Below are 71,879 nucleotides of genomic sequence, written 5' to 3'. Positions count from 1 at the left end.
TCTGCCCTGTTCGGCAACTTCTCCTGCTTTCGACACGCTAGGAGATTCGCTTTCCGGTAACTCCGCCACAATTTCAATGGGCGAGACCTCTGTAAGTGCATCGTCCGATGCTGTGACTACGTTATCCGATGGTAGAGAGGTTTCCTCGGTTGGCGAATGCGGGGCAATTCCCAATGTTACAGCAGCAGTTACATCTGCCAAGTACGGACTACGTTCCTCTGTGCCGCACTGGCAGTGCTGCTCCACAGCGACGCACTGTGTCACGATCTTCCGACCCTTCAGCATTTTCGAGCCACTCTAAAATGTCGGCTTTAAACTGGTAGGGAAAATCGTTAAACGATGGGGTGCTATTCTCTCGCAGGTACCTTTGGCGAAGGTCCAGCGGTGACACGTTATATCTCGCCAGTAAGAAGCTTTTCAGCTCATCGTAGTCTGCCAAGCCGCCGTCCAACAGGCGCTTGACAACGTCATACGCTTCACTGGAAAGCAGGGCTACCAACTTCTGTGCCCAACCATTCCGCTCAACGCGCTTTCTCTCGCAGACGCGCTCAAACTCCGCCAAATATTTCGCCATATCTTCGGCGATCACGAAGGGCCGTGGCCTGTCTCTCGGCTGCCGACTATTAGTCTCATTCAGAACGGATAATGTTTCATATCTCTCGAAACTCATCTCATGCGCTTCAAGCTCGAGGCCCCTCAGTTTCCTGACGCGAGCACGCCGTTTTGTCTCAAGCTGCTTCTGTTTTTCGGCCTCTTCGCGCTCACGGCGTTCTGTGATCTCTTCCCAGGCCTCATTAGCTTCCTCAACCGTTACATTCTCCTTCCGCATGACCTCAAGAATGGCATGCTTTTGTTTTGCGGGGCCCATATCAATGCCCAACTCTTCACAAATTTCGATGAGTTCCTTCACTTTGAAGTCCTCCATCGCGCACAATAGCCTCTTGTAGTTTGCCCTTTTCTTAGGATTGCCTTGCCGTTCAGTACTATAGCGCTACTAGTACGACACGCGCAAGTAATTCTTTCCAACAACGCCTTGTTTACTCCCTCTGCACCAGCTTTCGTTTCAAAGCGCTCCGACTTGGCTCGAAACAGCAAAGCTCTCTACAGGGCTACACACCCAGCCCTACTCTAGACTACAATCACGTGTGCTAGAGCAGTCTGGCGAATTGAGGGGAAAACATCAGGCACTCACTGCGCCGAGGTAGCTGACGCCGGTCGATCCCACCACTGTTGGGACTGGGAGTCCGAGCCAGGAAACGGTCGAGGCGACGGTGAGTCAAACGACTTTTATGTACAGTATGTACAAGGGCTTTTACATGATACAAGGGCCAAGAGCACCACGGGCTAGCACAAAGAAGAAGAGCGGCCCCGGCGGCGAGCGGAGCTCCGGCGTGGTGGCTCTGCTGCTGCCCGTCCGCTGGTCGGGTTCAGCGCGGCTCCGCTTTTAAAGGGCCACTGACCAGGGTCCGGACATTTTTGAAAAACAAGCCCACTGCATAGATGAGGCATCGAAGATAACCTCTGCAAAATACTAGAGCCATGCGCGCCCCGAAAAGCTGCGAAAATTCAAATCAAAGCCCGTTCGTTCTTTCCTTCCTTCAAAAACGGGCCCGGCCCACTACTCTGCACCCCGCTGACGTCAAGGGGGGCTACTTTCGCTAAAGGCACTCCATTGGTGCATCGTTCTGACTGACGGGAGAAGGTTGGGCGTAGCCTTGGCGTCGCGTCGTCTGCACAACGCTTTCCGCAGCGCCTTCTGTTCTGGCTCATGCCTACAAACCCGCATGAAGGAACAAAAAAAAAAACTGCGGAGGGAGCGTGCGGCGACAGCCTTGAACCCTAGCCATAAAAAGTAAAAAAACAGTAAAACTGAGGGAGTTGGCTCGCCCCCCCCCCCCCCCCCCCCCCCCGCCGTGATCCCGTCACGAGACGCTCTGCGTGCGCGCTCCCTTCTCAGTTTCTTTTCTTCTACGCGAGCCCCCCAAAACAAGGTTTTAATTAGTAGTGCAGCCGAGCCTTTCCCTCGCTCGCCCACTTTACCGCTCCGCACACATACCGCTTATCTTTCGTGCATCTTGCGTACGCCTTGACTCCAATGAATGACATATGCTTTGGAGCGGAGAAAAGACACAAACACACAGAACACAAACACGCATGGAGAAAAGCAAACGGGCGGTTGCCGGGTCCGCGCTTCGCCGTGTGTTTCGAACACAACCGACTTCCGCCCCTCCGCTCGTGAAACGGTGGGGAGGCCTAAAAGAAAATGAAAAGGTGGCTCGTTAACTGGGAATGACAAACAGATGTATGAAAGGATGCGCTCGCTAACAAGTCTAGGTGGTCGAGCCGATCGCGCCTCTCGATCGTTCAGTGTGCGGAGAAAATGCAAAAACCAAGAAAAGAATTCTATTGAAGGCGGGGCCATGACGTCGCCCTGTGACGCACTCCACAGACACCACGCCTCCGGCTTACACCGGAGAAGGAAGGGGTGATTTTGCCTTGCCGAGCCTACTCGACGAGGAGCGGGAGAGAAAAATTTCGAGGAGGGAATGGAAGGAGAGGAGGCTCGCTCAAAGTGAGGTAGAGAGTGTCTGCTGGCCGCGGGTGGGCAGGGGGCCTTTAAAGCCGCTGGTAACGGTTACGGCAGCCAGCCGTTCAAATCCTCCAATCAGGTCACGGCACTGGCCACCGTTCAAATTAGACCAATGGTCGAGAGGCGCCGGCCGTTGAAGGCTTGAGACAGGAACGGCTGGCCGGAGAAGCGCCGCGGGTGTCCGAGCCGACGATGAGGAGGGCGAGGAAGAAGGGTCCGCCTCGGCGCCGGCGAGACGGCATGAGTCACGCTGCACGCCGCGACATGCCCGAGAGAGTCTGGGCCTGCTTTGAGCGACGGCGGGCGCGCAGCGCTTGTTTCCAGAGGGGCCAGTCAGCGAAATGTGGGCTCCGGCACTACAACACACACACACACACACACACACACACACACACACACACACACACACACACACACACACACACACACGCACACGCACACGCACACGCACACGCACACGCACACGCACACGCACACGCACAAGCACACGCACACGCACACACACACACACACACACACACACACACACACACACACACACACACACACACACACACACACACACACACTCGTGTAAACAGCGCGCGCGCATGTGCCAGCCAACTGCCCCGACGGCGAGCGAGCGACGCCCAAAAAAGCGTGCCGTGTGCAGCGCGCGCAGCCGGCGGGCGAGGATATTCGAGGAGGAAAACGCCGGAATGGAGGAGAGTGTCGCTACTTTCAAATTATCAAGGGGCTTTACGTGGGGGTGAGTTACAGCGCCACTCTCAGCGGTGGCGGCTTAGAGAACTAAAAAATTACCGACGATTACGTTACTTCCTAATGCGAAATTTGAGCGCAGCAAATAAGCTGTTTCACCTTTTCGATAGATTGAGGCAAAGAAATCGAGCAACACATGTATGCGCTATCACAGAATTTTTTTTTATTTTTCGCAGGAAGAGGGGGGAGGGGGGCGGCGTGTACACCCAGCGGCAAACGATGGGGCAGAAGCGCGCGCAGCAAGCGGACAACACGATAAAGGGAGGAGGGAAGAGATAGCAGCGACTGACTGATGCCGCTGACGCCGATAGTGAGTCAACCCCAGCTGCGGAGTTGGTTTCAGGGACAACGCCGCCGATGCCGACACAAACAATATGATACCCTCGCTTCCGCAGCGCTAAGAACCAGGTCTAGCCGTGGGAAGGTGGTCACGTATTCGTCGACGTGCCGGGGCCTACGTGAAATAACCGGCGCGTCGGCAACTGAAGAGCACCCTATCCGCCACACAAGAACAGGGGGGGGGGGGGGGGGGGGGGCTTTCCTTTTCTTTCTGCATGGCGGCGACGGTGTTCTATGCAATCACGTTATCTTGACTCTCTAGCGGCGTCAGCGGCATCCAGCGGTATCAGTCCGTCGCTGCTAGCGCTGGGGGGATGAAAGGGGGGCGGAGCTGGTTACGAGGCCGACGACGACGCGAAACCCAGGAACGGACGCCAAAGAGCTGCGCTCTAAAAATACAGCACAAACAAAAGCAAAACTGCGGCGCTGGGGCGGCGTTGCACGCGCAGGTCGCCCAATATACAGTAGGTCGTGGTCGAGCTACAGAGGCTAGAAGAAAACCTTCTAGCCTCTGTAGTCGAGCTACGCCGTGTTTTTGGCACGCAAATGTTTTTATCGTGAAAATAAACGCTTCGTCAGACTTGAAATGTCGCTTTTTTTAGAGAACACGGCCGAATCTTGGATAGGAATGCCTGCGCTCCCTCGCTGAAGCGAATGTGTCGAAGAAAACCGCAGCCGCTGGTGTCCGCGGCTGAGCGGGCGTCGAAAGGTACGCGACGGCATGCATTCGAGCACGCAAATCTTTATAGATACTTAAGCGCACGTGCTAAATTTTGTACAGTGGTGTCGAAGTGAAACTTTCCTGATTATAACAGAATGGTCAGCGTCGCTGTTCTCACAGACCTCCTTGCACAGTTGGTGTTTGCCACTTGTTGATCACATTTGCTTTCGCGTCGAGGGATGCGCGGCGGCGCGCCGCCGCTTCAACGCTCCATGTATCTCCAGCCGGGCGTCGCGCCGTCGCGACGTTTTCTGCCGCGCGAATGTCGTCGAAAAAAACGTCGCATGTATCCCGGACGCGCTCTCTGCGGCGCCCTTTTGTGTGGCGGTCGCGCGCTATTCTCCGAAGCGCGTAGTATGTGTCACGTGCCGAAGGACTACACCGTCTCTGTTCTTTCAATGGACAATGGTGCTTTCGGCCCGCAAGGGCAGTCACCTTGGCTTTCATCGGGCCCAGCCGCCTTCGGGAAAATGACACTGTTGGTTTTCCCTTTTCTTTCACAGTTCTCGCGGTGCTGTCCCGAGTTAATTTGCCGGCCCTTGCATTAGCATCTACACCTGCCTTAGCATTTCTCAAATGCTTGTGGCGTTCACGGTTTTTCCTGCGCAGCGACGCTACTTGCGGTTTACTCTCAGTGCTAGGCGACGGCTCACCTGATGAACTGTTCGCTTCAGTTTCCTCCCCAAGTGAAATTGGCCGACTGCCGACCATAGGTAAGCAATTGGACAGTGCTCGGCAGCCGGTATCCTCGGCCAACCAATGGCGGCCCCTAGTCGGGCCGTGGTTGGCTGCCAATTGGGCTGGTTAATAGTTGGCCAAAAACGTTCAGCCAACTACAGGCAAATGATAGGGAATTAGTCGGCACCCAACGATCGGGCAACCACACGGGGACCATCGTAGGGCCATGGTTGGCTACCCACTGGCTTGGCCGGTGACGTATATGCCAGACGCACGTGCAGTAGGCGCGTGGAAATTGCAGACGAAACGCTCGATCGACGTACGTTTCATATTATCCCAATATTTTTTTATACCTATACACTGCGCGCATGACTGCATGCATGTTGAGCCTAACATACATGCAGTCATTATCAATCAATTATCAATCATTATTATCAATTTATCAATCGGTGAAATGTAATGTGTAAGCAATATGCAGGTGCAATGCTGCGGCATCAATTACGTTTTAATGCTGAGCATTTAAATAATTGTCGGACGAGTGCAGTTTCATCGAGAGATAAAAGGAAAGTCCCGTAATTCTGACACCAAACGAAACCGAAACTCAAAAGTTTCTGTTTCGGTGTTTTATTGAAATTGGCAAGGAATTGTTTTTTTATCTAGATGTAGTAAAGCAATGTAGATTTTAACTTGCATAATTTGAGAAAAATGAATAAAACAACATACTTATTTTATTTTTGTTCTCTGCGAACATATTTTTGACAGCACATCTACGAAAGCGCGGTGTCAGCAAGGGAGTGACACTCTCATAGAGCCAATGGGGACGTTTTTTTTTTCGAAGGCGATGGTGGCGGCACCTGGGAGAGGCGGTAAACGCATCAAAAATCCAATATGGCGGCGCGCGTTTAGGCGGCTGGTTGTGGCCGGTTGCTCGCGCTACAGTGCACTGTACTCGCGCGTTACTGGTGCTGGCGGCCGCTAGCTCGATCCAAGCTTTGTAAATACTGGTGATTAACTGATCCCGCGCTGCATTCAAGCTTGATTTTCTAAGTACTTACGGATTCTGCTCACTCGCTTTTGTATTTCGATGTGTCTGTTGATGTAGCATGGTGCATGTTGGCGAGCGGCGCGACTGCTTAGCAGCTGCGCTCGCTCGAGAACGAGAAGCGTAAATGGTTTTGTACAAAGAACAATTTATTAAAAGAACATCAGCAGTGACAATCGATGTTCAAAAAGTGATTTTAGGCATCAGTGACATTGCAGTATCAGTAACAGGCATCCTAAAAATCAAAATAAAAAACGCCATTATGTAAACCTAAAAGACATGAGCGCACAGAGAATATATAGGGGATAAAGAAAAGCTATCAAGGTAGGTACAGTGTACATAATAAAATGCTACATGACTGAATATAGGTTTGTACGCGACTTTGTAAGAGATTCAGGTAAATAGCAGAGAAGTAAAACATCTGGCATGTATTGAAACGCATCAGTCTGTGGCTATGAATAAACACTCCCAGAGAAAGGCAACGAAAATTTTCAACCTTTGACTCGTGCAGAAGAAATCACAGTGCGTTGGGTTAGGGACAACATAATATGCTGCAGTGCTAGTGCTTCGTATAAAAACTCCAAGAAAAGCTCACTGTGTGACTCGACATGACGCCAATGACGCTGCTGCAGTGCGAATGTCGCCGACGTCGCCGTTTTCGCTTGCGCGGCTGTCCGGCCGTCGTCTGCTTGTCGTCTGCGGCTGCGTTACCCGCGTCGTCATCTTCGCAACTAATTTCTTTGATATCTTATTTTTAATACCTATGGCTGGTTATAATTCAGTTCATAAGCATGTTTTTATTATTGATAATAGTCGAGAAATTTCACTTTTATTAGGCTTAACTGCAGCCGCGTTTACCGCCGATACCAGGATCGCTGCAATCGTTTCGACCGGGGCGCCACCCTCGGCGCGGACGCGCAACTTGCAACATGCCACAGCCCTGGTGTCAGTCACAACGACTGAATCTGCGACGCGATGCTCTTCCCGTTTCACACTCATGCTCTCGTAGCGGCGTAGCTGGCAAAGTGCTTCGTTTGCATTTGAAGCATTGGTTGTTCCTGCACTGCCGTGTCTTGGCCTTTCACCATGACAACACCACCTGACCTAAAAGTTGGAAGGTAAGACCTCATCATGGAGCGGTTCTTGAGGGCGAAACGTCGCCGAGAGCTTTATCTGGCGAAGGCGGGCAGCGTTCGGTGTTTGCAGCTAGTCGCAGAAGACTTAGAGGCGGCAGCATGCTCTGAGACATTCCCCCATTTGCAATCCGACAATCGATCACGTTTAGCAATTGTTGGAAACGATAGATTTGCATCGTTCGGGGACAGCTTAGGGCAAGCGTATGCAGCAGTGAATACTTTTGAATCCTCTGTCGTGGCAGCTGAGGCACAGTGTTGAAGTGCAGATCAAGCTGAGCCAGTCGGAAGTAACTTGCACGGTCAAAACACTGGTCCCGTAGAGCCTTATGAACATGACTTGGTTGACGTTCCCGACAATGCCGAGTGTCCAGAGCGGATAAGGAGCCAGTTGAGGGCTTGGGCTGTGAAGTATCATATCAGGAGAGCGGCAGTTAATTCACTGCTTGACATTCTTAGGCCGCACTTCACTGATCTTCCTAAGACACAGTATGCTCTAGTGTCCACTCGACAAAGCGTGCCACTTGAACAACTCGGCAGTGGTGAGTACGTTCATTTTGGCCTTCAGAGAGGCTTATTGCGTGCATTGGACATGTGGCATTCGGCCCCAAGTAATGGAGCCGGCAATTCTTCAGCACACTGGTGAAGAATTGTCATGCTGTGCTAAACATGCTGGTCATTTTATGAGCCATATATTCTTCAGTACAATACCTTTGTCCCAGGTGGTGGAAATTCCTGGAGCCCTCCACTAAGGTGTACCTCATAGTCCATCTGTTGCTTCTGGGACATTAAACCCCGCAATGTTTTCCCAGGAAAAAAAATTTTGAGTGCTTCGAGATTCTATTCTATTTAGTCTACTTTGTCATGAAACAATTTCGTATTCATTCTTAATTTTGGCACTGCTGTGACGTGGACGTAATGAAGGTTTTAAATGATTTGCCTGTATTTAAGGGTAAATATGCATGTTGGCGGTAGTGTAGCTGTTTTATTGTTCAGTTCAGTGTTCAGTGCATTTATTTCAGTCATGTACAATGGCTGAGGAGAAAGGAAAAAAAGCCGCGCACGCGGCTTGACAAAGCTCCCATCTCCCGTAGCGGCTTGGCACGGCGATGACAGACAGCAGTAAAACAATAACAAGAGAATGCATGAAATAACAAATATGTACAATATCTTCATAACAGATCACCAGAATAGTCTCGGTACTGTTACACACACGCAAATGATAGTTTAATCACAGCACATGGACACTTTGTTTATTTTACAGTTGGATATGATTCATTCTTTTGTAAGAACATATTTCTGACAGCGTTATATGAAACGGAAAGAATGGATTGATTAGTGAAAGCGTTACTATTAAGGAAAGATGGCAACACATACCTGAGAGCTTGAAAACCGTAATTTGTGCGTGGACAAGGTACATACCAATATTCGTAGTGTCTTGTGTTGTGAACAGCAGTATTTTCCCGTAGATTCGCAAGGTCAGCAAAAAATGTGGTGTCACTATGTACCTGAGATTTGTACTGCTGAATTACACGGTACTGATGAATAACCCTTGCATCCATAATGCGGTATTTTGCAAATAGAGCACTCGTATGTGCTAAGTATGTGGCACCCGCAATTGCTCTGACTGCATTTTTTTGTAATGTCAAAACCTTCTGAATATTAGTTTGCGTCGTTGTACCCCAGACCAAGTGGCAATATTTAACATGAGAGTCAAAGAGGGCATGGTAAATAACAAGTTTTGTCCTAGTAGGTATCATGCACTTTAACCTAATTAATTGGCTTAATTAGCCAATTAAAATTAAAATTAAGCCAATTTTTAATTGGCTTAGATTGCTTCATTAAAGCAACTTGTTAAAACAATTGCTACTGCATACTACATCAGGTTTCATGCAATTGTAAAAATATTGAATTTCTAATACTGCTTGCAGTTGTTTAGTGCTATTTATAATGGTACACACAATGCCAAATTTTTCAGTATATAATGCCCTGATTTTAGCTAGAACATTTATAATACTGTTGTGAAGACATTGAAGACTGCCCACAAATATATCATAATGGATGCTATGTACAAAGGACAGATATTCTAGTTTTGCCGCATGTTATTTTGGGTTCAAAGTGAATATTGCAATGGTTATAGAATATAGTGCTTACTACTGTTATATCCGAGTCTGGACTACAGAGCACTGGATTATTTGGTTGTAATATCACTTCTGAGCTGGTTTCAGCCTTTTTGAAGTGGTGGCATTTGTTTTTGCTCTCTTCTTTTATTGTAGCCTGCCTGAGAGCACACTACCCTGAACAAGCAACCCTGAAGAATAGCAGCGCTGTTATAAAGCGCTGGCTGATTGGCGCGCAGGATCGGGAGGGTGGCCGGAGCCGGAGGCGCCAGCCGACTCGAACAAGGGAGGCAGTGGGCACAGAAGAATACTTTCTTCACTTTAAAGACCCCCTTCAGGGAGTATTACATAAGGGGTGGCTAAATGTATTCAACAATCATAAATATGCGGTAATCATAAACAATCATATTCAGCAATCTTTGAAGTATGATACAAATGGTTACAGCGGATAAGAATGAAGGTGGGCACGTGATGGCGGCAACATCAGCAGGGAGGGCATTCTAGTCAACAATGATGCGAGGAAAAAAGAACTCAAAAAGTAGCAGTACGTGATAGAGGCCGGCGATCTGAAATGGGTGTGCGGTGCGGTGAGATATGCGGGCCGGGTGAGAAATGTAAGGTGTTTTGATTCGGAGTGCTATGGAAAAACTTGTGGAGCAAACACATGCAGGCGACGCGACGGCGAGCTTCAAGGCTTTCGAGACCGGAAGTATTCTTTAGAGATGAAACGCTGATTGTATATGAATAAGCAGAATGAACGAAGCGAATGGCGCGGTTTTGAACTGATTCGAGTGCATTTGTTAGGTATATTTGGTGTGGATTCCAGATGGGACTGGCGTACTCGAGTTTAGGTCTAATAAGGGTTTTGTAAGCTAGAAGTTTCACTTGCCTGCGGTGCATGGCGAAGATAATGGTTTAGGAATCCTAGAGATCTATTGGCAGATGATATGATTGTGGTAATGTGTATTCGCCAAGAAAGATCGGTACAGAGTGTTACACCGAGGTACTTGAATGATTGGACGCTTTCTATAGATGAGTTGGCAACTGTATAGGAAAAAAACAAGGGGGTTGCGTTGACGCGGAAATGAGACGAGTTTGCATTTTTTAGCCTTTAGTGTCATTAGCCAGAGGTCACACCATTCATGGATGCGGTTGAGCTCATTTTGAAGAGCCACTTGTTCAGAAATGTTAGTGACGTTACAATAAATTACACAGTCATCGGCGAATATGCAAATTTTACCCGATACTTGTGGCCCCAATTCGTTAACATATATTGGGAATAAAAGCGGGCCGAGCACAGATCCCTGCGGAACACCGGATGTTATGGGGAGAGTGCCTGAGTTGTGATTGTTAATAGAAACAAACTGAGAACGGTTAGCTAGGAATTCTTTAATTCAGTCTAGAATATTAGGGTGCAAATTTAAAAAGGCTAGTTTCAGTGATAGGCATTGGTGTGGTACCTTGTCAAAGCCTTTGCGAAATCTAAAAATAATGCATCTGTCTGTATGTTACGGTCAAGGTTAGCAAGCAGGTCGAAAGTGAAGATTGCCAATTGGGTATCGCAGGAAAGTCCCCTACGAAACCCGTGCTGAGCCGGATGAAGAAAGTTGTTAGAATCTAGGAGGTTTACGACATGGGAATAGATATATTACATGTTCCATGATTTTGCAAAGCACACTGGTTAAGGAGATGGGGCGGTAATTCAATAGAGTGTCCTTTACACCTGATTTGTGGACCGGAATGACCCTCCCCACCTTCCAGTCATCCGGTAGCATTCCTGTTGAAAGTGATTGTGAATAGAATATTAATAAAAGATATATGGCTGAAATGTGTTTGGTGTTTTTCAATATTTTGTAAGATTCCACAGTACGCGTGCGTTTACAGCAAGTGAAACTGCTTGTATATTGATGTCTGCATAAAGAAACCCATTAATAATTGCTGCAAGTTCGTCTTCATTGTTTGTGTCTCCTCAAGATGCCTGTGCATAATGGTCGGATTCCTCATGGCCAAAATTTAGTTTTCAAACGTCATATATAGGTAAGGTAACCACGATTTGTCATTGATTCACAATCTAGCAGGGCGCTGGCTGGCGACGGCAAGGTCGGCATACGGCCTCGGCCCTATGTTGGCAGCCAAAGGTCGGCCGGTGTGAGGCCAATCACCAATCCCGACCTCGGCTCAACCTAGTTTGCCAAGCTAGGGCCAAGGTCGGCCAGGCCGGCTACCGACTTTGTCCCAACATAGGGCCGACGTCTTTTTTTCAGTTGGGTCCGAACACGATAGCTTATTTTCCTGCGGTCCGTCACTAGCCACTGTGATTTGGCTTTCGCTTTGCTGCTCTTTGTTTCTATGCAGTGCTGAGCCGCAATCTGCGCTTGCTATCGAACTGTGAAGGGGTGCTATACGTCGGCCACTGCCCGTCGGAAACACAAAACAACCTGTCTGCACTCCACTTTCTGCAGAGCTTGATACTTCGCTGTCCTGAAGTCGGCAGTTTGGAGCAGCGTTATTAATGTGTTCGGTTACCGCAACAATCCGAGTAGCATCGCCCCTTTCAGCTAGCTCTGCGCTCTGTCTTGGTGCTTCAGCGCTGCTGCAGCCTTACTTACTACTAACAACATTGAAGAATTTAAAAAACGGTTGCGGGATCATTTTGTCGTAGATTAGATAAAATGGTCATTTTATTTATTTTCACGTTGCTATCCTGTATACAGCGATTTCGCCAATTTTAAACATGCATTTTCGTTATTTTTGCCGCTTACTGTTGCTAACTGTGTTGTCATTGCTTTGTATTATAGCTTGTGTTATGAGTATTTCTAAATGACCTTATGCCTTAACACTACTTTGTATACTTTTGTTTCTCAAACCTAAAGTTTTTTCGCGTTTCATACTTTTTTGCAATATTGTTTACTTGTATTCTCTTAACATCGAAATCTTGTGTAATGATGCTGCTAAATACGCGCGTTAGCTATTGTTTTAAATAACCCGTTGTGTATATATTCTGTACGTATTTGTAAACTGCTCACTGCCTTCTCTAATGCCCTCCAAGGGCCATGAAGGAACCTGAAATAAATAAATAAATATCCGGTAACTCTCCGTGACGCTCTTTCTCGGAAAGCTGTCTTTCGGTGCGGTGGCATTCCAATTCCCTACACTCTTTCTGGCGCGGAACCTCTGCCGCTTTTGCCATAGTGGCATCTCTCCCAGGGCTAGAACCGGCCTGCTCACTCTCTTCCTTAATGCCTGCACCTTTTACCAAACTATCCACTGTGTCTTTATTACTGTTGGCTGTGCTGCAGCCCTGTTTCTCCACCTCTAAATCCACAGATACTGCCCCTGCAGCTGCCGAGCTGTCATTTCTTTCTGGGCTTAAATCTGCACTGTCGTCGCTCTCCTGAGTAGTTTCTGTGTCCCTAGCTGACCAAGCGGGGTCCCTAGGCTGGTCGCTGACACTCACATGGGCGCGCAGCCCGCTGCCAACACTTCGACATTTGTGGTCGGCCTCTACACGTATGCCAAAATACCTGTAAAGAGCGCTTTTCGCTGTCTCATAGTTGCCGAACTCCTCGTCGGAAAGGCACCCTAATACTTCGCTAACCTCACATGGGAGGATGGCCACCAACATCGTTGACCAGTAACCCTGGTCTAGCTCTTCCTCTGCGCAAATCTGCTCTAAATTTGCGATGAAAGTTTTGAAACTTTCTCTCTTTGAAGAACTCTCAAGCGAGCTCTCGCTCTTTCCCATTTCAGCAACTGAGCTTTACGCCTGCGGTCTTGCAGCTCTTGTTCGCGTAGTTTATCTCGCTCAGCCCGTCTCTCACTACACTTCGCCTCGCGAAGTTTTCGCCTTTCTTCTTTCTCCACGCGGAGGCTTTGCTGCGGAATAGTTTCACACTTATCGCCTGCCTCCTTGTTGAGAAGAGGTACCACTTGCTGGGGACAACTGCCCGACCTCTCGCTCAACTCCATTTCTAACTTATGGATCTCAATCTCCCGCTGCAGAATCGTTTCACCCATCTCATCTGCCTCCTTGTTGAGAAGAGGTACCACTTGCTGGGGACAACCGCCCGACCTCTTGCTCAACTCCATACCTAGCTTACTGAGCTCAGCCTTTAGCTTCAGTAATTTTGCTTCATTCTCACGTTCGCGCTGACGCCTCTTTTCCTCTCTTTCCCCCTCTTTCTGCTGTCTGAGCGGCTCTTTTTCCTGCTCTTTTTGCTGTATGAGCTGCTCTTTTTCCTGCTCTTTTTGCTGTCTGAGCTGCTCTTCCTTTTTTTGTTCGATGAGGCTCCACGCTTCACTGAGCTCCTCATCATCTGCTCCCAAATCAGTAATTGCCTGAATGATTACGGGTTCTCGTGCCAAACCCCTCGTATCAATCCCCAATTCCTCACACAACAGCAACAGGTCCGGCTTCTGCAGTTTCTGTAGGTCCATGATAGTTCTGAGCCTGAGCTATTTCCAAAACAACTATGCAAAAATACCAAACTTCTAGGATTTAAGCACAGGTGTCTACCAGTTCTAAATTGTAACCCTCTTTTAGAACCTGGTCCACATCAGAGGAAAAGCCAAGCACTCACCCACCCACGTGATCATGTTCCGAGACAGCTGCACTCTCGCTGGCCGACCTGTTGTCGCTTGTGGCTTCAGATTCCCATCGCTGATCTACAGTTGTTCGGTCTTCGGATCCCAGGCTTCGGATCCCAACGCTGCCAACCAGTTGTCATAGCTCGGTGTAGCAGCACCCCACCGCTGCCACCAGTTGTCATAAGTCGGGTAGCGTGACCAGTTGTTATAGGGCGGGTTGGAGCATCCTTGGGGGCACGTACAGGTTGAGGAAACGGTCTGAAGCTTCGAAGGTTGGGGATACGAAAACAAGCAGGTTTAATGACACTTTTTTAAGACACTAATTTACATAAAGAAAGGCAGAAAAGCAAAGAAACAAAAATTAAGAGTTCAAAGCGTCGAGCGACTGGATGAGCCTGTTACCCAAGGCCCAGAGCGTTCGTGCTCTCTCTCTCTCTCTCACACACACACACGCACACGCACACACATGCACGCACGCAGGCACGCTCACGCACACGTGACGGAAGCGAATAGACATCGAAACCAAAGAGCATTGGAAATGTTTTGCTTTAGTTTGTGGTGTTCATCAATGAGAGATCAATAGGCTAATTATTTAAAGATAATTGATTAGAAAGGAGACGTTCGCCGCTGTGGACGAGGCTGGCGCTGGTGAACATTCTTCAGTTTCGGTTACACTCCACGTAAATACATACGATTGGACAGCCATCGCGGTAGCTCAGTTGGTAGAGCACCGGACGCGAAATTCAGAGGTCATGGGTTGGGATCCCACCGACGGCATGTGGTTGTTCTTTCTTCTGCTTTGCAATCAATTGTAGTTATATAATTACCCTATTAATATTTTATTGAAGGACACCACAAGTTAAAACATAAACCATTGCCTATGCTCCTTGGCTTCGCTGGCTGTTGTCTTTCGTCATTTATGTCATAACGAGCCCTTTTCTCTTTCCCTGTCTGCTGAATATACATATAAGGTAAATTCACCAGAAAATGAAAAATAAAACAGGATTTAATTCAGAACGTTTCGGCTGGAGGACCAGCCTTTTTTGAGTGTACTACAACATTCGAAAAACACGCGCGTGCTTTAAAAGCTGCGTGTTTTGAATGCTGTAGTACACTCCAAAAAGGGTGTTCCTCCAGGCGAAACGTCGTGAATTAAGTCCTGATATGTTTTTCAATTTCATAAGGTAGCTTATGATAGTCTGTTTTTTTTTAATAATCTAACATTCGAACTTGCCCGAACTGTCCGGAATTGGCGAATAACTACAGTCGTCTGCGCGCAGAATTTTCGTCGAGGCGAGCAGAGCAGTATATTTGACAGACTGCACCACCTGGGGTACTGCGAGACCTGCACCAGCTCCAAGCAGCCACATTTGTTGCCTATAGGTTTATGTATAAACAGGGTGTGTCATCTAAAATTTTACACAATTTTTAAGAATGGGGTTTTGGAGTTACAAGAACGCTTTTTTCGCCATCTGGGGTACTGCGAGACCTGCACCAGCTCCAAGCCGCCACATTTGTTGCCCACAGGTATATGTATAAACTGGGCGTTTCATCTAAAATTTTACACAATTTTTAAAAATGGGGTTTTGGAGTTAGAAGAGCGCTTTTTTCGCCATCTGGCGTACTGCGAGACCTGCACCAGCTCCAAGCCGCCACATTTGTTGCCTATAGGTATATGTATAAACTGGGTGTTTCATCTAAAATTTTACACAATTTTTAAAAATGGGGTTTTGGAGTTAGAAGAGCGCTTTTTTCGCCATCTGGTGTACTGCGAGACCTGCATCAGCTCCAAGCCGCCACATTTGTTGCCTACAGGTATATGTATAAACTGGGTGTTTCATCTAAAATTTTACACAATTTTAAAAAATGGGGTTTTGGAGTTAGAAGAGCGCTTTTTTCGCCATCTGGGGTACTGCGAGACCTGCACCAGCTCCAAGCAGCCACATTTGTTGCCTACAGGTATATGTATAAACAGGGTGTTTCATCTAAAATTTTACACATTTTTTAAAAATGGGGTTTTGGGGTTAGAAGAGCGCTTTTTTCGCCATCTGGGGTACTGCGAGACCTGCACCAGCTCCAAGCAGCCACATTTGTTGCCTATAGGTATATGTATAAACAGGGTGTTTCATCTAAAATTTTACACAATTTTTAAAAACGGGGTTTTGGAGTTAGAAGAGCGCTTTTTTCGCCATCTGGGGTACTGCGAGACCTGCACCAGCTCCAAGCAGCCACATTTGTTGCCTATAGGTTTATGTATAAACAGGGTGTGTCATCTAAAATTTTACACAATTTTTAAGAATGGGGTTTGGGAGTTAGAAGAACGCTTTTTTCGCCATCTGGGGTACTGCGAGACCTGCACCAGCTCCAAGCAGCCACATTTGTTGCCTATAGGTATATGTATAAACAGGGTGTTTCATCTTAAATTTTACACAATTTCTAAAAATGGGGTTTTGGAGTTAGAAGAGCGCTTTTTTCGGCATAGCACTGTCAGCGGTGTAGCGCTCATCAGAACACAGCTCAGATCAACTAACTAGTAGGCAGGTTAACTAACACTGAATAGTTAACTTTTTAAGTATTACTGTTAGGCTTTTTAATTATTGAGAGCCGTGTAGCCAACCGTAATTTATACCCATATCAGTTTTTAGAATTTCGAAAACGTGGTTACCTTCGCCGCTGTAGCCGGATAAATTTCGGCTATTTAGACGAGTTACATGCACTCGAGAGGTTGCTTTGCCTGCGAGCTTCTCCAAAACGCATGTATTTTGGCGCGATGCAGCCAAAATTTGTTGCGTTACAGCGCCGAGGGTAACCACGTTTTCGAAATTGCAATAACTGATATGGATATTAATTGCGGTTGGCTACACGGCTCTCAGTAATCAAGGAGCCTAAAAGTAATAGTTAAAAGGTGAACTATTCTATAATGACCAGCCTCCTGTTAGCTCATCTTAGCTGAACTCTGATGTACTAAACTGCTGACAATGCTTTGCCGAAAAAAGCCTGTTTTGTGAAATTATGTAAAGTCTTAGGTGAAACACTGTGTATATCCAATATAGGGTTACGAAACTAGGTTCTGTTGGCTTCCACAGGGAAAAGGTTGAGTGAAGAAGGTACTTCTCGAAGACACAATTATTGTCGACGTTTCGACTGCGGTGCGGTATTCTTCAGGACTTCAGTGGTAACCCGTCAGATTGACGTTTCTGAAAAGTTTGTGAGGTGCAGAGGAGAGCGAAAAGGAGGTTAACACGCGAACAGCAGCAGCGGTTAAAAATAAATAAATAAAAAAAAACATGAAAAGTGCAGACTGGGACAAGATTGGGGGAGATTTTTCCTTCCTCCCACAATCTTGTCCCTGTCTGCACCCTTCAACCCCTTTTTTTACCACGCGAGAGCGACCCGTAGAATATACAATGTGCTCTTAAGATCGACTGCCAGCACTGAACGATATCGGGCAGTTGTATATTAGTAAGAACAGAAAGCTGGGCGAGTTGGTGGTTATACTTTTAACAGCGCGAAAAGACGACGACGTTTCCACACACAACAACACGAGTGTTTGATATGCAAGGAGTTAAGTTGTAGACACCCACTTTTGCGATAGCTGCGGAGGGTGTCAGTGAGGGCAGGAATATTGTGCAGAAGCTTTAAAAGACGCGTGTGCTTTACCTTGTTGTGGTGTTTGCCAAAACAAGTCGAGTACATTGCACAATGTCACTAGCGTTTGACACGTATGCATTAGAGGGGAATCTCCCAGTGTAGAATATTATTTCTAGTAACATCCACCTTAGCGCTGTTGACGCTTTTTGGCGTACCTGGTCCAGTAATCGTACCTGAGCCCACTGGACTCCAGCAATCTTCGTGCAGTTAGCATTTCCTCGTTACATTTCCGCCGAATACATAGAAATCCGAAATATGCGCATCTAACATTGTTTCGGCTTTTGCTTAGTTTATTCCGATTTCCTATGCTCTGCTGTCCGGCTTGCGCACGCCAGCAGCACACAACGCACTGCAAGTACTGGACGCGCTACAGCCAGTTCTTGCAGCTCTTCATTAGAAGGCACCATGGCTCCCCCGGAACAATCTTTTACGAAGAAAGTCAAGCAAGCTTTTATTTTTCAGTGGAATGCCCGCGGGCTCCAGTCCCGGATTTCAGATATTCGAAATTATGTTTATGAAAACCGCTTCCCCATTCTTGTTATTTGTGAACCGAATCTACCCAACATTTTGCGATTATCCGGTTATGAAGCTTTTACTTCCCCCACGCGCAACAGAACCAGCAAAGTCATCGTCTACATTCGACGTGAACTTACATATGTGCATCATTCGGTTCCCCCACACAATGACAACCAGTATGTTTGCCTCACAGTGAAGAGCCGTGACCTCACGTTTACGCTTTTGGCTGTGTACATGGCGCCGTCAAGCCGCTTTGACGAAAAAAGGTTGAGTGATTTGATGCAAGCCACCTCCGGTCCATGGGTGATTATAGGTGACTTCAATGCTCACCACACCATGTGGGGAGGCGTTAGGATGAACCTTAGTGGAAGGAAACTCGTCTCCTTCGCCTCTGACCACGGCCTCCAGTGCCTAAATGACGGAACCCCGACGTATATTCGAGGGGTGACCTATAGCAGCTGCCTAGATTTGACTTTCGTTTCGCGATGCCTAACCAACAACGTCCAATGGTTTTCGGATGTAGAAACCCATGGCAGTGACCACATCCCAACCTACCTGATTTTTACCGGCCATTGTACGTCCCGTTCTGCCACACGTATGCAGCGCATTGATTGGACAGTTTTTAAAGCGCGTATGGAGGATGCATGCATGGAAGGATTCTCGACAGGTCTTGAACAAAAAATTAAGGAGGTCATGGAGAGCGCAACGTGTTGCTACAACCCCGTCGCAAAGTACACCGACTTTGATATTGAATTACAACGACTGCGGGCACTACGGCGCAGGGCAGAGCGCAGATACCGACGCACAAAGTCGCGCTTAGACCTCAGAGATGCAAGACGCCTGCAGAAGAAAATCCAGCGCAGAATTCAAGCCCTGCAGACACAACGTTGGAGAACATTTTGTGAGACACTTGACCCACGAAAGCCTTTGTCACGCGTTTGGAATGTGATCCGTGGCCTTCGTACGTCCCCTCAACAGCGCCACCCGTTTAAATCCCTCGCGCTCCACCAAAAACGCAGCGAGGTCGCGGTAGCCGAAGAATTTTGCGCAAGGATAACAGGCCAACCGAACCCATCCACAACGCTGCACTGCAGTGATGTTCCACCCTCGCGGGATTCACGAATGGATAACTTGTTCTCCATGGAGGAACTTGACGCTGCGCTGGCTTGTTGCAGAAGGTCGTCATCGCCGGGGCCCGATGGTGTGACATACTCCGCGCTCGCCAACCTTGGCCAAGAGGCTCGACGGATTCTTCTGGACTCATACAACAAGTCATGGTGCGAGGGCATAGTTCCTAATGCATGGAAGACCAGTCGTCTCGTACCACTCCTTAAACCGGGAAAATCGCCACTCGACATTTCAGCATACCGACCAATAGCACTCTCCAGCAGTGTCGGGAAAGTCATGGAAAGAATGTTGTTAACACGCGTGGAATGGTACCTAGAGCGATACCAAATTTACCCTGCATTTATGTCTGGGTTTCGACGTGGCCGCTCTTCCATTGACAATGTGGTTGACCTTGTATCGTCCGTCCAGCACCAAAAAAACTTGAAAAGATTGACTGCGGCACTATTCTTGGACATAAAGGGCGCCTACGACAACGTAACGCATCAGGCCATTTTGGACGCATTAGAAGCTGCTCAGATTGGAGGCCGCATGTACAGCTGGATACGCAGCTATTTGTCAGGGAGGTCGTGTTTTGTCCAGACTGAAGACGGACCAACCTCTTCGCATCTAATTTCGCGCGGAGTCCCGCAGGGTGGAGTGCTGAGCCCAACTCTTTTCAACATAGCTCTCGTCGGCCTACAAAAGGCGGCAAGGATACTGACGTTATACCTTCGTCAGCAGGGCCTAAATATTTCAACCGAGAAATGTTCCCTCGTGGCGTTCACGCGAAAAAAAATGACAAGTTACCCCATATATATTAATGGCAACGCCATTCCCTATGAGAAAAACCATCGCTTCCTTGGCGTTGTTATCGATAGGAACCTCTCGTGGAGTCCCCATCTTTACGACATGCGAAAGAAACTGACAGCGATTGTTCATATTCTCTCCTTCCTCGGGGGAAAGTCCTGGGGTGCATCTGTACGCTCGATGCTTCAACTGTACCGTTCGCTGTTCCTGGGATACATGCGGTATAGCTTTCCCATTTTAAACAATATCAGAAAGACAAACCTTCAGACACTTCAAAGTGTTCAAGCGCAAGCTCTACGAATCTGCCTTGGGCTACCTAAATGTGCCTCAACGGCAGCCACTATTCTTGTCGCTGGGGAGCATCCTGTTACTTCACACATTGCTGTTGAAACCATGAGAACACACATTCGGCACCTCACGCGAGTTCCGAGTCATCATCTTGCAGCTCTTCCCGTACTCAGACCACATACTGCATTTGCAAATGTAATTCAAGCTCACCGTGCCTATCTTCCTTCGCAGTTCGCCCACCCATCAAGATCATGCTCACCCATATGGAGTCTCCATGAACCCCGGGTGCACCTATCTATTCCTGGAATTAATAAGAAATCTGATTTATCATTGCCTGCTCTCAAGCAACTGACACTGCATCATTTGCATTTTAACCATACACACCGCATACATGTCTACACAGATGGCTCAGTGACTTCAACAAGCTCTGCTGGGTCTGTGGTGATACCGGCCAGGTCTATTTTAATGAAGGTGAGGACTACCTATCTCACCTCTTCAACTGGTGCAGAACTAGCTGCCCTACGGGCTGCAGTTCAGTTCATTAGTCAGGAATCTGCACATGACTGGACAGTTTTCACCGACTCTAAAGCAGCCCTTCAAGGCCTGCAAACTGCACTACGCCGTGGGTCACACGAACAACTCGTTGCCGAAATCCGCAAGCTCTACCATGACGCCACATTGAAAGGACATAACATAATTTTCCAGTGGCTGCCGGGCCACTGCGGCATTCATGGCAATCACCAGGCTGACGAAGCTGCCCGTTCTGCCCACAATGACGGAATCCCCGTTAATATTCCCGTAACGAGAGCTGACGCAGCGTGTGGGCTTCGTTCCTTGAGGCTGGAGCTCACACTTTCAGCGTGGAACTCTGGTGTGTTGTGCAACCGTCGCCTCAGGACTTTGGACCCTGGACTGCGCCTCCGTCTTCCGTGTAATGTAGCGCGTCGTGAAGCAACACTACTGTGTCGTCTATGGCTCGGTGTTGCCTTCACGAATAAGTATGCCTTCCGGATCGCGATGGCCGACAGCCCCTCTTGTGTGAACTGCGCCTGTGATGAGACAATCACCCATATCTTGTGTGAGTGCCCTGCCTTTGTAGCCGAAAGACATAAGCTGCGATGTGCTCTGGACCGCCTGGACCCTCGCCCTTTCACAGAGGCCAAGATCCTCGGTCCGTGGCCACAACAGTCAACTGCCATCAAGGCTTACAAGGCACTCTTTCGCTTTTTGAGAGCGACTGCCTTAATTGACAGACTGTGATTATTTCCCGTTACTTCTCTCTTTCCTCTTTAATTCCCCTCATTCCCTTCCCCTGTGCAGGGTAGCCAACCGGAATCCTTCTGGTTAACATCCCTGCCTTTCCCTCTCTCTCTCTCTCTCTCTCTCTCTCTCTCTCTCTCCTATGCCATCTGCTACCACAATTAATAGAGTGACTATTTCCTGGCTAAGCGCGCGAACCCGAACAATTTTTTCTTACTGTAAAAGGTTTGACAAAAGTGTCTTTCCTTTGCAGTTGTATGGACACGCTTCTGTAGATGCTTAAAGCATCAATGGTGTGACTGACGATAACTCGCTGCGCCGCCGCGGTGGCTCAGTGGTTATGGTGCTCGGCTGCTGACCCAAAAGACGCGGGTTCGATCCCGGCCGCGGCGGCTGGAATTTCTTTGGAGGAGAAATTCTAGAGGCTCGTGTACTGTGCAATGTCAGTGCACGTTACAGAACCCCAGGTGGTCGAAATTTCCGGAGCCCTTCACTACGGCGTCTCTCATAGCCTGAGTCGCTTTGGGACGTTAAACCACATAAAACCAAACCAAACCATAACTCGCTGCGCCGAGCGGTTGCCTTGATCAGGATAACCTGTGGGGCGGTCACTTGCTGAAGTACACTGTCGGTCGTCAGTTGTGTACTATTCAAATGGAAGGCAGTATCATCAGATCATTTTAAGAAGCTGCGCCATATAGCGGCCATGGAAGGGATAATCTGTAGATGTAGAGCATCTGAGTTGTTCTATAGGTGTATAAAGGACAGACGGCTTTGATGGCCTCGCATAGGTTTGCTCGGTGCGTGTTTCGTAACAGGGTTGTTTGACGCGCAACAAGTATCAAGCAACTTTGTTGGTTTCTCAGCATTGACTTTATTCAAAAACATCCGACAAGGTCAGCGCATATGCGGCTGTCACGCTGCCCACTGGGCCCGGCGACCTGCCGCACATTAAAGCCGCAACACCGGATAGGAAGAGAGTGCCGGAGAAATGTCGAAGGCTGGCTTCCCATCACGCACCCAACCCGCCACCGCAAGGTGAAACGTGTACTCCCATCTCGTGCTTTACAGAAAAATGATAAAGCACGCGTGAATTGAAGCAAAGAATGCGGCCATACGAAAGCGCGTTGCTTCAGCAATCATGACCCGACACTTCATGAACGCAGTGGTTTGTATGGGTATATAAATAAATAAATAGCGCACAAGTGAACATGAAATCGAAAAAAAAAAATGCCATGAACAACAAGAAAGCTGTAGGACCCCTAGAGGAAACGCTTGGCTGCTTGAAATGTTGACTTAATTTCGTGCAGCTTTTCTATAACAAAACCTTCACATGATCGAAAAAAAAATAAAATCGATGTTCACATGCACACACGGTAAATTCATACGTAAAGCTATTTACACAATAGAGCAGGTGTGGCGTGATCAGTGGTAACAAGCCATTGTTTTTTTTTTTTTTCATTTTTGGTTGGAGTATGCCCACACTTTGCCGACTCAACATGTCTAGTGCCTAGTGGCCATACATATTTGGTGACGGAAGGACCACTTCACAACACGACAAAGCATACCCTCACACATTTGAACACAATGCAGCACGTTTGCACTACGCATGCCGACGTGTGAGTGAGCTGCTAGAACCAAGCTCACGTGTCGAGGATAGCGAAGAAAAAAATAAGAAAAAAAGCATACTGCCTATCGCAGAACACCAAGGTCAAAATCAAACATAGCACAAGGTAACCGCGCATACACATCCTTATTTTCTCATCCGCAGTGGTGCGCTTCGGACCAGCCTACCAGACTTTGTTTCTCTACGATCTTTATCGCGATGATTGACATACACTCTTACGCAAGTGCGAAGAGAAAATGCGGCCTTTTCTGAGGTTCCCTCCGCACGCAACGCGAAAGTGCTAAAGGCGCTTTGCAGTATAGTCGACACAGAGCATCGCCGTGGCTGTGCTAGCACTCTCTGGCCCCTCGTGGAGTCGCCATGACACCGGCGACCGAGACTGCCGTTTAGAACAGCGCCTCTGAAGAGAGTACCAGCCCGGCGCGTCTCATAGCAGCCTCGAAGTCCAGGTTCGCCAGGCCTCATGGCGACGGGCACGCGTGACCGGGATACAAGAAAAAAAATCTACGCTCACGGGCGTGCAAAATACACCTGCATGCACCAAATGCGCCTTTCAATTCCGCCACCTGCAAGCATAAACTTGAGCGGTGCGGGAGTTTCTCAACGTTTCTCGGCTTCCGCTCACCGTAGGCGAGCACCTCACAGGGGTCAATCATTTTGCCATCACCTTTACTTCGCTACAAGAAAAATTCTTTGGTTTTGTACGCACGCAAGTAACCGGATAAACGCGCAGTGTTCGACGAGCCCGTTCAGCGCGCCAAAAGCAGCTGCACTATTTCGTTTGAGACCAATGGACACAACGAGGCCGTCGCAACACCCGAGGTAACGTTAAGCGACAACTCCTAGAAATTTTTTCCGCGCTTTAATTCGCTCTTCCCTGCAGGTAGGAAGTCACTCCAGTTACGTTAAACAATCCTGGTCTAAAATATATCGAAACGAAATTCATCGCTCGTGAAATGCACTACAGCGACTCTGCAGCTATTGACGAATAAGACGGAACACAAGCAATCTTCTTGTGCGCCAGCTCAACTCCATCCCTCGTCACGACCCGAGGTGGACGTTTCTGAATCGCGCATACCGCACCGTGATTGGCTGACCCCCACATGGTGCAGAGCAGTTTACGGGATGGCAGTGCCGTAGGGACACACTCTCCAACCAAACATACGTTCGAAGAAAGAAATTCTGCCCCTTCCCACCTTTTCTATGTTATTTTTTTCGCAGACAGAAGCATGTCTTTATACCCTGAGAAGCTTTCAAGCCATTGCGAAAAATTTACGACGGGTGTGATCGCAATTCCAGCTGCTACCAAAAACGCTCAACATTGCTAAAAATGAAAGGAGGCTCGATGCTGCCTCACAGCCTGTACTGAGCTAAGGCGCATGCACTCACATGAGGACGAAACTTTGAGAGGCGCTAGACACATGTGCACGAAGTGGGTAGATGCACTTAGAGAGAAAGAAAAAGAACACGCGTCCAAACACCCTGCGGCGTTTGTCATGCACATTGTTTGGAGCAGTTTTCCAACCCCTGCATGCGCAACTGTATTTATTGTCGCATATCTTCAAGTTGCATCCCCTGTTTCTACAATGACAAAATTCTAACTTTTGCTGCGTCTTCTGGGTCACTGGAACATCTGTGTGCCACTCTTTTGCAGGAACCTCGACACGAACGCGTCCGCTCTCAATGACATGCCAGGCGCACGCGTTCGAGCTTGTTCAAGTTGCATCAGAGGACAGCGCCAACGATGGGCACCACCTTTAGCGTAGCAGTCTAGACTGCAGATGGATAGGATCATCTGCATACCCCCGGAGCTGAGTTGCTTATTACGCTTACAATTAGATAGGCACTGACTAAGGCACAGGCGGTTAACCATTACTCCGTATTCTTCGTCTGCTTGCTTTGGCGAAGTTCACCCCGGCAACAGTGTATTTCCTATATGAATCTTGTTCGTGGAACCTGAAGTCCAGGGCCGTCAGCTACACTCCACCAGCTGGACAATGATGCAGTGTTTTCACGCGGAAGATGCGTTTCAACGGTTGCAAGTACATGAAAACTCGAACGAAGGCACCCGCCTAATTTAAGCGGGCATACAGAAGGTGGGATTATACACAGTCGGCTGACGTGTTCCGTGCGAGTCCAAAGCCAACGAAGCAATCCTGCTCATGTTATGGACTTGACTTTCCTCTGTGCGACGAAGTACGCCACGGTGCAGATGTATATCACGAGCAGTGTCGACGCCGTTATGCTCAGTGCCATGACAGAATTCTTCGAGGCGCACTTGTCCATGAGCTCGACCGTCTCCTGGTAGCTGAGGGACTCTGCAAGGTTAGAGAAAAGCACGGCAGTTAGGCACAAGCACCGACATGCCTTACCGCGAAAAAATGTGCGCGCAAACACACCGTGTGGGCGCAATTCTGACGCGTGTTTTCGCCATTCATCCAGTAGTATATAAGTTCTGCGGTTTATTAAAACAAGAGCTGTATCCCTTTGTGTCCGGGGCCTTTTCTTGCTCCTGTACTGCTTGTGACGTGATGAATGCAGTGACGAGCGAGTAATGCAAGCACTCAGACTGATTCGGTGAATGTTCGCGATGGAGCATGAGTAAAGCAGAAGAGCTACTACTGGGGCTAGTTGGAAATACATACTTGAAGGAATTGGTGAGCGCTAAAAACCACGGGAAAAGGACGAACACACAGGACGAAGCGCTTCGTCCTGTGTGTTCGTCCTTTTCCCGTGGTTTTTAGCGCTCACCAATTCCTTCAAGTGAGTAAAGCAGGTAGCCTGCCACAGAAAGGTCGAAACGTGGACTGCAAGGTGGACCCGCATCTTTGAGAATGTACCGCTCATGGAACTACAGGCGCATCGTAATTCGCATCCGTGTCGGCAAAGTGGACTAACCATGGTGCTTTCTCGCCAATGATGTTTTTCGCAGAAAAATAAATTAGGAGCGCAGTTATGCAGCTGCTTCTTTAAAAAGATGCCTGCATAAAGTGCTGCTCTCTTTTACCTTAATTTCCGAGTAAATAAAAAAATTGCCGACGATTACGTTACTTCCTAATGCGAAATTTGAGCGCAGCACTGCAGATGTTTCAGCTTTTCGATAGATTAAGGCAAAGAATTCGAGCAAGACATGTGTGTACAATTACAGACAACTTGTTATTTTTCACACATATTCCTTCCTCAATAAACACTCCTCTAACAGTTCTTGATTGTCATGAAGGAAGCTTTGTGGTCGGAAAAATAGATGGATATATGCTCGACTTGCTGCACCAATGCCTGGTTCTCAAAGGAGAGGTCTATGCAAGTATTTCGCTAGGTTGTCACAGCCGTGGGAGGCGTTACGAGCGAGAGGAACGAAATGTTCTCGCGAATAAGTGGTAAGAAATACCTGTTTGTCTTTATGTCTACAGTAAAGTCCTCACCCACCTTGCCACCCTGGCAGGTGGCAGTTGTTGGTTGATCGCGAGAGTTCGCTCACCGTTGTCAGCGCTAACGCATGCAGCCCACATCTCTCTCTCTCATCAGCCCACGTACCTATAAGCGCGATTCAGGCGTCCACTGACCCAGGGAGCCAGTTATACGCACTTCCTTTCCTTAAAATTATCGGAGTGTAAAACGTTGTCAACGCCAACGCCAAAGAACACAACGAACGCCGAAGGCCTAAGGCTTCAGCGTCGCGTTTCTGGCACAACGTTGTCAATGCCAACGTATACAGCGCACTTCTGTCACTACCGCCACGTGGCTTAAAGCACGATTGAGGTGTCCACTGTTCCAAGAGGGCAGTTATGCGCCTTCCCTCTGGTTCAGGTATCCACCGAGATGTGTGAGAGAGCTAGTGTGCCATTTCCTTTCCTCAAAAACCAATTTACAAATTTGGCCCTCTGCTTACCGAGCTCCCGCTCCATTGGTTTCGCAGCTTAAAGCGCGACTAAGGTGTCCAATGCTAGTTACAACGGACGACGGCGACGGCGAAACGCAGAAACGGGCGCCAAAGAGCTGCGCTCTAAAAAAACCGCACAATGGAGCAGGAACTGACGTGCACAAGGTGTATTTCCCTCATGAAGTCCAGTGGCACATACACTAAAGGGCCTACCTACATGGAACAGGGCACCTTGTCTGGTATGTTTGTTGTAGGTGTCCATTTCCAACCGCGCCTAAATGGCCGCTGCAACGTTTTTTTATGGTATAGCTGAAGTGGTTGCATCAAGATACCTAGGAGGATGTGAAGTAACTCACGTTGGATGTACACATGGAATGCAAGCAACCATGTTTTATGAAACAAACATCCGCTTATTTTGTTGGTGGCTACAGCTAGAAACACTATTTGTATTCCTTTCAAATACATAATGCTGAGTCCACTGAGCCTGTTCTGCTACATTCTACTGAATGTGTGAAGAACTTCATTTCAGGCCACCCTTTATCATGTGTTCTGAATTTGTTTGCAAATTCTTTCCAAATTTATAAGAGAACACTGCGGCTAGGGTTTGACAGATAAAAACCTTTTCAAATAGCTTTCCTCTGCAACCAGGACCGTGTACCATGTATGAAAGCACTCGTGACCTAGTTGAGTTCCATCAGTTATGCCAGCCTACCTACAGCATCTAGCAGCCAGTCTTGGAAACTAAATACGCGACGCATATGCGTAAGTGCACACTTCCAAAATCACAACCTCCCACAGCGAATTTTAACAGTAATATGGTTTCGTTTATGCGGCTTTACGTCCCAAAGTGACTCAGGCTATGATGAATGTTGTAGTGGAGGGCTGCGGATAATTTCGGCCACCTGGGGTTCTTTAAAGTGCACTGACATCGCACAGTACAAGGTCCTCTAGCATTTCGTCTCCATTGAGATGCGACCGCCGCGGCCACGATTGAACTCGCATCTTTCGGGTCAGCAGCCGAGCACCATACCTACTGAGCCACAGCGGCTCTGAAAGCAATATAGAAACTAGTAAAGCAAGCACAGAAAATCAAGCAGAGCTAATTGAGTCGTTTGTCTTCATTTCAGACACCAATAAATCTCTTACTTTCCCGGTGAAACTTCGCGAGTTCTCTGAATTCTCGTAGATGAATTGAGGTACACTCTGCACCAAGAATGCTTCGGCTGTTGCCTCATTAGGGGCGACGCTACGCATAGCTATACCGGCTGCAGGTGGTTGGCGTATATAGCGGTTATTGGTAAATGCCAAGTGCTCCGACTATACTGGACTCCATATATGACATAGCTGGAACTAGTTTTTGTCAGGTGCAACCTGCTGTGGAGAGTTACGATTGCGCCGTAAAAGAGTTCGTGTCGAAGATTTTGCGGAACGTTAACGCGCCGAAGAGTCCGCGACTCGTTCCGAGGGTCCCTGGCCGTGACAGCAGCAAGTTTTGCGTTGCGGAACGCCTGACATAGATACGTTGTGCTTCTGAGGGAAGAAGTGTCGAGATCGCCCGCTTCGCAAGCATAAGATATCTATGGATGGAATGCCGGGTTGACGTGCCACTGTATCCCTGTCTATTCCCCGTCTTTTCGCGTGATCGGATCCGCGGAAGAGCGCAAGGAGGTCAAAACGGTGGTTCAGTCACACGTCCTCTGCTTACCATTGACTGTTGGAGGCCTCTCGGTCATAGACCTGGCGACCGGCTCGTCGCCGATGTCTAAGACGAGGATCTCTTGGCTCAGCGTCATCTCCTCGGAGGTCCTCTTCCCACTGCGGGCAGACCGCTTTCGACGACCCCACGACTCGATGTTCTCCCGGCCGTGTGTGCAGACAACCTGGAAGACGACGACCGCGGTATGCATCTGCCACCTCTGCACGTGCACTTCCCTGTCTTTTGTACTCAACGGCTAAGACGCAAACACTTCGGAACGCCTCGATGGTGCGAGCGGATAAAAGAAAGCGCTCAGGTCATTTTTAGTTCAGAAAATAAAGAAGTTGACTAATCAGCAGTTTCAGCAGTCTGCTTCGGTACAAGCGCAGGCAGCAACGGCACAGCCGAACTTTTCGCGACTAGATCCCATCTATGTTTACGCCGCTGCAGTGCCACCACTGTCGAGCTACTACCCGTCACTCCGCACTGCAGCGTTATTTGATTGGCGGGTTGGAACACCTAGTAGGCTGTGAAGATAGGAGTTGTTGAAATCAATGGGGTGCAGGAAGTGATAGAGACGTGGGCGCATCATTATAGGGTCGTTATCAGCACTTAACTTTCATTGCGATATTTATGTTGGAGCTCTTCCCTCGAACAGCGATAACCAGCAATGGTCACTTGGAAATTAAGGGGCGCCCCTACCGTAGGAAAGTAGTCGAAAAGCAAGAATACAGTCATTCGATTAAAATAAAAAAACAGGTCTTTGCAAGGATCATCAGCAAATTTGTCTTCGTGCATCTTTCTTTGCCTCAACATTGTGGATAAGGAGGAGGGCAAAAAACAATGAAAACTTACCGGTTCACACCTGCCGACGCAGTACTTCACGTTGCACTGGAAAATAACGCCGTAGGATTCGGTGAACCTGAATGCTTCGTAGGAACTTTGAAGGCTGCTGTCGATCTGGATGAAACCGGGGAAGATTGTAGGGTCCACGGGACAGCTGCAAGGAGGATGCGACGCGAATTGACACAGTGTTTTAAGCGAACTGCGGCAATGCGAGTGAAAGAAAGCGCTCGTACCCTCTTTCGTCAATGATTTCAAACGTGCTCCTCGCATCCTTCGCCATGGCGATGCAACTCCGCGCGAAGATGCCGTAGGGAGCTGCAGCGTAAAAAAAAAAGAAAAAAAAAGAAAACGGACGGTTATCGCATTGCATTTTCTCCATTAATTTTAAATTCCTTATGTTGCTTTTTGACGATAGGGAAGGGCGCCTATACATACCGACAGCATCATTACGGACAGTTCTCTTTAAGATTTGCATTTACTTTGTACTAGTGTCAAAGCCTTTTTTCATATTTTCTGTGCCTTGCGTCAAATTTCTCTTTATTGAGCCCAGCCTAGTACGTTCGAATAGATTCTCCAGTCGAACCGCTGTTTAATGGGGCCGCACGAAGAGAATTTCGCTGTGCAGGGAGTTCTATATTATTTCTGTTTATTTATCTTTTCCTCTCTCTGTCATAGTTTTACCACCACCATAGTGTCACCAGGTTTTAAAGCGGTACCAGTTGCGTCAAGGCGGTAACGAACATGGTTTCGTGATCTAAAGAAACGGGCGCCCAGGGCATTGGAAATTCTTTCACACAGCCTACTGCCTTTGCAGGAATGGCACGCCATCTGCTCTGAGCAGGGACCGGCTGCTGGCTTCCTCGATCCTTCCAACACGCTTTCCTCTGAACTTCGAGGAGCGCAATTCTGACTGCGGAGTCGTCACAGAAATATATCACGAATCGTTTGCAACGCCACCCTCAATTTCAAAGAATAGCGAATGCAGTGCGACGGTGGTGAATAGCACGAATAGCTTGTTTTTTCTCGAGCCATTCCAGGATGGTCGCGTTCGGTGCTTTCCGTGGCCCCTAACGCCTACGAATTGATGCTTCGCGCACTCACTGGTCTCGGGTATTTCGATCCTGAAGGTGAGCCGGTCGCCGATCCTGACGGTGGACGCCTCCCTTCCGTCGACGCCGAAGATGACGATCTTGGGGAGCGGCGCCTCCGGCGAGGCCGTTATCTGGGTGGTGTCGGGGTCTCTGAAATCGAGATCACTGCTCCAGTTACCGTCAGAGGCCTGCTGAGGGGATGTCGAAAAAAAGGGGCGGGGCTGCAGAAAGCAGCGCGCGCTGGGTCGCCTACCTCACGGGCATCATGCCGAACGAGATGTTCTTGGAGGAGGTCTCGTAGGTGCAGCGCACGTTGTACACCTTGTCAGCTTTGGTGAGCACCACGTTGTGGTGCTGCAGCACGACCGTGTTCGTGTACACGCCGCCCTGGGGACAACAGAGAGGAAAACAATAAAATAAATCATATGAACTTAGGGTCCATCAGCGCGCTTGTATGGAGATACGCGGTGGGGAGAAGCTATCTTTGGACAAGATAAAGCAGCGCAATGGTAAGATGTCTTTTTTTCTTCTTTTTGCACACCTTTACTTCTTTGTACATCTTTGGTCTGAGCACTGACGCCTTTTAGGCTTTAGTTCTTTCTTTTTTCACTGATAACCATCTAGAATTTTCCATTAGCCTTCGACAAAAGCTTGATGCCCTTGCCTTCTTAATATCTACCTTGTAATAAGGGAGTAATTACTCATTGGCATCCACCCGAGCGCAGCCATACGGCTACAAAGGAAAGCTATACAGCTTTCTAAACATTTGACCTAAACATTTGACCAATATCTACCTTACTGATTGCTTCAGAAATAAAGAACGCGTCAGCTGCAAGTCGGCGCTTATTTCGTTCCTTTATCGGGCTCCTTTGGGATAGTGAAACACCGCCAACATTTCCAAGTACAAAGTAGCAGTAGTTGTGCTGAGAGCACTTTGCTTGTGTACGGCAGGCCACGACACTGCCTTCTTCCACCAATTACCGCACGCACTATGCGAAGGCTGTGCATCATTTCGTGCGCGCAATTGCAGTCGTCACTGACAAGGCCCAGATGTCCACCCCAGAACCCAAAAACTACCGCTCGAGTGTCTGGAAGGCATCGGTCTTTTTGTAAGGGCAGCCGAAAATTTTCAATGTGCGAGCCCTCCCGGCTCAGCATTTCAAAGGCGTGCTTCAAAGACGCCTCCCAGCACCGGACAAGCTGCACATAAACAAAGGGACAAGGAGCGCGCCTGCAAATATCAGTTTTCAAGATTGAGAAGAGGGCAATGGTTAGTATTCATATACACCAAGGTGCTTTATTTTTTTCACGCCGAGTGCAAAATGATAACGTGGATGGGTTAGGGAACAATGCCAGCCACGGGGTCGGAGATGACCATTGCCCGCAGTTCTTTTGCGAGCAGCTTAAGCTTGTGGAGTTCGACAGCCGGCGTGAATCACGTACAGACTGAGGTCCGTAACAGTGCGACATAGCGTGCAGCCATTCAGAATGCATACGCACCATCGACTGTGTGTTGCAGTCTTGTCCAGTGAGCGACAGGTCTAGCCGGAAAGCCTGGCTGTTCCGGACGCTAGTGTTGCACGTCTCGCTGCGTCCCATGGCGTAAATGCGACCGTGAAATGGCCGACTTGTCTTCACGTACACCACGATCTTGGCGTCCGTGCACTGAATGGACACTGCGAACAACAGACCCTGGTGAGTAAGGGAAACCGTACGTTTCGGCACAAACGGACGGCAAAGAGGAATACCCCATTCACCGCTGTTGTCGACGAGCTCAACGAAGAATTCTTTCGGCACAGATATGCTGCTTGGCTGCATCTTTCGCACAGTTGCGAAGAAACGGGGTGAACAAATTATTTTTTTCAGTACAGGGAACCTGATCCACTACTTTGCGAGGCGGGGCCCAATGCACATCGGGCCGCACGGGGCGTCGTGCGCCTTGGGGTGCTGTGCGCATTAAAAAGCGCCTAAGCTTCCCGTGCAGTTTGAACTGTCCGAAGCAAGTTCAGCCTCCAGTAAAAGTTTACGGGATGCATGTCCTCAGGAACAAATTTATTGCAGCGCTGTCTCGCGACCCACTTGCCCGGTATTGATACCATGGAATAGAACATGCATGTGTTCATACAGCTGCACGCATTTCGGGCGGTTTACTTACGTGAATTTGCAGATTTTTCTTCTTTTCTTTTGCATAGGCACATCCCGCAAATTATTGCAGCCGACTGTACTTTGGCGCACTATGAAAGCGGCCCAGCAGGGCACGCGTGTCAGTGCCACTGCCAATCATGTAGTTGATAGCGCCAGCGTTGCGCGTTTTCTGTTCAGAGCTCGGAGAAGACTTCCACAATAACGAAACGTTTCTCGAAAGCGCGAATCGGGTTAGTTCTGTTGTTTTGGCTTTTCTGGGTGTTTTAATCGAAATTTCTCCACTAGCTTTATAAATGAGTTGCTCGGAAATTTACGTTACCTCATTCATTAAATAACTGCAAAAGTACGCCAGAGCAACAAAGACATAACTTGCTTTAATGCACATAAAACAAATTCACTTCAGTTCATGGGGGTTTACCGTCCCAAACGACACAGGCTATGAGGGACGCCGTAGTGAAGGACTCCGGAAATTTCGACCGCCTGGCGTTCTTTAACGTGCATTGGCATCGCACAGTGCACGGGCCTCAAAAATTTCGCCTCCATCAAAATTTGACCAGCACGGCCGGGATCGAACCCGCGTCTTTCGGGTCAGCAGCCGAGCGCCATAACCACTGAGCCACTGTGGCGCCCATAAAACAAATTCTCCGCACATAAAGCTTGGTTCGTACTGTGGAAGAAGCCTTCAGTATGAACACAGCTTAATTTCCATTGCACTTTTAAACAAAATCTATGTTGCAGGGGCATTAAATAGGGCCACAGAGACAAAGAGGCTCGCAAAACAAGTTCCTTAACGAAGTCCCTCGTTTTTGTTTGTTTGTTTGTTTGTTTTCCGCAAATGCACACGGTTTTTCTGTTTCGCCACGTCGCTTATCGTTTTCGCTAAAGCTGACTTCACGGCAAGATAGTTAGTAGTGCGGTGAAGCCCACGCGGCAGCATGGCACAAGGAGGTGTACTGCATGCCGCGTGCCGAGAGTCCGTAACGGTGACACCATTCGCTGGCGCCATTGCACTGCCTCTCTTTCCAGTTCTTGCGCGAAAGCGAACGTGCGTGCACAAGCGTTTGCGTGATTCCAGCAGAGGGCAGGCACGGTCGGCCTACTCCGTTCGGTTAATTTGCTAAATAGTCCGCGCTAGCATCCCTCTAGCTGCGTTTAATGATCCACAGACTTGTGAGCGGCAGTGCTGCTGCTGAACTGAGCACTCTTCCTGAGCACTGCTGAGCGCTCTTGCAGTTAAGGCCAGTATGTGACCGCGGTTGTTGAAAAAGCAAAGCTGAGAGATTACCGACCCATTTTTATTCCTTAAAGGCAAGCTGAACCCAGGGTGTCGAACGAGATTCAAGGATTCAAATGCATGAAGCTTGTAGGTAAAGCATACCAAAGTTTTTGTGCAAGAATCTGAAATGATGACGCAATCTAATGTAAAATCAATGCCAAAAACGCAACTAAAAATGCATAGAGATCACCACTCTAGAACGCGACGAAATGCGGAGCTTCAAGATAAATAAATTTGCTATGATTAAGGCCCCGCTCTAAGCGAGGAGTTGGGAGTAACGGGCGGAAATTCAGTCTATATATGTCAGAAGCAAGCTGTCGAATCGGAATTTTTTCGGGTTGAGCTCGCGTTCGGGGCTCATGCCTTTCGGGTTCAGTTCGGGGTTCGGTTCCGGAGCGACATTCTGTTCCGGTTCGAACGGGCCGGTTCAAACAGGTTCGGGACCAAACAAAAATTTTGAGCGCAAATGCGTTTTTAAATCAATTCTCCTGATGTTTTAGGTAGAGAGAAGGCAGATGAACGGTTTCTTGACACTGACAAAGTGAACAAAAGAGGGGAAAGCCTCAGGGTGCTTGCCAACGTTTCGAAAAGAAAGAAGTTTGGTTGACTGCGTGTGTTCTGTCCACTTGGTTTCTTGTGGCCTCGTCTTTTTGCGCTAGAAATTCGGCAATCTTTGAGCGGAAGTAAATCCACATAAGCTTATATAAGCTTATAAACTAGGTGAAAGCGTGCACTTTACCCGAAAACCAACTGTCTCATTTCAGTTCGCATTGATTGGTGCGCACAGCTCGACCGCTCTGCACCAGGGTGACGCAGACTGTTCGCTGTCAGCGCGCTACCTGCACGTGGCAGCAGTGCAGAAGGCGGATTCCCGATTAGGCAGGTGACGCACGCCACATGACAGGGTGGGCTAGCAAGAAATAGCTTGTGATTGGTATTCAAACTTCTCAAATCGCTGTCACATGCTGATCACAGGGCGTGTGCAGTAGTTTCGGTTTCAGCTGTGCCCCCCTCTCGTGCTCGCCTCACTACCGCATCCAGTTTAGACGCTTTGCCGAGCAGGCACACACGCACGAACCGATTGACCTTGTAGCCTGTCGGGGCGCGCTTTGCCGGCGGTTAATTCCACTTTAAATGCAGCTTTTTTTATTGTTCTTTTGGCTCCACACTTTCTTTTGGGTGCATCACGGAAGCTGAGAGTCGCTCTTCAGTCTCTGCGCTGGCAGAAAGCGCGCTTTTTTCGATTGTGGGGGCGAGTTTACGGCGCCTCCTCGTTCGTTGTAACGGAGTGGTGCGGCCACGATTGTTCATCTGAGACGCAGTGTCATAGCACTAATGTATATTTTGACGGTAACTCCCATCTCATTCGTAACAACCAAACGTTCGTTATAACTGCGGCCGTTATAAGTGGGCTCAACTATTTGGAACTACCTGTTTCCCAAAATTAACTCAAACGACTAAAAAACTTGAAGAATTCCCGCACGACGCACACTTCCACGCTCACGGGACTGCTGCCCTATTCTCCAAAAAAAAAAAAACACATTTATGGCCGATAACATATTTTCTTTACTATCCAAAGCTGTTTCCGCTACTAAAACTCAACTACAATGTCCCTGTAGTAAAACATACCACCTCGTGAGAGAAGACAAAGGTCGCACCACCAGACAGGATTTTCTAGGCGCACCATAGAACATCGCGACGTCTATCTTTATTTTTTAAAAGCGATACTTTTTTTAGGCACAAAATGACCTCATCATTCTGTTCAGCAGAAATTTATGATATAGCCTACACCATTGACCGTGAAAACAGCTCTAGACGATTTGAAAAAAAGTTTGAAACGTCCCGTGCACAAACGCAGACGCCGTGCCGCAATGGGAGAATGGAAGTAGAGGTACCCTAGATATCCTTATGTAAGTTGTCATAAAGCCAGCCTACTACAGTTGAAGATGTTCCATTGCCAATGACCACCAGACTCTGCGTCAATCGGCTGATGGAACCAATTTAGTGCGAAAGAAAAAAATGAGGAGCTGCAAGAGCTTAGGAATAGCCTGCTGTGTCTCAAGGGGGCCCCCAGCTATGAACCTGGTTCATTTTGGACCTGTATTTATTGATGTTTTGTATAACTGGCATGGGTTGAAAACATTATTTTTGTTTTTCTGAAAAGGGGGTTTTGCTCAACTTCGTGCTACGCAAACAATGGTAACTTTTTCCTCAATTAATAATTTGTACTGAAATTCTGTGCTGTCATTCCTAACGTATAATTACAGGCAATGAATAAGGATAGACAAAATCTACGTCATAGGTTTGACATAACAGCTCATTGTTGGAGCAGGTGTAATCAGTGTAGGCTCTGTTGTTTTTTACTTTTGTTTAGGCTTTTTTTTCTCGAAAATTACACCCTGGGTATTTATCATGTTACATTTATCTTGGTTCATTGTATAGGCACCACAAACAGCTACAGAATTTTCTGTAGCTGGTTACATATCCCTATTTTCATGACATTAATTTCTGTATCTTTGACAAATAAAAACTATAAAAAAAGAAATTAAACCCATATTTATACTTCAAATACTCCGATATGTTTAAAAAAAGCACGCTCTATCAGATGACAGAGTAATTATAATCCTAGATGTTTATTTTTTGTTATTTTTTTTATGGTCGCGATTACACTGAGCCCCACAGCACCGTTGCCTCACAGAGAGCGCGTTCGCACTATCAGTGCTGAGCCGTTGGCCAAATTGCTGCCATTAATGAGCTACATCGTTGAAGATGAGTTCTTTTAGGTAGTGTGCCGAAAATTAAAAGAACAAAAAAGCAATAAAAAAAGGCGGCTCCATCTCGCGTCTTCTCTCGCGCTCTCCCATACCTGGGTGTTTCACCTAAGACGTTCTGCACTTTTCAAAATTAGGCTATTCGGATTAGAAGAGCGCTTTTTTGGGCACACCATTGTCAGCAGTGTAGCGCATCAGAATACAACTGAGATGTGCTAACGAGTAAGCTAGTTAACTAACACTGAGTAGTTAACTTTTTAGCTATTATTGTTTGGTAGTCTTCTTATTTATTGAGAGAAATGTAGCCCAGCGTAAGTAATATCTGTATCAGTTTTGAGAATTTAGAAAACGTAGTCACCCTTGAAGCTGCAGGCCCGACAAATTTTGGCTATTTCTAAGAGTTGCATGCAATGGAGGGGTTGCTTTGCCTGCGAGTTTTTCGAAAGCGGATGTATGTTGAGGCGACATAGGCAAAACCTGTTGGGTCACAGCGCCGAGGGTAACTGCGTTTTCTAAATTCTAAAAACTGATATGGCTATTACTTACAGCGTCCTACACTAATCTCTAAGGAAGCTAAAAGTGATAACTAAAAAGTTAACTGTTCTATATTAGTTAGCCAGCCTGATAGTTAGCACATCTTAGCTATATTTTGACGTGTTACAATTTATATGCCGAAAAAATAGCTCCCCTAGCTCAAAGAGCCTGTTTTAAAAATTGCAGAACATCTTAGGTGAACACCCGGTATACAACGTCATTACGTTTGTCTCCGTGCTGAAAAAAACAAACATGCTTTTTGAGGAAAGGAAATGACCCAGTATCTGTCTCGCATCTCAATGGACACCTAACCGCGCCGTAAGGGAAGGGATAAAGGAGGCAGGGAAAGAAGAACGGAAGAAAGAGTTGCCGTAGTGGAGGGCTCCGGAATAATTTCGACCACATTGGGATCTGTAACGTGCACTGACATCGCGCAGCACACGGGCGCCTTTTTGCGTTTCGCCTCCATCGAAACGCGGCCGCCGCGGTCTGGTTCGAACCCGGGTACTCTGCGCTGGACGCAAAAACAGCGCTGCCTCCGGGGTCGTGTTTCTCATGGCACTGCGGCATAGCATTGCGATAGCTGTGCTGGTCACCTTAATCGAATGTTGTGGGCTGAAGCTTTTTTTTTTTTTGGCAACCTATGGACGACATTAAAAGGTCAACTTTATTTTTTTTTTTCTTCAGCACTGAAAATTAGGGTGCCACCAACAGGACACATGATCCACCAAGGTATCTACGGTGTTCATGCTGAGTTGACCCTATGGCCTGAGTTGTACAAGACATGTACGAAGCATGAAGTCGTGCTAGGCATTTATACGTGCTTGTTTCTTGTTTTCGTTGAGAAGTGTATTCTGATTGAATAAACGGTGAAACTGGATTTTCAACGACATCCCTTTTCTTAGCACGTAGCCTTTATAGGTGGTGATGGTAGATAACTTTTCCTGCGGATTACCCCTGCTTTAAATACGGGGCTGAGCGCGGAAAAGAAGCTATGAAAGCGCGCAACGAGTAATAGTTTGCAAATTCTTGAGCCTTCACTAATCCGGCGCTGCAAGAAGCAGTGCCCCGTCAAATGATCGGAAGGTAAACTAAAGGCCGCACTCCGTCAGTGACGTTCATATAACCACGAGTTGTGAGAGGAGAATTGCGGTTTTGATGTTTTCTTTCTTTTTGTCTCGCTACCTCTACTACTGCTTCAAGCGTTCTTTTTCGAGCTCATTTACGTCGCCTGCAACGAATAATGTTGGGATTGCGAAAAAAAAAAAAAAACTGACTGCCACGGGGTGTAGAGCCTTTTATTTGTAGCAGCTGTATGAGGTAACGAATGTCTTAAAAGGTAAATGTTGCACAACGTTGTTGAATCGTTGAAACTGTTTCACATATGGGCGGTACATGACACAGAGAAAGGGAGGCTTTTCTGACTTGATGGTTTAGGAGTTAGAGCGTGAGTAAAATTTCATTAAAGTAATCTACAAATAGGGGAAGAAGGAGACGAATATGTTCAAGGTTTCACATCAGTTTAGAGTAAAATGTTTTACGATTGCCAAATGCGTATTATGGAAGTGCAAAGTTTGTTTCCTAGACGCCAGTTTTCTTTGCGATCTCGTGTGTGGGGTACCTTTTTCGCCCTGCCTAGCGCATCTTTCGGTAACTACATCTTCATGGTAAGACCTGCCATTTTGCTTGAAAAAAAAATAGGAGCAGTATGCCATGCTGCAAAAAAAAATAAATAAAAAATAAAAACGGGGCTGAACCGGCCCCCGAGCCGGCTCAGAACGATCCCTCTGAATTGTTCCTGTTCGGGTTCAGTTCCAAGATGGCGAAAAAAATGTGAGCTCGGTTCAGCTCCAGTTCCGGTCCGACGCCCTGGTCACAACAGTCCCACGCTAACCGGGGTTTTTCGCACTACGGGCCGGGACATTTTACTTTTCAGTCATTTTGCCTGTCCCATCATACTTTTTCTGTATATACGAAGCCCGTTGTGCCCTGGGTGGTGCGGGCAGAGGCTTAATTTTTATTTTTTTTTCTATGCTCAGCCTAAAGTATGTGCATACATGGGGCTCACAAACACAGTTCCATGAAATGCACGCGTGCGAGCAGCCAGTTAGAAGTGCGAGCTACAGATCAAGGTTTCCCTGCCTCTGATATTTCTCTGAAAAATGCCTGTGGCGAAACATACAGCCATCAATGTGCGCAAAACCGGAAACTAAACGTGTACAGTTTCGCACCGGTGTCTTCTGTATGCGTTCGCCCGTAGATGAAAAACCATGTGGAATGTTTTCTAGACCATGCGAGATGCTTTGTAAAATTCAAGGGAACAACCAATAAGAAGCACAACCATGTATGGGCATACACAGCATTTTTTGTGAGCACTGTTTCATCATGGCTTGCTACTCAGACACATGGATCCGTGAATGGCGCACGGAAATGCGTAACTCTGACTTATCACAAGCAACTCTTTGCCTGGTGGTCCTTTCTTTCTTTGGTGAAGGGCTCTGAAAAGCTTTGAGGTTAGCAGCAGCTGCCCAGCGGCTGAACTGCCAGGACGCGAGAGCATAGGCCGTATCAGGTCAGGAAGGAGATTGGCTGAATTACGCACCAAAATTTATTAGGCGGCTAAAAGAGGTGATCTAGCGCGTAATATTGTTCTCAGAGACATGTAGCCGGAATGGCAGAGGTTTTGGCATGCCTACGAGCTTTTTAGCAAGTACGAGTTGCGATCCTGAATGAAGCACTGAATGTCTTTTTTTTTTTTTTTTTACGGAGGGAAAGACTAATACAGCGTTGCTGAAGGCCGTGATAGCCTGTCACGATGACCAACATGACGATAGCTAAGGCTGCCCGGTGCGCTGACCTCTGATCGTAGACAGCGAGTCGATACTGAGCCGGACGACTACGAACCGATCTTGTGTGTGAAGACGTAGACGAACAGCGTTGTGGTTCCCTCAACAAAAGTTAGGTCTTCATCAGAAGTTCTCATCGTCATGGCCCTTCACTAAAATAAAGTTGACGAATCGTGATTTTATCGTAGTATGTGCTGGTGGGCGTTGGTGGAGCAGGACGGAGCGAGCGACTTGTAGGCGACTCATAGCCAACCTGCGTGAGCGTAGGTCCTCGCGCTTTGTACGTGTGGGTTAATTCACGGGAGAAGCGAGCGTTTTCTATACTAGTCAGAATCGTGTTGCTTCTCCACAAGTCGCGAGCGGCAAAGGGATACATGTCGTAGTATTGAGGTGACCTGCAGCAGCGACGCTATACAGGCAGGACTACCGAGCCCTATCGGCTGCGGCCGTCTCTCTCTCTCTCTTAAAAAAAAAGAAAAGACGAAGAAGAAGAAGAAGCAAGAATGAGTCAAGCGGCTCATCGGCAACAGCGGGCCATGAGACACTAGTGTGCCAGGATCGTAACTTCAACGCTTCGCAGCTTCAGCCTACAGGCGGCCAAATTGAAAAGAACAAAAAAAAAAGAGAGAGGGAGAAAGACGTGGAGAGGGGCATCCCCAGGCGGAAAGCGGAGGCTGGTGCGCCCGAGGCGGAAGAGTAGCACCCAGCGACGAACAATGGGCGACGTTAGGGTCGGCGGGTTTCACCTTTCTCCGGCGGGGGCGCCATAGAGCCGGCTCGAGAATGGCCAGGAGCGTCTCGGATGCGCGGCGGTTTCCTGGACCTTCTCTGGAAGCGGCCGCGCCGCGCCACTGCCCTCCAATGTGATGTCGGTCAAGCGCGTAAACGGCCGGCCTTTGTAGACTGCTTCCGTATGCAGCCGCTCTCGTTCAGAGCGTCATGATGGATGGTCGGGCAACTCGCAGCGGTTTGCTACGCTGCAGCCGGCCCTGCTACGCTGGCGCACACACACACACGCGGCTCGGACTGCGCGCATTGTCCGTGGCGCCGGCCTCTGGACAGCGACAAAGCAATCGAACGGTACTCTTTCTTTCGCCGCGCTCGGGGGCCGGCCTGTTCCGGTCGGCGCGCTTTGCTGATCGCGGCGTCTCCGGTGGCCGCGGCTCGCGACGCAACACGCGAAACCCGCGCACAACGACGCCGGCGCGCTTCCCTCGCTATTCCGCGCCGGACGTGAGCCGCCGCCGCCACCCGACGTGATTACGCATAATCAAGACGGAGCACCGGCGTTGCGGTGGCGAGCCCCTGCTGTGTGTCCCTGCTGCCGAGACATGCTACGCGATGCGGCCACCGGCGATGAGGCTGCCGCCGGCTCTTCTAGACGAGCGCCGAGCTGGAGCGACTGCGACGCTCCGTCGGTGCGAGCGACCGTTTCTAATTTATCCACGCTTGCATCAGCAGCGCTAAGAAAGACATCTGGTTTGTCGCTTTTGCACAGTCGTATACGTCAGGCGACAGTAGTACGCTCGGTATGCAGAGCCGTCCTCGATAAGAGCTCAGGTTCAATAAAACACGCAATCATTGGCGCCGACTGCACATTCCCCCCGCTCTTCCCCCGGAGATTAAGCGATACGGTCAGGGGATGACAACATTATAAGTTTCAGATCCACTTCACCATCAAGGGATCCGACAGGCAACATAATCTTTCCGAACTTCTCCTGTCCAATTATCGATGCGGAATCAAATGAATGGCCACTTCATAAGCGCAGGTTTTTCTTTGGCGCACAATCTTTCCTAAGACTTCGAACCCTCCCCGGACACCCAAATCATGTCTTCACCCGGAAAATAAACTATGAACGTACCTTTCAAGAGAAGCGAATTAAAAAGAAAGAGGGTACTAATTCTCCCCCTCCCCCCCTTCCGGAAGTTTGAAAATTCGGCGCCTATGCACGTTACTGTTCTGACGAGCTCAAATCGTGCGCTCGTCTGTTTCGTGCTGACCGCAAGTGTCAACATCGTCACAAGGAAATAGGATTAAATCTCGAGTTTGTTTCTTGCGACTCGTTTCTCTTGTTCTAAAGGATCGAGTGAAATGTTATTGGCCGCAGCGTGCATCCATACTGACGAATAAGAATAAAACGTGAGTAGCATACGTGTGCGAAACAGAAAGCAGGATGATTTTTATCTGCAGTTGTGCAACATAATGTCAACACATGACTGCGTAGCATCAAAAACTAAGCCGTGGTGCCAAAAATGAGTCCTAGAAACGTGTATTTGACTCTGCAATGAACGAAGTGCACATTATCCACAAAATGTTGGACGGCGTGGCAGAGACGAAACTGTCCTAGTTGTCTAATCTAACCTGCATATTGTATTTCTCCTGTTCATTTTTCGTAATCTAATGCATAACTGTATGTATATTATTTCTTCTTTCTTTTATTTTGTGGGGTGTAAAGTTCAAAGCGACTAAGGCTATGGAGACGCCTTAGTGAAGGGCTCCGGACAATTTCGGCCACCTGGGGTTCTTTAACGTGCGATGGCATCGCGCAGTACGCGGGCCAAGTAGGTATGGCATTTAGGTTATATTTCCCCATCTGCTTTTTTCTTTTTGTTTACCCTTAAAAGCGCGTGAGCACAACGCTCTCACTGCTCCTGCGCGCTATAAACATCTATTATTATTATTATTATTGCTAAAAAATTGATTGATTGATTGATTGATTGATTGATTGATTGATTGATTGATTGATTGATTGATTGATTGATTGATTGATTGATACACGCAGCACTCTGCTACAGAAGGTTCAAATTGTCCCCTAGCGCTGCTGGCACCCTGCCGGGAGATAATTCAGATGGCTGGAAAATTTAGCCGCTATTCACAAGGACAGTTGGCTTTGTGGTGAATACATCATATCACACATCACAGTCTTAACCCTGGATAGTTTTTATGCATTTTCTAAGATCTGACTAAAGCCAGTAGAAGAATAATTTAGGCAATATGCAGAACAAATGCATGGAAAAAAAAATGCGCAAAACAGAGAGAGGGAAAAGCTGTCGCTTCCGTCTAGCCCCGTCTCAACAAGGTGCGCGGCGTCCTCCGACCACTTCTGGCAGCCGTGCCTCGGGCACAGCGTGTAATAGACCACTGCGACGCGATCAGAGGGGGCGCCCTCTGTTTGCGCGTGCGTGCTTGACACGCTCCTTTGGTACGCGCTAAACAAGCTCGTCGGAGGAGCGCCACTAATTGCCGCCGGGATGGCAGAAGAAAAGCAGCGGCTCACCGTCGTAGCAGACGCCGTACGCGTCGCACGAAGGGTCAGGCGAGTCGGCGAAGACGGGCGACTTGGTTGACGTCCTCGTTTCGCTTGGCGGGCTCTTGAGCGTGCCGGGCTTGGCCGTGTACTGCCTCGTGCTGTCTGCGGGCAACACGCGAGGGGGACATGCATCGCGTCAGCCGACGCGCACATAAAGCAGCCGCGGCCAGCCACTTCTTGACTCGCACGGGGTCAGCAGCGACGTTACACCCGCGGCGATTGTCCCCCCTCCGGTGCGCACTTGAATGCGCCATAAACTCGTGCCAGGTGCTTTATTCTTCTTCGTTTTTTATTTCCACGCTCGTCTGCGTTTAACAGGGCCGGAAATCCCCGGCGGTTAGTTTAGTTTTGCAGCGCGAGCTGCGACAAAACGCTACGTGCCCACTGGCAACGGCCATGGCACAGAGCTACGTGGCTTAATTTAGACCGCTTTTGAGGTTCCTGAAAGGGAGAACCGAAAACCCATCACAAGCGGGGGATTCTGCATTTCGCCCACATCCAACGGTAGCCGTTTGGAGTTTTCTTTGACTTGCGTTCTGCATGCTGCTCCCGGTGCAATGAGAGCCAGTATGACAATCAGTGTATTACGTCGGAAGCAGCAAGTTGCACCAAATGTATGCCGCAAACCCAATCAGTGCATGCATAAATGTATAAGACAATTAATAATATTGCTAATATACAAAAAAATCCAGCTTCTTTTTTTCACAAAACATAAAAAAAAAACAATTTGGCACCAAATACTGACGACATTATCACGGCAGTAGAGTATCTCGTGAATAAATTTTTAGCACATTGATTCAGCCTCGGCACCGAATGCAAGTAATGGCACTTCAAGCAAGTGGCGAATATAAAAACACTCTCGTGCATGAATGCTTACACATTGATTCAGCGTCGGCACTGAATGCACGTATTAGTACTTCAAGCAAGTGGCGAAGGTAAAAACGCTTCTCTTTCACTCGTCCAAGCTAGCAGTTTTTCTAAGAAATGTGTCCTGTTCAGGAACTGCCGACGTGAAGTCGAGCAGAGTACGCTTCCAGCTGCCTTATTTGTGCTGCTCTTTCAGCGTTCGGCCTACCACTGCTTCTGCAAGCGCGCCAACAGCTCAACTGGGGGCGCGAACTTTGCAGCACTTGCGTTATTTGTAGGCAGACTAGCCTCATCGAATTTTGTCTTAACCTTTGCTTTTTTCGCTTAGCAATGTGATCTGCCGCACCTATGGCAAATACAGTGGAATTTCGTTATTTCCAACTCGCTTCATTCGAACTTCCGGTTTATTCCAACTGACCAATTGATCCCGTCAGCATTATGCGTAATAAAAAAAGGCTGTCCTTAATTCGAGCGATTTTTCGGTTCTCTCCGACTTATACTTATCGACAGCCGAGTGTATGTTCGGTTGGCTAGATGGCCATGCGTTTCGGTAACGGACTAAAACTTGCTAATTACTGGTCGGTCCCGCACACCACCGACCCTTTCGGTCGCGAAGAGACCCCCACTCAAGCCGCCCAGCTGCTCGCCGCAGCCGCGGCGTCGGCGCTCACTGGTGCATCGGGATTCCAGGTAGATGCCCTTGGTCTCGCCGGAGTCGAGCAGCGGCAGGGGCGGGGTGGAGCCCGCGAAGGTGGCCGCCCCGTCAGGCAGCATGAGGTGGTCGACGTGGAAGACGGAGCACGAGCCCTGCAGCGTGCCGTCCTGGCTCGGCTTGTACAGCACCGAGCGGCACACGAAGTCGTTGTCCACCGTGCAGGCGCGCAGGCACTCCGACTTGCTGTTCACCTGCGGTCGACGATGCGGCCGTGAGCGGTGACCCCCTCCGCGATGCGCACGACGATAGAAAGAGAGAGAAAAAAAGCGCTTCTGCTTCTCCGCGGGGAGGGAAGCCTGTGCACAGTCACAGGTTCAACAGAGCGGAGTTAACGGAAAGGAGATATGTGAGAGGTCGAGTTTGCTGTTTTATTTGTGTGGAAAACAAGTGTGCCACTTAGTCCGTACCGGGTACAGCTGCAGCTTACAGATAGTATTCCCTGACGTGAGTGAAATTAGAATTTCGTGAGAGAGATCGCTGATTAGTTTGCAAGATTAGATGCAAGAAGGGCAATCGACGGGACAGAGCGCTGCGTTTTGTCGGCCCCCTATTTTGCATCCCCTCCTCTGCGCTCGACAGCATCGTAACGATTAGAGCTAGCATATTCTGGCATACAAAGTGACTTGCTGCACATGTGAGCCACGATTCAACATACAGCCTCATGTGGCTACAGGACTGAGTTTATTCTAAGCGCGTGTTCTGAAGCATCGCGGCTCTAAACACTTAAAAATGAAGACACGTCTGATTATAACGCGTCTTAAAGCGGTACCGGTTCGGCATTTAAATTCTGACCGAAATATATGGTCCACCGAAGCCTCATGAGCAGGCGCCTACCTTAGTTATGGCTACGCCTTCCGCAGCTCAAAATAAACGTCTGTGTTGGCGAAGGCAACCTTCGCATCATGGCCACTTCATTTAGGTCGGTGCAAATCAATATTCGCCATACGAATGGCTTTTCTTACGCAGATAGAGCAGTGCAACAAAGCATGTGTATTGTTAATTTCCAGGCAAAAGAGGTACACTAGTGTTGAAACAACTTCAAGAAGAGAAGCAACGACATTACTCGCGGAGAAAAAATGAAAAAAAAAAGGTTCGCGTGGTGAGCTTCCTCGCTCTTAAGGGCATGTTCTTGCATAATAAGTAGAAATTAACTACAAGGTACTTTGGTAAAATGTCGCCCGAAAACGCCGAATCGCGTATTACCTAATTCAATGTCCTCTTAGATCTATGGCACGATAGCGAAACAAAGCATCGAGATATTCCACCAGAATCATTGCACTTCTCCTTTTATCCCCCTTTTTGGGTCAGGCGGATCTCTCTGTGTCCATTTTGAGCACAGTCAGCCGAAAGACTCCGCTCTGTTCGAAGGCCAAACATTAAGCCGTCGGCGAAAATCCTAATCAGTACCGGTTAGAGCCGTCCACGAACCGAACGTCTGGTGTCGTGTTGCGTGCCGCGTATATTTGGATAAACTGGCGAGGCGAAACACGTATCTAAGTACCCACATCTGGGCACTTCCAGCAGGTACGTTATCCGCAGCGACGACCGTTCCCACATTCTTAAACAAGGGGAGAGATATGCACGGCTCGAACTTTGTCCTATCGGTGGACCGTTGCGCATGACAATGGGCCGCTGGCAGCGTCTACGGTTTTGCGGTCGCCGACAGTTCTGAGCTATAGACGAGACGGCGGCGGGTGTACTACTATACTAGCGAGCTCCAGCGTTGCACGTTCTAACGCGCCAGAAGAAAGTGCCGCTCGCGAGTGCAAAGTGGTGGGAACGGATTGCTGCGTAGCTGGCGTTGTATCAAAACGCTGGGGCGGAGGGGGGAAGATGCAGCAATTACAACGCGTGGCAACGTCGCTGCATGAGGGGGGGGGGGGGGGGGGGGGGGGTGAAGAAAGCGGCTTGACACGGTCAACTGGCGCCGATGCGACGCCTCCTCTTTCCGCAGGCCCACGCGCGCGCGACGGGCCCCGGCTGGACGGTGCGCACCGTTATTTCACGCTCTCGCTTGACCTAAACGCCGGTCGCGGTGTTGATCGGTTCAGCCGGACGCGGCGTGCCCAGTCGCCGTCTTTGTGCGCGGTCCCTGAAAGAGGTGTGCGGTGAACTGAAGCGGCGCGAGACGCCGCCGGTGGCAAGCAGCGTCCTTGTCCAGCCGCCCCTGACGGTCAAGATCGTCCGTTGTCCCGCCGAAGACGGTGTCCGATCCGGAAACACGTGTGCCTACGCTCGTCGGACACCGAGGCGCGACGGGACCGAGTCTGCAGCTTTCGACGGCGCAAACGTCTTGGTTCGTTTCGGCCAACTTGCTTTGTGCCGCAGGTAGTACGCGTTCGAACCTGGCGAGATGAAAGGAACACTGTATGCCGGCGCCCCTCGGATGCCCGTGTATTTGCATGCATCTGGTCTGGCGAGCGGCGTTGATCTTCAGGACGACGAAAATTTTAGCTTATCTCGCCGTTCCATGACTTGTGCATTATTCACTCAGGCATGGCTGAGGGGCTACTTTACGGGCAGTCCAATAAGCTATGGCAAAATACGACGAGCAATTCTTATCCGGATGGCTCTGCTAGCTGGCGTAGCTGCCTGACGCTGGGCGTGGGAATGCGTGCAGGTCCGCGCTTCTGATGCTCAAGCGCTTGGTCCTCATCTCTTCTTCAGCCTATCTTCGTGGGAACTTTCGCCGACGTATAGAAAACACCACGAAGCAAATGACGCTCTCCATTCTCTCTTTAATATTCACCGGTTAAAGTCTCCGTCTCGAGCCCGGTCAGTCAAAATATGGCTGCATCATGCTGTTGTACTCCTCGCTTAATACCAGCCAGAAGGAGAGATTGAAAGGAATAAGAACTTGGACGACGCTTAACCTACCCTTAAGAGCGTATGATGCGAGAACATTCCGCGCATGTACTAGCTCCATCTCTTTCATAGGTTCATAGATCTCGGGCAGTCGTCGTACCACTACTGGAGCACCAGTGCAGCGGTTTAGCGCGGCAGGTGGGTGTTTCATAGATAGCCGCGGGTGGGGCTTGTGAGACCCAGGTTGCTCTTTCTATAGTTACCGTAAGGCTCATTTTTGCGTAGACAGTTCCTCGGGAGGCTGTCTGTCTCTCGGCCATGAGATGATGGCAAATGCATTTAATTTATTAATTAATTTCATAGCCGCCAGCCATGGTAAGCAGGTTGCCCACAACCAGGTGGGCAGGTGGCAACAGCTGCCCATCGTGGCAGGTGGTCCAACTGCTTTTTCGCGTATCGGATAGACGTACGCTGGCTTTTCTCGCGAACTGTATCTCTAATACTATCGAATTAATACGTCAACACCTGCTCCTTCTATGTAAATACAAGGGCGACGCGCAAAACTGTAACATTCAGTACCCGCTCTACGAATTCACTGAACTCAATTAAAAGGGCTAAAATATGGGCCTGATGAGAGCAAACTTTTGATGTAGGGCTTATTAAGAAAAAAACACTGATAATCGCAGGTGCTTGAGAAATATAAAACGTTACAAATTTAAGACATTATGGCTCCCAACAGCAACAACAGCGGGAAAAAGTGCTAAGATTCAGAAGGAACAGTTGTCAAAGCGCCTATAATAGAGTTTAAACCTATTATTTTATTGCTCATAAGTCATTGCAAAATGACCGGTAGCTATGTTAAAATTACGCAACAGTCGTGAGCTTTGCAAGGAAAAAACGTTTTCAGCTATCAGGCGAATGCCCTTTGTTCTGTTGCAAAAAATCTTGAGTAATTTTTTGCCTAGTTGCCGTCTTGAAAACTTGGCACTTGGACCTTTAATCATATTTTGAGGCTCAGCATCTTCAAATAAAATGTTGATGTTTTAACAAAAGAAAAGCTGCTTTCATCAGCCGCTATATTATTCAATTTTTTTTTCAAGTGTAACAAGCTAAAATTCAAATCTGCGCGGTAGCTAGCTCCTCTTCATGCATTCATGTAGAAAACATGCTTTCTGGATTGCGCAAATCTTCTTCTGAAGCACAAACTCCTCGACAAGTGCGTGTATTTATGAACATTCGTTGAAGTGCCGGCTGTATACTATGTCTCAAAATTCGCCGGCACAGAGGTAGAAGGTACACCTGCCATCCGCCAGATCGGGGGCTATACAAGCTCAAAACTGTTTCGCACATTAGGAAAGGTCTGTTATCAGACAGTGTCTGGCTTATCGCATGCCGAGTTGCTGCAATGGCCGATGATGTTACGAGCCATTTTTTTGAGCGAGGCGCTTTAATAGCTCAGCGCCAGATCCTCTGGTGCCAGTTGTAACTTCCACTTCAGTGCCAGCAAATTGTGAGGCAAAATACAGCGCGCAGAGGGCAGTGACGTGCGCCTCGACGGGTCCCCTATATTATGTCGCAGTGACGCTGCACAGCGAGCCTTTGAAGCGCCTAACTTAGGCTGAGCTGGCAACATTAACTCCACAGTGCCCATGCTCATGCGTGTCGCCTTTTGCCTACGTACGTTTCGCTAGAACTTATGACAAGTAAATGCGTAGGAACACGCTCTTTCGAAAGTTCCTGAGCTCACGGGGTTGGCTGCTCAGCCGTGTATTGAGACCCTTGCGGCACCACTGGCACCCGCCAAAAGATTCGGAAGAGCCCGGACGAAAGTTTCTCCTTTCACAGATCCGCAGCTTCAGGGATGCTGGAAGTGCCTCACTACACGCCTCACTAGAACACCCCGTGGTCTGAGGACGTTTGACCAAGAGTGTAAGTTGTTGCCTGTTCTACAGACGTTGTCCTACAGCGTCTTTACTAGGCACACCCGGCCAATTCTTGAACAGTGCCACCCAGTTGTCGAACAAACAGCCGTGCAGCGTTCTGTCACAAAACAGAGCGGAAATACAGGACGAAAACGGCAAGCACTTTGCGCGAATGTGCGTATTATCGGCTGTTTTGCCGCCTCGATTTGTCACAGGCCGCTGTACGGCCGTTTGTTCGACCCTTGGGTGGTGCTGTTAAAGATGTGGCCGGGTGCACATTTGTGCTCCATTTGTCAACAATGTTTCTTGTGGAAAAACCATACTTCGAGAAAATTTAGCATAAAACGCTCTCAAAAAATGTTCGCACGACTCACAGCGTCACATTTCACGCATGCAATATCCGCCTACCTGAAATGTGAAAGGCACTCAAACGGCTGCAAGGATCAGTTGCGTTGTTGATTTGTGCCCCTATTATTTCTGAATGTTGATAACTATACTTTCTCCTCGTCACCACGCAAGTGAAGCGTTTTTAATAGGCCTACTACCTTTAGATCTGCCAACAATGCACGGTGTTTGCTAAGTACATAGAGCCCAAGTGGTTGGCTTCTAAGCCGTGTAATAGGACCCTTGTGGAAGTCCTATCTTTCGGAGTGGTGAGGACGAGAGTTCCTCTCACCTTCAAGGGATTTCGAACGCTGGCGCCGCACAGCGAGTCAAACAGAAGGCTCAGAAGCAAACCCGTTAGACTCTTTACTTTTGACAAAGACTGTACATGGCAAATAATTTTTCAAAATTCTCGCGAAGTTCGTTCCGAAAAATTGGTACCTTGTGAGTTCGTTCAGATGCAGCTTGTAATGTTACGATGTAGACTCCCGGTTACTGTATTTCTTTTAAACGTTGCTTTAGTCTGCTTCGGGAAAAGTACATGTCGCTTTCAAATTCAAAATGTATAATATCGCAGGGTGACTCACCAGTAACTCCTTATCCGGGTAGAAGTTGAGGTCCACGTAATGCGTCACCACGTCTTGCGATACTCCTACTTGGGCGAAGTCGTACGTCCTCATTCCCGAGCAGACAGCGCTCGCTGTTCAGGGAAAAAGGAGAATTATATAGGAACACATTAGGGGCTTGCAGCGCGAGGCAGCTTGGACGTCCAGTTTCAGCCAGCCTCTCGAGAAGACGAACTGCGATCAGCCATCAGAGAGGTAATATAATATGCCCAGGGGATCGAAGCAACGAACATTGCAAGTCTTCATAATCTGATTGTAGTGTGACAACGATAGGTCGCCTAGAGCAGCTCGTTCTTCCTGGTGATTCTTCAAATGTGAGCACATTGTCATCCAGGCAGTTAGGAATAAGAAACTTTGAGAATACGGGGCGAAGGGAGTAAGTGATCATTTATAACGTCCGAAAGCATGGATCTACAGCAAAAATAAGAAATAAAGCAAAAGGAAAGACGCTTTTATTTGTAAAAATGGTCTTGGTGTGTCTAAAGCAACAATCATTAGTGCTACCAAAGGTGTGCTGTTAGTCATACAGGACTTACTTCACATAAAAGAAAAATAATATTCACGCAATAGTCAGGGCTTTCAGAGCACGCCACATGCGTTCTCTAACATATGAATCAAAAGAAATTATGTAGTATTTATAAAATGATCTCACACGATAAATTCATGCTTCATAGCTAGTAAACAAGCAATCTAGACAAATGGTACGGCATCGAGCTTACACAAATCTGGACAGTAGAACGGAAAGCCGGGCTAGTTGGTTTTGGTATAGTCGAATGCAGTGTCAGCATTTGACGGAAGACAACCGCGTCAGGGTGAATAAAAAAGGGCGATAACGGTAAGAAAATAGTTAACATTCGGGCTCCATGTGAAACCATTGTTCACGGTATGAAACGTTTTCACTGACTTTCTTCGGCCATCGCTACTGCCATTTGTCACGGTGCTTCACCCTCGCCAGGTCGTGTTCTTCAAATCTTACATGTGAGAAAGGGTCTATTTAGACTATTCAGAACTTCACGCTTGGGCTCTTTGGTTCGACCATGGTCAGTGACCGTTACTGCCATTTGAAAGAATAGAATTCAGAATAACGAAAGTATTGGGACACCGTTAGTACTGCGCAATACTGTGTTAGTGCAGCATTACGAGCATTCCTATGCGTGCTAACCTGGCAGCACTGCAGGTACGCCTGCGTGTGGTAACCTGGCAGTGCTACCTGTTTTTTACCCCGCCACGCTGCATTCGATAACACAGGTGTGATGTTGCGGTAGGTATAGCTTTAACCCAGAAAAAAAAATTAATCCATTGTTGTCGAGTTAAGAAGATCATTTTTAATTAGGTACATCCTTTAAATCACGGCTGTTCTAGTAACAAGCTGTATGACTGAGTAAAAAATAAACAAAAATTTGTTGTAACAGGTCTATAATGCTGCCCGCTGTACGTTTAGACGGTAATAAGAAAACTTGTACACGCTATGGTGTCTTTAATGCAAATATGCGCATTTGTGGTCAAGTATCTGATTACCGCTTACCAAACTGCGCTAACATAGAGAGACAACGGCTTCGACAAAGGAAAGTCCAGAGCATAAGCGAAAATTTCCAGCTAGCGTGAGCATTCAAGATATGCTCAAGAGAGGTCGCAACAGCGAGATCTAGCGTAGTCAGTGATTCTGCTCTAGCGCCGTTACAACGGTGGCAAGGCCGTGGAGATAAAGGCTGCTTTACTAAGGGTCGTAATTATTACTGAGATGATGAGAGTACCTTCGAGGCAGGCGTTCTCGAAGTAGTCGACGCCGATGGCGTCCCCGTACTTCTCCTGGACTCCTGCGTAGCGGCGGTCCACGTCGCTCAGATGGCACTGCAGAGTGACGTAGTTGAACTCTGCCGAGCGGCACACGAAGCGGTCCTCGTTGAGGCAGGCCGCCAGGCACGAGTCCTTGCTGGCCGTGAACAGCACGGCCGTGTCGTGGCCGCGCACCATCTTGTTCGGGAAGCGCTCGAACGACCATAGCCGGTCGCAGATTTTCTCTGCGTGCGTAAACGAGCCCGTGAACTCTGACGGTTGAGGATCGAGGAAAGGAGGTCGAATGACCTCTCTGCGTCGTTCACATCAGCGTAGAGCTTCCGCTGTAACGATCTGCCTCCTTCTGCCTTGTATACGCATCGCTGCGGTTAGTCATTTGACTGCGATCACGAGTAGGTTAAGTAGGTGCACATGTCTCCAGGGAAGGAAAGTTAAAAACGTGTACCGCAAGTTAAAGGCGAGGAACAAATCGGATGCAATGAGAGTTGGTCATGCACCAACGTCGTAACCGTCAGAAAAAAATGTCATCAATTAAGTAGCCAAAAAATCAAGCCGGTTAATTTAAAAATGGTGCACAGTATCTTGCATGTCGACATTTTTTTGTCCAGAACTCCTTCGACGCAGGACAACTTCGTCAAGTTAGCGTTATCGAGTGCTAAACTGGTCTTGCCCTGAGAGCAGTATAAAACGTTCGGCAAGCCGTAGCGTCCCTGCCGGACAAACTCACCGGAGCGTATGTGGTTCTTGACGAGGTAGTACAGGTTGACGGCCCGCTGGGGCCTGGCGGTGGGCTTGCGCGCCTGCGTGCTGTTTTGGAGCAGGCAGGTGGTCTCCTGCTGGGGCGCCAGCGGGTTGAGCACAAAGCTGAAGGCGGCGGCCGCGCACTCCTTCTCGTCGCGGCACCAGCCCTGGCACTCGTACAGCGACAGGTTGCGGATCGTGTAGTACGCTGTGCCCGCGAAGTCCAGGTTGGTCAGCTTCTCGAAGCTCACCTTGCCTGCGCCAGTAGGGAGTCCGCGGTCAGCTGTGCGCCATGGCCACGCCCCCACAGCGAGGAAGACGGAATGAATGAAGGACAACTAAACGTTCCAATTAAGCATAAGAGCCGTTATGACCATGAACGAGCAGAGTATGGCATTTTCAGGTGTATTCTTGAGAAAGGACGACACCGCGTCCAATGCCCATAGGTCGGATCTTCGCGGCTAAGCATGCAGTTCTGCGTAAGGTACACACACAACACACACAACAACACGCGAAATAACTCTTCACTGCCACGTACGAGTGTGCAAATAGGTGGGCCGCTCTTTCTTTTGGGAAAGTGCGGTCGTGTTAAATACAACATGCAAAGCATAAGCTGTGATCAGAGTTCACCTAAAAAGCGAGTACACGCTCACCGATGCTTACAATTGTGTGATCAGTAAAGCTCAAAACTGAAAGGAACGGATTCTCCTCACTTTTCCCGCCTATTTAGTGACGTCGATCAAACCACTCTGAATCGCTATGAACCGAACTTACACTTCACGGACCCTGATAAGATGCGTTTCAGCTAGCGCCTGGCCACCAGAAAATGGCGAACTCTTAGTAAGCATTTATTGTTGACACGTACGGCAACCATGGACAGTATCAACTCATGTGCGCGCTTGTGTGGATGAGATTATAGGTGCCACACTTCCTCTATTTTTTTTCCTTAATTAGCAAGTTACGTGACACGCTATCATCGATGTGAATTCTGCTTTTTCAGTCGATTCCGTCCCACAGAACAGAGGAACATTCCACAAGGCAACGTCGAATATTAGTGAATCTGTCGCTGCAAGAAGCAAGCAAACATGACGCCTCATTGGTCTATTTGCAATGCTATGCGAGGGGAAGAATACGAAGAATATATATTAAAAAAAAAAACAGTACACCAAACTTCGACATTACGAGGAAGGGGGGGGGGGGGGGGGCAATACTTCAGAATCCCCCATTTGAATCCCGTTGCTATGTCTCTAGCAGACCAACCTCTAGTCATCGCCTTTGCTTTGCTTGCCTTTGCATTTTTTTCTCTTTGCTTCGGTTATTTGTTTACGCGTGCAGCACTTCTAAAGGTTCGCCTTGCGAATAGTGACTTCTGCGAAGCGTACGGATCTGTCGAATCACTGGAACCCAAAGACACAGTATGTCTGGTGCTTTACGCATGGCAGGAGTATCATGAGGCAGAGTACGCACGGCGCAATTCTCCTCTCTTGGGACCGCTGGCTAACCGAACTTGAGGCGGTGTTGGCCGTACTGCACAATGTATGCATGAGAACGAACTGGTTGCACGTTTTCATTCTACGTGTATTTTTTACGCTGCGGAAGAAAAGTATGCCTCTAAACAATGGAGGCTGCTTTCTGTTGGTAGACATACGAGGTCTGTTAGAAAAGTATCCGACCTTTGGCCGAATAAAAAAAACTGGCATAACTGGAGCGTTAGAAACCTAATAACCTTCAAAGTAGTCTCCTTGGGGCTCCATATGCATCTCCCAGCGGTGCTGCCATTGTTGGAAGAATTCCGAAAGACCCTTTTCGGAATGGAATTTAGCTCTGCTGTCGTTGAAGCCATAATGTCCTTTCTTTTCTGAAATCGCGCTCCTTTCAATGACCTCTTGATTTTAGGAAACAGCCAGAAGTCGTAGGGGGACATATCAGGAGAGTAAGGAGCCTGTTGAACTACAGGAGTCTGGTTTTTCGCCAGAAAAGTCTGAATCAAATGCGAGGAATGTGCAGGAGCAATGCCGCGAGGGATGCGCCAATTTCTTGTTGACCTTAATTCCGGTCTCTTGCGCCGCACAGCACCACGTAGGCGATGGAGGACATCCCTGTAGTACTGTTTAGTCATTCTTTGACCCTGTGGGGTGCGCACTCGTGGTGTGCCACACAGAGGGAGTCAAAAAAGCAGTCAGCATCACTTTGACATTGCTGCGCACTTGTCGGGCCTTCTTTGGTCTTGGTGACGTGGAATGTGTCCTCTGTGACGACTGGGATTTGGTTTCCGGGTCGTACCCGTACACCCAAGACTCGTCACTAGTGATTACGGCGTCGGTGAAGTCAGGGTAACTGTTTGTGGAATCCAGCATCTCCTGTGAGACTTCAACACGAAGCTGCTTTTTCTCCACCGTCAGCAGCTTCGGCACGAATTTCGCCGCAACTCTCTCCATGGCCAAATCTTCGGTGATAATGGAATGTGCAGAAAAATTGCTGATGTCCACCTCTTCCGCAATTTTTCGGATAGTCACACAACAGTCCCGCATCACCACAGCGTTCACTTCGGCAATTACCTGGTCATTTCGGCATGTTGATGGCCGGCCGGAGCGTGGCTCACTCTCCACGGATGTGCGGCCGTCTTTAAACCAGTTGCACCACTGCTTAATTTGTGTGCTGCTCATAGCATCATCACCGAAAGCCGTCTGAACATTTCGAATAATTTCCACTTGGCTATCGCCAAGTTTCTGGCAAAATTTGAGGTAGCGCTGCTCCTCTCGCTCCGCCATTTCCCTCGCAACAAAAAACTGACGAGAGCACTGCGCACTCCCTCACTCAAACGCTGCTTCCCAGCGACTGACGCTATCGGCAGGCGGGAAAAAAATTCGTGCATGCGCACGAGGGTTCAAGGTCAGCTTCTGTAAGCGCGCTTGTTTCATGTCCATCAGGTGTTCGCAAAAAAAAAAATAAAGTCGGATACTTTTCTAACAGAATTCGTATTCAGCCTTATCGGCATTCTCATCGTTATCAGCAATGTTCTATCGCCTTTAAAAGATAGAGATAACAAAGTAAACCGCTACAAATATAACAGTGGTGAGTACACAATATTGCTAAAGCGCATAAAGCATAATGTCGCAGCTTGGAGTTTCATTCAAACCGTATTTCCAGATTTGAGCTTCCAGACTTCTTTGTGCACTTTACAATATCAAAAGCACGGGTATGTATACAATATAGTTGTTCTTCAAAAAAATAATAAAGTGACGTTATTTTCGGATCTTTGTCATAACTAGCAAGAGCGAGAGAGGCCAGGAGCTAATTAAACAGCGGAGGTAAATTCCCAAGAAGGAAGTAAAAAGTACTAACCAGCGAACAAAAACCTTCAGAGATTTCCCCTCAGCTGGAGCACCTATTCTCACAGTTGTTAATGTTGAGCGCAGCGGGCGCCCGGCACGACGTTCCGGGTCATCTCTCGTTCAGGATGAGTAACTAAAGACGCACCGCATAAGCTGATAAATGTGAAGGGGCGCTACGTCTTAAAAGCAACAGCGAAGCCTGCGATGCGAGGAACACCCATCTTGTTGATCAAGCACTGTCCGTCAAAAGCACCATCAGGGCTGTAAATTAGGCCCATTCTCCACATTCTCTATATTCGGCGCCCAGCGCACCCTCTAGCTGGAGAATGATGGACGAGGGCGATTCGCGCACCACCGGCGAGTTTCACGCACGCCTTGGCTTTCATCGCTTCATTTAACCGCCGGGCACGACACGCGAAGTCGTTCTCTGTGGTGGTGGCCGCGGCGGCGGCCAACGTTTCCGGCGCAGCGGCGTCATTACACGCGGGTGAGCCTGGGCGCTGGGTGCGCTGCCCCACGCGGCGCCCCAAACTGGCGGTCGGCCGACCCCCGGCCGGAGGAGGGCCCGGCGCGCGTACATCACCGTGCAGTGACAGCGCGCGCTCATCAGGGTGGTGCATCTCGGCACCACGCGCGGGCCGCGCCGCCGCTGCTCGTAATGAGCATTTCGACGCCCGTGTTCTCTGCGAGTGCTAATGACGCCGACAAGCCTGAGAAAGTTCCGGGTGGCCCACACACCCAGTGCTGGGAGAGGACTCCCGGCGCGCCGGGACCGTGGTCGTGTGAATGGACATGGAACGAGGAGTGAAACGGAGCCAGCCGGAAACAATGGGCGCTGCGTCTCGGCGGCCGGTCGTGGGTGACGAGGCAAGGTCGGCGGGGGAGGGCCGCCGGGTCAGCAGGCGACGGCCACCGCTTCTCGCCGAGTCAGGGTCAGTCCTGCGCCGCCCACTACCTCGCCTCGGCGGCGACCGCGCTCACGCCCGCGGCCTCTGGCGGCCACTTACCGTGATCGATTACTCTGGGCAACTGCCGCTTAGACCAGACAGCGTGGTGCGTCGATTTTGTTTCGTGTTGTCTCCTTCGCGCAACGCGAAACGAGGGAAAACGTTCCTTCTTTATCGCTTTCTTTCGGAAAACACTGCTCCATGCAACTTTTCGGGGCTGTCAGCAGGCAAGAATACAGCCGTGATGGTTTTACGAACTTGCGCCGTTTGCAGTTGCGTCCTAGCCGAAAGAGGGCGGTAACGGCAACTTTCAATAGATTGCCGGTCCGCAACAACAGAATTAGCTGTGTGTAGATTTAGGCACCTATGTCCGGCGTGTTGCGTAAGAGGTCTCTGATAAAAAGGAAACGAATGGCGGCGGCAATCAGCGCCGTTGAGCCGCGGCTGAAATTCCAATGAAATTCCTTCCGCTGACGCTTATAATTCGGCTCCGATTCAGTCCTGAACTGTGTCACGTGATGGACGACATGTAAAGGCGCTCATTTGCCTACTAACTTTCCTATGCACACTGCAAGGGCAAGAATAACGCGCTTCTCCTTTTATGCATATCTTCGACATTGAGTTCGCGCGCTAGCGTCCTTGCTTGATAATGTTACATTAAAATAGCTACTGCCGACTGCTTACATATTTACCTTTTGCTTGCAGCCTATCCGCATTTTCACTGCGGGACCATAAATGCAGCATTTGTACTGTTACTTTTTGAGTGCAGTGCTCTAGAGGCTAAAGAGCAGCTACAGAAAACAATGACTTGGTTTCGTGCGCTTTTTCTCCTTACGGCAATGGTGTTTAGCGTCACGCGAAGCTCTCACCTTCCCAGCCGCGCCTGCGAGAGCGTGCGCAACGCGGTGTCCGCAATGGTGTTACGTAGGGCCGCTGAATGTGCTACCGGCGAACACGCTCTTCGAAGGCGTGAGATCACGATATGTCGTCGTTCGTTGTTCGCGGCGTAGGTACTACACCATTGCGAAGGAGCAAGACTGCCTTCTGTTGTCGGGATACTTATATCTGCGCGAATTCGTTTTAACTCCAAAGTGACTGTGCAAAGTGACGAAGACAGCGGAAAAGACACACAGCTCGTAAGCGCATGTAATTGAGTGCCTTCTTTGATATACTCGTCTCTTAGCGCAGTAAGTTATTCGCCGTTTCCTCTCTCATCAACAACGTTAATTACAGGTTTGGAAGCTTCACGTGCGCATTTCGTTCCGCGGTTCAATAATGCTGATCGCCACTTGCACGGACGCTAGATAAAAAAAAAAAAAATTTGGGCTCGTGAACCGGTTAGTTGCACCATGTTAACCATTACGGCAAATTAATCGACAGCAGGCTCGCCGGCAGAGTGTTGTTCCACATCGCTTAATGTGACCAGACTGTGCGACATGACTGTCACACTTGGCTAGTGAACTAGGGGACGATTAACCAACGTGGTATGTGATGGCGGCATGCCGTGGGTAAAATTCGTAACGTACATTTCTGGTCGTTGCCTGCTTATAATGATTCGTGAAGTTGTGATATTACAACGCGATTACGGTTCATCAAAAGGTAAGAGAATGGAACTTCTTGTTTCTCACTCTGCAATGCGGCTTTTAACTCCAGTAGCATCATACACAGAAACTGCGCCGCAAGGCCTCGATTACATTCTGATCAAGCGTGGTGCTGGCCGGTATACCTTTGAATTTATACAGAAGCGCGGTTGAGCGCATGACTTGTTGGTATTTTTATTCATCGAAAGCTTTCGCTAACATTTGCATGCGCACAATATGCGTAACAAGCAGGCTATGTTTTATGTCACTCAAGCTCCTTCAGGTTTTGTAGTCAATATAAAATTCAAGGTCAATTTTATGCTGTCATCGAAGAACGGGAATGGCGGCACTAAGGCGCTTGTCCTTTCCAAAAAGTTCTTCCACACGAAGTTTTCATCGAACTTTGCGAATGTGTGATTGCTTCAGAGGAATGACAACATTCAAATCACGTTTATCTCCTTGCGGCGGGAGGCAATGTGAAGCATACCCAGCAACTCTGGACGTCTAGCGCCACATAATGAAGTCGTCTTCGAATAATCACAACTGAGGCCCTGTCCTATAGTTTAACTGCGTGTCATCTGCGGGCATTTTGTGCAGAAGTACGTGGGCATCCACCAGTTTCATGTGCCTGACACATTGCTAGTCTGACGCACCCGTACCCCACCCTGAAAGTGATGTCTTTTTTGTTGTTAGCGATTGAATTTAACAGAAAGGAATCCTTTCGCCGCGTACTGTCCAGAATTTACTTCACACCTTGGCTCACATAATAAAGGGCCATGCATAAAAATTAATTTGAAAACAGCAATGGTAGATTTGGCCCTTCAAAAATTAGAGCTCAGTCTGCAAGAAAAGGGAGAACCTCGGCATTCACCTAAACAGCATATTTGTTGGCGCCCCTCTGGATTACAGTTATAAACTCACCGATGCAGCGATATCACTTACTTGTTTGTGAAATACTTATGCGTTCGCTCTCATGCTTTTGCCCTGACTTTCTTCTATCTGCTGCATATTTTGCGCGTTAGTTTCTATCCCCCCCCCCCCCCCCCCCCACCCCCCACCCCCTGCACTCTTTGCGCGCAAGGTCGCTCCGTAACACACTATGCGCTCGCTACATTGACAATTAAAGCCGGTATCCCCCTCGCTGTAAGGTATGTTGACCACATACGGACTGCTGTCTAACTGTGCAGACGTAATGCGTGTTAATTTTTCGCCTAATGCAATCATAATAAAGATGGTCGACAAGTAGGCTGTAGGTGACTCAGTGGTTATGGCGCTCGGCTGCTGATCCGAAAGACACGGGTTCGATCCCGGCCGCGGCAGTCGAATTTCCATGGAGCCGAAATTCTAGAGGCCCGTGTACTGTGCGATGTCAGTGCACGTTAAAGAACCCCAGGTGGTCGAAATTTCCGGAGCCCTCCACTACGGCGTCCCTCATAGCCTGAGTCGCTTTGGGACGTTAAACCCCCGTAAACCCTAAACCCTAAACAACTAGGACGTAAGAGTTAACGAGAGGTTAGGGACGAAGAATGGAAAACGCATTCAAAGACGATTATGCACAAGCAGAACCCACCTTTACAACATCTATGACGGTTAACCCCTTGTACTTTTTTTATAACTGGTAGTTACTGTTCGGCGCGCGTTTTTACAGGTGAAGCAACTAATTATCGCTTCAGAAATAGGACCAATCAGGCTAAAAGAGAGCGGATTTATATATATGCACTTCTTGAAGGGACTGGTTGTGGGATAGGCTATTTTATTTCCACAACACATCTTTAAACTTTCCACGTGCCAGTGTGGATTTCCGATAAAAATAGCTCTCACAAATATACAAGAGCACGCTATAGACACGCTGGTGCACGATTTTTTTCTGGGAGAAACGGAACCAGGTGCAAAACAAACGATACGACCTGCAAATCTATTGTGCTGGCTTTTCTCGCATAGTGGCGACTATTATTTTTACACTAGGCCTATTTTAATAAATACACAAATTTGAGGTTAACGATATGAGAAGACAAAAAATTAGAGGTGTGCGAATATTTGAAAATTTTTATAGCGAGTCAGATATGATTCGCTGGACGAATAAAATTGTGCACGCTCAAAATTATTCGAAACGAATCGAATCATCCATTCTCAATTTTTCGAATAGTTTTGTAATAACTGGCACAAGGTTCGACTAGGGCACGTCATGTTTTTTTTTTTCGATAACTGTTTTAAAAACAGGGCCCACTCCGACGCCGCAAAGTATGTTGCCGCGATCTGTCTGTGCGGGTTGGAGAATACAACGCCTCCCCGCCATCCATTCGTGTTCATGATGTTCAAACGTTCAAATATATCGCCTCCAAGGCTGGGCGACGCGGCAGGGTTCAAGCAGTCCTAGTAAACCCTGCCTTCATGCCTAATATCGGAGACAATGGCTCGATCTCTCGTCCCTCTCACGAACCGATATTTGGCGCTAATTTATTCACTGCCCTAAGTAGCCAAATATTCGCTGTCATCTGCAGCAAAAGGTAATTTTCCTATGCGTATTACGGTTATACAGTTATTATTTCGACTTCATGTTGCGTGTCCACAAGTGCACGTAGGTGCTGCGTCATTCGACACATACAGCTTTAACCCTAGCATTTATAGCGCCACCCCCAGCGCTTTGCTGTTTCGCTTGAATATTCGTTTCGTGCAATTATTCGCACATGTAACGAATAATCATGCATATCTTCGATTCGTATTCGATTCGGTTCTTTCACTATACGATTCGTACTCGATTCGGTAGAAAAGCTTGCCTGTTCGTATTCAATTCGGTTTCGAAAAAAATATATTCGCACGCTCCAACAAAAAAAAATTATAAAAATACATGAAGCTTTCCATTGCGCACCCTTGGCCCAAGGACTGAGAGAGGAGGTCATACTCGCCGCAAGATAAACAAGCAACTATCTCAGGACTCGGAAAGGTGAGCCGCGCCTCTTGGTGAGGGTGAGGTCCTTTAATTTCACTTATCTATCAGCCTTCTGAGTGCACGGACCACGGCGAGAACCGCCGCAATTGTGCCCTCTCCTAACAAGTGCGCCGAAAGTCGTCCAGAGCCCCAGAGACGCTGTCGCTGCGTGTAAAAGCCGCCCCCTCCCTTTCCCTCGCGAGCCGTTTGCCACGGCGGCGGCAGACCGCGCTCCTAAACGCTTCGACAGCGGTTTACCCGCCCCGTGAGGACGAGCGTGAACGCGGTGTCGACCCGGTAGTTTGGGGACGTGGGCCTCTCATCTGGCCCGAGACGAGCAGTTAGCCCCTCATTATTTGGCACTTATGCGCCCCTCGGCGAGATAAGCGTAGCAGCGGGCAGTTCCGGAATCGGAGACATTCATTTCCGCGTGGGGGGCGTCTTTGGTCCGTACTGGCTCGGAACGGAGGAGCGTCGGCCCGCTTGACTGGCTCCGGAGGCGACGCAATGACCCGCGACCGTTCTCGCATGCGACGGCGCCGCCGCGCGTAGGCACGCGAATCATTTTCTTCCGAGGCTGCCCCTGCTCGCGGGTGTCTCTCCTCAATCGGCCGCCGCTTTGCCGTCGTGGCCGCCACGCGTCCCTTCCCTCCTGCGGCAAACAATGCACGCACGGATAGCCCTCGACAAACAACGCCGCGGGCGTAAATTGGCGCCCCTAAGCGTCTTCGTATTACACTGAGCACTTTCCTGTTATCGCGCGATGCGAGCTGCGATACTGCGGGTGGCGAATCGCAGCTACTCAGAAGGCTGGCTTTGGTGGGACAGTCTCAGCCCTGCATGGATATGGTAGGGCGCGCCATTTTATCAGCTACGGCTGTATCAGGGGTATTTCCCGTGGTTTACGGTCTAATGTCATTCGTCACCCTTGAACCACGTGATTATCTTTCCACCAATAAGAATGGGGTGTCGCTGTGCTCATTTTTTGCGCAATGCTTTCATGTGGTCGTGTATAGGGCCTGCCAGTCGTAGTCGGACCGCTCGGGCGTGTGGAAGGGTCACGTTTTTGTCGTCGGTGGGGCCAAAGATCAGGAAGTTTTTTTTTTTCTTTTGCAGCACGAACTAATCGCAAGAAGCCTCGAGTTTGCTTTAAAATGCACTTTAAAGAACCAGATGTCGATGTATGTTAATCTCAGGTGCCCACTGGTGCTCCTCTATTGATCCTGTCTTTGTCTTTCGGAACAACTAATCTCTCCGTGTTCGCCATCTTATTTTCGTTCGCCTAACTGCTTCATTATCGCCGTCTCCTATTTACGAGGTCTTGGTTTCGGATTCAGTAACGACGCACATTACGGTTCTAAAACACTCCGCTCCAATGTAACACACATCCACAAAAAAAAAAAAAAAAAAAACGCGCCAATGATTTAGATGCGATCCGCTGAATAGTTGGAGGAAGCAAAGCAAACTCCTTCTTGAACGCAAAATTAATCTTCCAGTGGCAAAGTTCACAGAGCCTCTCTCACGTTAAAACGTATCTAATTGCCCCACATGTGTAACGTCTCTTTGACGATCGGGTATGCAGCATTCGCGCGCTGGTCATTCACGCAGCACTCTTAAGTAAGAGAAATTTTCCCAATAATATGGACCACATAAATCTTGATGAACAGAAGTTCTAAACACGGCTCACAAGGAGAAAGATCGAGGTCACTATCTTTCTGTTCGTAAGCCGCTTTTCCTGAAACATGTCCGCATGCGTACGCCCGGCAAGGCCGTAGTGAGCCTTCAACCTATTCTTGATGGTGGAAGATGAGCTCGGCTGTTAGCTCATTTTTATGTTATCAGTCGCTGCTTACTTGAGCTCTTAGGTCACGATTACACAAGTATGCTAGCGCAAGTGACCGCTGCGGACAGGGCATTTGTTTTACTCTCACCCAATCTAACCTCTGTAAGGATCGTCGTACTACATCTATATCGCATCACACGCTACGCTGTACCTATATAGTGCTTTTCCTTCACCTTGGAGTAAAATCTTCCTGAGCATTGCCATCCATTATTTCCGATACTTAATTAATGCCGCAGGCCCAGTGGTCGCTGCGATTCGTAGCCAGCGTGACTAACCTCTTTCTCGAACAAGGCAGAACTATTTTCGAGTTTACCTTGACGAACAAAGGAAGAAATAAGGCCTCCACTCCATGGAGTTAACTGATTATTTATTATCGTCTTCATGACATGAAATGAATGCTCCGGTGAAGCGGCGGTCCCGGGTTCGAACCCCGGACCAGGACGAATTTTTCTTTAACTGCGAAGTTTCTGAGAAAGCTGTATAGCTTTCCTTTGTAGCCGTATGGCTGCGCCTGGGTGGATGTCAATGAGTAATTGCTCCCTTATTAGAAATGAAATGAAATTATTTTCTACCATCACTATAATTTCTTAGCCTCTCGGCTATTACTCAAATTAATCTCAACGCATTTTTTTTTTCAAATTACGGCGCCGAAGGGTCGCCTGGGCCTACATGAGGCGTCGTCTAGCAGCACTGCTCTGTTACTGCTTTAAACATGCACCCAGAGCTGTAGCCGCAGCGCTCACGTACCCAACATGCGACCTCGTGGTCGAAAGGAGGACACCTAGGTCGCAGCGACCGCCTATAGTGCAGTCATGTGCATTGAGTGGACTCTCCCTGACCCGCCGTTCTCTTCAGGGTCCACACGTGCACAACCATATTAGCGTACGGCACTCCACATCTCAGTTCCTAGGCGCGAATAAGCTAGTGGATATATCTATATAGAGTCTATATAAACAGAGATAGCTATGTTGGGCCTACAGCGCTACCAGTAACGCTGAATACGAAACTCGTGACGTCAGACACAAACTAGCAAACTAGCGATTAATGAACTCCCACCCAGGGGCGGAATTAGGAAGTGGGGAGGTGAGGGGGTGGACGCGGTCGGCGCGTTCGCAACCGCAGCGCCCCCCACCCCCCACCCCCTCCCCTCGAACAGACCCAGCAGCAAAAACCAAGAAAAGAATTCTATTGAAGGCGGGGCCATGACGTAGCCCTGTGACGCACTCCACAGGCACCACGCCTCCGGCTTACATCGGAGAAGGAAGGGGTGATTTTGCCTTGCCGAGCCTACTCGACGAGGAGCGGCAGAGAAAAATTTCGAGGAGGGAACGGAAGGAGAGGAGGCTCGCTCAAAGAGAGGTAGAGAGTGTTTGCTACCCCAGGGTGGGCAGGGGCCCTTTAAAGGCGAAGCTTAACCTCTTAACCACACATCAGTGACACAAGCAGCAACACCGCGCTTAAGGCTTTCGCCTCACCGCACTTTAGGTCACCAAAGTGCCCCCCTGATTTTATTCGCTCCGCACGGAACTTTACCGATTGAAAGGTCGTGCAATATGATGCTTTTTTTTTCTATCTTTTTTTTTCCGCGAAATTGTCAGGTGTTCGCATGCACACTGCTGCAACACAATGTCTTTGGGAACACACAGTATTCAATTTGCACTGATTTACTATATTTATTAGACCACTGCCTTGACTACATCGGTATTCAACCAGTTCTATTTCACCTTGCGTATCCTGGCCAAGATTCTTGTTAGTCTGCAATACAGACGAGGCTTTTCGCCAATTTTATTCGAAAACCTGCGCTCCTCGTCCCTACGCCAGTTGCTCCTCTTTGGGATCATTCTTTTGACACTGTTTCTTTTATTTATTTAAGCACGTGATGTGCTGGTACCGTGTCTTAGCTAAAATCATCAACATAGTTAAAATTTTGCCAGCGTTAATAAGTCGTAAGAGCAATCAACTACGTTGCGATCCGTGCATCACTTTGAAAGCTACAGTGACGGCACGGCGACTCAAGTCTGAGGACAGGCGCACCTCGTCTATGGGATGCTAGACAAGAAGCTGCGAACCGCAGCAGCGAACACACGGGACGTACTTACAACGTTCAGTGCGGCCTCGCTTCGTCCGTCCCGTTTAGAAGTAGGTGAAACAGGAATACTGTGTTGCACGGGCACGGGCGGAAGTAAGCGAAGCACCCTCCTGTAAATCCTGCTTAGTGGTCGCCGGTAGAAATATAAAGGTTGCGGAATGCGCCTGCGAGTAGTAGCGCTGCTGCAGCTCCTCATGGGCACACATTTCTTAATTTCTGATGGATGTAAATGCGCTTAGAACAAAGGTATACGTGCTCTGTGTAGTACATCTGTCCTCGTCCGTGCGTGCGCTTTCGGCGCTTCTTGTCACCCTGTTCAGAGGAGGAACAACACTGGACGGGGCTGCCCACCGGCCGATCTCAAAAGCGGCCGCCGACCGCGCAATAAAGGCGTGCGCTACGCGCGCCCGTCCGGCCAAAGCGGCGCCGTGGCCGGCACTCACCCGATACGAGCGTCGTGACGTGGGCCAGTACGAGTAACGTGACACAGTGCCGCCTCCTCATGCTGATGGCGATCTGCGCTGGCTCTCCCGGAGTCCGGAATTCCTGCGTGAGAACACATGCTTCGTCTCAACACGGCGGTTTGTACTCTTTCTTTTGCGTGTAAGGCCCGCGCGCGTGCTTCGGGGCTTGACTACGTAACCGGAAGCCGCCGCTGCCCTGCAGCCGGGAAAATGCGCTCGACCGCCTCAGCGCGTTCGCTGAGCGGTCGCTCGCTCCCAAATGGACAGCCTCGTGAGGTGCATCCTTTTATTTTATCTTGCCCTCTTATCTCTTTCTTTTTTTTTTCTGAGCGGGAACATGTAACTCAAACTGGTGCACAAAGCTTCACCGTGGAACGCCCAGGGACCTCCACGCCGCCATTCTCTTATTTCACTGCGCTGAGATGCATTCCCGCGGAGCATGCGGTAATGCCCGGACTGGTCAAAGCTGGGCAAGCCGAAGACAGCATGCGAAGGTAGGCGCTTTATGAAATCTTCGTGCGAGAATAGCATCAGACTCTGTAAATGCATCTGCAGGAAGCTTGACCCTCCAGTAAGTGTGACACGTTTTTTTTTTTTTTTTTTGAGCAGAAGAGTCACCTGAATCACTAGCCTGATGAGAGGTGCAAGACCCTGGTCATAAAAATTGACACCTCTTACGGCTTCTGTCTTTCGATCCGCAACTTTCGTTGACAAAGGCTTGCGCCAACCCGTATTCAAGTAACAACGCCGCATGAGTGGCTGGATTTCCCTATACTGTACAGAATGCAGGTGGTATCAATTGTTCCCCAACTTCTGTCGCTTTCGGGGAATATTAATTGATTAAAACAGCAGCCATTCACTTCGATCCCTTACCTGTAGCGGACAAACAAAAAATAACGACGCATGACTTATCGTAATCGCTCCGGGGCAACTAAAGTATCCATTGTGTTTGCTTTTATCGCTCGTTTTCGCTGCCACCGAGATACAAAGTGGGCAAACACTCACTATATACGCATAAACTTTCAGATGGAAGCGAAACAAGAGGTACACACAGTGAAAGCTTCTTCGCGCGGAATTCGAGAAGTCGAAATACAAAACGCAAATTTGACCGCCGCTGGCGTCTCCGCCGTCTGCTTTGTTTTCTTTACCAGCCCGACGCGCGAGAATCTGTGTTAGCGAGTCCCTCCTCCGCGGAGGCAATAAAAGCGGCGCAGCTCTAAATGCGGGGGACGCGCGGAGGAGCCGGCCTCGGACGGCCGCGGGTGCATGCGCGCAGTTTCCTGCGGCGCTTCTGCGCGCCCAGCGTGGCTTGCAATTTGGGCCTCGGGCCACCGTGTGTGATTAGCGCTCAGCTAGGCGAGCCAGCCGAGGAGCTGAGAATGCAACTGTTGCGGGTATAATTCCTCTCAGCCCTCGATCCACCATTAAACACACGTGGCGCGCGCGAAGAACGCAGTATACTACGGTAGTAAGAAGAACACCATTGTCAGAGTCTTCTCCGCTCTACCCCTCCTCCCCCTCCCCCCCTCCTTGCTTCTATTTTTTTTATTTCAGAACGCTGCGGAGAATTACATAATAGATACAGCGGGCTCGCTCCGTCCGGCGATGGATGCACCCTGCTCCTCTAATATCTTATGCACACAGAAACGGAACGCTAGCGGAGGAAAAAACAGACGCACGCGTGCGCACATCTATGCGCAGCGCTCGCTCCCAAGCCGTGCAGCCGCTGCCCCGTTTCAGACAGCGTTTTACGACTTCGGGGGGGGGGGGGGGGGGGGGAACAAGAGAGGGTCTCGTTTGTGTCCATTGCCGTGGGGCGCGGACAGCAACGCTGGGCGTCATTTTTCTGGTTCGGCTGGCAGACCCCTGAGCCGTGACGGCCGAGCATCGCTCGCATTTCCGGCTCAAAACTATTTCCACCGGCAGAAGAAGCGCGCACCGCTGCGAGACCCGCGACGTCGCTTGCCTTTTCCGCTCACGGACCCTGCGGCGACCAATCGCGTACGTGGCCGGTCGTAGCGGAACTCGTGTAATGCGAGTTCGGGCGCTCACCGTCGGCAAATCGCTAAAAGGCGAAAACGATCGGAGCGAAACCAAAGAAAGCGGTGGGGGGTTGCACGTCGCTCACCTCGGGCTGCGGTACCGCAAGCTTGGCCAGCGCCTCGGAACCGAGCCACTTGCTTGCTTATTAGCGGTCTGTCAAGAGGAGGGTGAAATATAGTACTCTCGGAGTACCGTGACAGGAAACTTCGTTGCGAGCAACGCGTTTTATCTGGAATGGAAAAGTTACCGAGGACTTTTTTTTTATGGTTGCAGCATGGTTAACTATTAAATGACGAGAGCACGTATTATTGCGTTTGGCTATTGCGTTTATTGGCTCTGTGCCTTTCCGCCTCCTCGCATCCTGATTGTGTCTACTTCGCGGTAAGGGAAATGAGTATTTGTGCACGTAATCGCTCTCACAATGCACTGCCTACTGAGCAAAAAATCGATGCACGTGTTTTGCGATGTTGACGACTGCGTTAAATTGGTTTCGAGAGGGAAGTCCTCTGGTGCGACGTCGACGACGGATTGCTTGTGCTTCATGCCATCGACGATGAAGTAGCGAGGACGGCTGAAGAAGCGCGGTCGAAACCATCGAGGGAAGACCTGATGAATTTCAGGGTGATTTCCTCAGAAACGCTTCGAGTCGTTTGGAGGCTCCTTGCTGCGACCGAGCGCACCCCGCCCCAACAACGACGAAGGTAGCACGAGGCGCAAGGCATACATTTACACTCTCTCCCTCGCATGCTCCTTTCCACGCCGCACCTACCCACCACTTCTCCTCCGCGGACGCTCAGATGCGGACGTAGACTGTGCGATTCCGATGGAACTTCCTATAACAGCTAGCGCTGTGATATCAGTAAGTACTGCGCTCAAGAAATGCAAAACGAAAGTGGCGCAAGCTCGGAAACGTTTCACAGCCTCGCACTCCGTGCAGCATGTTCCGTGTACCCCGGTGAAATAGACAACGGCCCCTAACTGACATCATTTAACAGTGTCTTAGTGCACAAAAAAAAGAAAAGAAAAACGGCAGCGATGCTCTTCCAGTAGAAGTCCTGCCGTTAATGTTTGCAGCCAACCGATTTGAAGGCACAGCCTGTCCTCACGTGATTTCAGTTGTGCCGTAACAGTGAAGACATGTTGGCAAACGTACCTCCTAACAATAGCACGCATTGTTATTGTTGCGTAATATATTTATAAAAATACACCGTAACAGCTATGCAGCACATGGCCTGCGAAAGTTAACGAGGAAGTGTACTTGGGGCGACTTTTGTCTTCAAAGATCACCTCCTTCTTCAAAGATCACCGAAGTAATGCTTCGTGTGAACAGCTCCCCATCACCTCTGATGACACGCGGCATCGAGGTACCATGGGAAAGGGCGTTTTGTGTTGAGGCCCAACAACGAAGGCACCATACGGCCGTTTCTGTCTTCCTTCTGCCATCACTCTCCGGTGGCCTGACGCCGGGGCTTCGCGGTGACAGCGGCACCGCGGCCATGAAGCAGCAGCCGAAGCTGCACGTTCCCTTGACAGTGGCGCTGCACCGGCGGGGTTTCTTTCCTACTCCTGCTTGAGCGTCGCGTTTTACTTGCCGCGTCGGGAATGCCCGAGAAGGCCGTTAAAGAGAAGTAAAAGTACAAAGAGGCGTAAACGACACGAAACACAACGAGAGAAAACGGCCTCCGCAATGTGGGCTTCCGTCGGCTTCCGCGCAGCGCCCGAAAACCGCGAATCACGGCGCGCGGAGGTCGGCGGAAACGCGAGCGCACGCTGGCGCCGCCGATGGGAGCGTGGGGGCCCGTGTCCACTCGGCGTGTCTTGCGGCGCGGCGTGCTCTGGGAGATTTCGGTGAATGACTCGGGAGACGGTGGTGCGCCCCGCTTGCTGACCTGCGCGGCCGTTCCTCCGCCTTCCGCCCCGGAGGCTCCAGCAGCGCGCTGCCCGAGAATGACATCATGTCGATCCTTTTCGACACGGTGTAAGGGGCGCTTACTCGTCTCCTCGCCCCTCGTCTGCCATAGCTGGCTTCCTGCACGCTGTTGCCGCTGCTCCACAAGACAGACCGAGTCGCAGATAACTATGCTCAGAGGTCTGCACATCTCCTGACCCTTCCAGCTCCGAATCCAAACCGGACTGCACCCGACACCGTGACTCAGTGGTTAGCGCATTCGGCTCCAGAGCCCGCGGACTTGTAGGGTCAAAACTCTGCCGCCGAGGCCGCGTTTCGGTGGAGGCTAAATGCGGAAGACGTCCGCTTGCTGTGCGATGTCAGCGCACGTTAAACAACCACTGGTGGTAAAAAATAATCCGGAGACCTCTACTACGGTGCCCCTTTCCATCTTCCTTCTTTCACTCCCACCTTTCCCCCTTCCCTTACGGCGCGGTTCCGGTGTCTACCGAGATATTTGAGACAACTACTGCGCCATTTCCTTTCCTCAACCCCCCCCCCCCCCAAAAAAAAAAAAAATCACGAACATTCAGTTCCAGTCTTTTCCCGTGCTAGTGACGTCGACACAATAAATTAAGAAAACTCATTTTCTGGCGTGGTTGAGCTGTCCACCGGGAGTGAGACAGTTACTGAGCCTTTCCTTTTCACCTTCTTCTTCTTCTTCTTCTTCTTCTTCTTATTATTATTATTATTATTATTATTATTATTATTATTATTATTATTATTATTATTATTATTATTATTATTATTATTATTATTATTATTATTATTATTATTATTATTATTATTAGCTTACTGAGCCGACGGCAGTCGGATGCCAACGACGAGCCTGGGTGTCACAGCGTAACTCTATTTATTCAGCGGAGTGGGTAAAATTTTAGCTTCGAGAAGGCGCGTGCCCAACAATTCTGGACAAAAGCATTCTTCAATGGAAAAGAGTTTACGAGCGCAATTTTTTTATATATTGTAAGAATTAACTTAATAATCAAGATATCCGCAGGTCTCCCATCGACAGGCTTGCACTTTTTTGCTATTAACGTTTTTGCTCTCGTCAAAAGCGTTCCCCATTGGTTTTATACGGCAGTCTTAGCTACTCGATGCGAGCGATGGAAAAATTTTGAAAGATTTTCCTACGCATAGGAAGAATCGACCATTACCTTCAATATTCCCACAACAGTACCTTACAAGATTGCAATATTAAGAAACTTTGTTCAAGAAAGCTG

General features: G+C 48.9%; 1 protein-coding gene across 2 annotated transcripts; it reads right to left on the bottom strand.

The window, feature by feature from the left end:
- Window positions 1-25,385: 25,385 nt before the first annotated feature.
- Window positions 25,386-52,953, bottom strand: tyn (trynity). 2 transcript variants are annotated; one of them, XM_089577094.1, is made up of 11 exons: window positions 52,695-52,953; window positions 50,902-51,014; window positions 45,160-45,394; window positions 43,589-43,723; window positions 32,239-32,414; window positions 30,992-31,125; window positions 30,749-30,903; window positions 29,881-29,962; window positions 29,657-29,801; window positions 28,811-28,985; window positions 25,386-25,543 (listed from the first exon to the last, which is right to left on the bottom strand). In XM_089577094.1, the coding sequence occupies exons 1-11, from the start codon at window positions 52,912-52,914 to the stop codon at window positions 25,386-25,388; spliced, it is 1,728 nt and encodes a 575-aa protein (XP_089433220.1). In that variant the 5' UTR covers window positions 52,915-52,953. The 2 variants fall into 2 exon arrangements, with proteins under 2 accessions (XP_089433220.1, XP_089433221.1); XM_089577095.1 differs by having other exon boundaries at window positions 30,749-30,888.
- Window positions 52,954-71,879: the final 18,926 nt, after the last annotated feature.

The sequence above is a fragment of the Amblyomma mixtum genome, chromosome 3, assembly GCF_055824585.1.
Source record: "Amblyomma mixtum isolate Tamu chromosome 3, ASM5582458v1, whole genome shotgun sequence".
NCBI lineage: Eukaryota > Metazoa > Arthropoda > Arachnida > Ixodida > Ixodidae > Amblyomma > Amblyomma mixtum.
The sequence above is the reverse complement of the archived record's forward strand: the minus strand, read 5'-3'. Positions and strand labels throughout refer to the sequence as shown.

What these genes read in the sequence shown, in the direction of transcription:
- tyn (XM_089577094.1), bottom strand. Translation starts at nt 52,914, where the DNA reads ATGGTGCGCGGCCACGACACGGCCGTGCTGTTCACGGCCAGCAAGGAC. An exon ending in CCTGGAATCCCGATGCACCA is followed by an intron (nt 43,724 to 45,159) that starts GTGAGCGCCGAC and finishes TGTTGCCCGCAG; the next exon opens with ACAGCACGAGGCAGTACACG. An exon ending in TTCGGCATGATGCCCGTGAG is followed by an intron (nt 30,904 to 30,991) that starts GTAGGCGACCCA and finishes TAACTGGAGCAG; the next exon opens with TGATCTCGATTTCAGAGACC.